Source organism: Akebia trifoliata, chromosome 1 (assembly GCF_017979445.1).
Source record: "Akebia trifoliata isolate Shusen 1 chromosome 1, ASM1797944v1, whole genome shotgun sequence".
In the NCBI taxonomy this organism is placed as follows: Eukaryota; Viridiplantae; Streptophyta; class Magnoliopsida; order Ranunculales; family Lardizabalaceae; genus Akebia; species Akebia trifoliata.
In genome coordinates, this window is record NC_141375.1 from 5380659 (window position 1) to 5452747 (window position 72089).

The 72089-nt window shown below is 34.6% G+C and overlaps 3 protein-coding genes and 1 long non-coding RNA gene across 7 annotated transcripts; 2 read left to right on the forward strand and 2 right to left on the reverse strand.

The window, feature by feature from the left end:
- Window positions 1-20718: 20718 nt before the first annotated feature.
- On the forward strand, window positions 20719-25483 carry LOC147410521 (uncharacterized). 3 transcript variants are annotated; one of them, XM_086436400.1, is made up of 2 exons: window positions 20719-20876; window positions 24987-25483. In XM_086436400.1, exons 1-2 carry the CDS (start codon window positions 20732-20734, stop codon window positions 25205-25207), a joined length of 366 nt encoding a protein of 121 aa, XP_086292526.1. In that variant the 5' UTR covers window positions 20719-20731; the 3' UTR covers window positions 25208-25483. The 3 variants fall into 3 exon arrangements, with proteins under 3 accessions (XP_086292526.1, XP_086292535.1, XP_086292519.1); XM_086436409.1 differs by having other exon boundaries at window positions 20722-20876; window positions 24996-25483; XM_086436393.1 differs by having other exon boundaries at window positions 20758-20876; window positions 24984-25483.
- Window positions 25484-29921: 4438 nt separating this feature from the next.
- Window positions 29922-53648, reverse strand: LOC147410522 (putative uncharacterized protein YDL057W). 2 transcript variants are annotated; one of them, XM_086436419.1, is made up of 7 exons: window positions 53447-53648; window positions 48479-48597; window positions 47447-47529; window positions 39874-40007; window positions 38801-38965; window positions 34063-34156; window positions 29922-30295 (listed from the first exon to the last, which is right to left on the reverse strand). In XM_086436419.1, exons 1-7 carry the CDS (start codon window positions 53631-53633, stop codon window positions 30094-30096), a joined length of 984 nt encoding a protein of 327 aa, XP_086292545.1. In that variant the 5' UTR covers window positions 53634-53648; the 3' UTR covers window positions 29922-30093. The 2 variants fall into 2 exon arrangements, with proteins under 2 accessions (XP_086292545.1, XP_086292554.1); XM_086436428.1 differs by having other exon boundaries at window positions 39874-39995; window positions 53447-53624.
- A 5474-nt stretch (window positions 53649-59122) lies between these two features.
- LOC147410523 (uncharacterized) lies at window positions 59123-63045 on the forward strand. Its single transcript, XR_015176868.1, has 3 exons — window positions 59123-60410; window positions 61165-61253; window positions 62593-63045. It is a non-coding gene; the product is annotated as an uncharacterized LOC147410523 (long non-coding RNA).
- LOC147410524 (uncharacterized) lies at window positions 62365-65970 on the reverse strand. Its single transcript, XM_086436439.1, is given in 3 exon segments — window positions 62365-62983; window positions 63233-63701; window positions 63703-65970. Coding segments are annotated over 3 exon segments (3096 nt in total). The 5' UTR covers window positions 65869-65970; the 3' UTR covers window positions 62365-62522.
- Window positions 65971-72089: the final 6119 nt, after the last annotated feature.

Here is a 72089-nt window from a genome sequence, read left to right on the forward strand (position 1 = left end):
AATAATGAAAGCACTATAGAATATCATTTTGGGGAATAGAGATAAGCATTATACAATTGTGCCTTGAAGGCACTAACTTTATGCTGCGTGACATTGAGTTAGAGCCTTCTTAAGGGACAGTAATTCACAAGTACCTCCCCAAGAACAAAAGGTTATACCGCAAAAAACCCTAAGTAATTTCTTACTATGTGGCCATTTTTGAAAATGTTCTACCTAAGAAAAAGTTACGTAAGGTAGAACCTAGGGGGAAAAGATAGTAAGACATAAAATATAAGCAGTAAAAAAGAATAGATTTGTTAAAGTGTTTAAGTAGAGCATAATGTTAAAATCTATGCTAAATTAGAAAATAGTTCAGCAGTTGAATGTGCAGCGCAAACATGCAAGTAAAACATAATGTTAAAGTTTATGCTAAATTGAAGAACAAATTAACAATTGAGTGTGCAGTGCAAACAGTGCGAAAAAGTAAAGTTTATACTAAAGGCAGATTGACAGTTGGCCTAAGTTAGCTTAAACATAAAATTTTCATTAATACCAAGAGGAGTACAAGAAAAATCTCAATAGTGGGAGAGTATAGAAAATTATAGTAAAAACAAAGCAGCAATAGGGCACAGCAAAAAACCAAGAAGTACGTCTTCACTCCATAGTAGATGACTGGTTGACAATAGAGGAAACCTCAGTAGGATTGGGAGGATCGACTGTTTTGTCCAAGTCGACGTTGATAATAGGGACATGAAGCAGGTCACTAGTAGGGGCAGGAAAACTAGTCGTTCTAGCTTGATCCAAATCTACGGTTCACCCAGCCTCCATAAGTTCACCTGAGACTCGATTTAGGACAACAACGAGGTTTTCCTCTTCATCTAGTTGGAAGGGATGAACTCGTCCATAGTCACTAGACCAGTTGAAAATTTCTTTGATAGGAGGACCAGTAAAACCTTCATCCTCCTTGTCTTATTCGTCCTCCTCCTCCTCATACTGAACCTGAGCAGCCTTAAAGCCTTCATAATAGGCCTTTGTAGAAGTCTCTTCTACCAACTGAAAGTATTGGACTTGTAGTTGCCCCAGCAACCTCTTGCTCTTAGTCTTATCCTCTTTGGCATATGTTGTCCTAGTTATCTCAAGACCAGTCCTAAGGGAGCTTAGCTCAAGTTCTTGTTGTCGTACCCTCTCTTGGGGATCCGCCAGTTCTACGTCTCTCCTTTATACTCTCTCTTTGTAACTGGTCAGTTCTAGTTGAAGAACACCTTGGAGATATACCAACTTTTTTATTTTTGGCCTCCAAGTCTAAGTTTGCCTTAGAAAACTTGGCCAAGTTAGCCTCCATCTCCTCTTTAGCCTCTTGTGAAAATTGGCTAGAGGAGGCCAACTCAACGTGGAGCAAAGTAACGTTTTCCTCATGCTCTCTAATCAAAGTAGCTGCCTGGCTCTCAGCCTCGTGCCATTTTAAGAAGACCAAGGTTCCATAGGCATTGACTTGCAAGAAAAACAAAGCAGTTGAGTGAATAAAACACAAAAAATAAAGAGTAGAGTGGGAAAGTAGAGCATTACCAGATAAAGGCCATGGACAAATTGACCGAAGCCTAGGTCAGTGTTGGCCCAATCCACAACATCCCAATCCTTGGAAAAAATGGAGTGGGAGAGCAGAGTGGCAGCAATGACAGGGTTCTTCACCCGACAGTTCCTGTTGTAGATATTGTTGAAACATGTTGAAAGTCATTATTCTCATTTCCATCTTGGAAGAAGGCCATGCGACTACTCCAAGATAATGCAGCTTCCTCCAGGGTAGTCGTAAGGTGGCTGGGACCCTCTTGCTCAGACTCCCCTTAAGGGGAAAGACTCCTCAAACTTTTCCTAATCAGCCTGCGCTTCTTGTGCGGCTGAAGTTCAGAGACAGGGTTGTGCTCCTTGATGGTGTATGAGCTCTACACTACCTGAGTGTGAATCTCCTCAAGAAGCATAGTCGATGCAACAGTTGCAACAGCAAAATCAACCGCAGAAGTAGAAATAAAAACAAAGGTAGAAGCTTGGTCGTCTCCCTTCCCACGCACCAGTATTAGCTGACCTACTTTTCCAGTGAGGGTGGAGGCACGAGGAGTCAGATTATTCTTCTTTTTCTTTCTACCTTCGTTAGAAGGAGAAGTAACCCTAACGACAGGAGAGAGGGAGAAAGAAAACTTTGAGAAATCAATGTCCATGGCGTCGGAGGACCCTAAGGGGGTTGAATGAGAAGAAAGAGCAAAAACAAAGGCAAAGGGAAAATGAAGATCTACCAAGATCAACTCGACCTGATCAAAAGAAGCCTATAGTGTAGGTGGCTGAGGTAAAATAGAAGGGAAAGGATAGATCTGATCTCCTTCTACTACCCCCTCAACAACTTTGGTTTGGAAGCCCACTGCCATTTGCCTCCTATCTTTGGATGATCTGCGCTGCTCTTTCCTAGCCTCAACAGCGGAAAGGGAAAAAGAATCTGTGAAGAGAAAAGAAAGCAAAGATAAATAGAATTCAACTACAGACAAAGTTGAAGAATGAGACACATCTAGGTACCTAAAAACTAGTCTTACCCTGAAAGGTTTAAGGGACTCTAAATCCCTCAAGAGTAGTGTCATGGCCAAATTCTCAATTCCTAGAGACAATTAGGGGATCCTTGTACCATTATCTCCACTAGACGGTAGAAGTTGTTAAATACTTGGCTTGGGGCCTGATTAATCTTACTCAACACCTTCCTAAGGAAGTAAAAGAGGGGGAAACTAAGGCCAACCTTAATTTGGTCCGCATAGACCATAATTTCCCCTTGACGACACTCATCATGGTCCTGGGGGTCCTTGCAGAACTAAATAGATACAGAGATAGAAATATAAAGTCCCCTCCGAAATTGGGTCATGTTAGCAGTCATTGAGAAATCAAGATTGCAAAAAAAAAAGGCAAAAGAAAAAGATTACCTTAGCCCGAAAGAGGTAAAAATTATAGTGAAATAGAAAGAAAAAAAGAAAAAGAATTTTTCACAAAATGCAGAGAGACGAAATCACAAAGATCAATAGCACAATAGAGGGAAAATTAGCACAAAGTTTTCTATTTATAAAAGAACATAAAGGAGTACGTACGTCTAGGAAGACAGCCTAATCCAACTTAATCATCATAACTTGGGGCAAATAGTTGATGCTAGTGAGGCACGTGGACAGACACAAATGAAAAAAGATTTGTCTTTACCGTTAGAAATGATTTGAAATAACATTGCATTAAATGCGTCGATTCATTAAGAGAAAAAGTAATTATAGATAATCAAGATAGCTAGTAAGAAAGAGGTTATGTGTCTCGAGAAGACGACGAGACTTCACGTCTCCTCGAGAGGGGGTAATTGTAGAGAGAAATAATCGTGCAGTTATCTAGACCGTACACGTGTCCATACCAGTTGAGTGGTAGCAAGCACAGATCAGCATATAGGCGTTATCCAGCAAAAGGGCAGGTTAAGGTAGATAGCACTTGTTCTGGTTAGAAGGGTAGCACAACACTAATAGAGACCTGGTCTGCCAAGCAGGGCAGACCTGGTCGAAAAACACCCATAATTCTAATACATGCATGTCAAGCCTAGAGATCTTGGAGGAAATCTCCCTAGTATAGCCTATCCAATCTAGAAGATTCCTATTCCGTTTAGAATCCAAGGAATCAGGGGATTCTCTGGGATCACCTCCCGTGAGAAAAGGAAACCTTGATTTGAAAGAAGAATTTATAAATAGCACGATTTGTACTGAGAAAATGATCTTTTGGGCAGATTGGAGGTCTAACCGGTTTATTAGATTATTCCTCTACTTCTCTAGCTTGAACGTCAGAAAGTTTTTGTCAGGTACCATGCTAACACTAGTGAGAAAATAGAATGAGTGATTTCAGATCTATGAGGCAGAGTCCATCAACACCGTTCACCAGAATCTGACCACAAACTTGTCATATCCTCCAAGTAATGATTTTCTTGTCAAGAAAAACATTATTTTTAAATCATCAAATGTACGAACTTGAAATGTGTTAAAAGATTTTGTATCTCCCAACCAACATGGATGTACTACCACAAAGTCCCTAACTCTCCTTGTAGGAAAATTTTATTGACATGCAATTTTCTCTGAGTTAAATGTGTAAAAAAATTATTTTTTTGGCATTTCTTCTCTTCGTCTTATCTAGTGATTCAATAGGCCAGCAACTCCTCATCCTCTTTTCTTTCTGTCTCTATGTTTTTTTTTCTCCTTTTTTGATCTCTCTCTCTATTCTTTTTTCTTTTTTTTTCTTCTTCTCTTCCTCCTCCCCCTCATCCTCTTCCGAACTCTCTCTTCTTCTTTGTTTTGTCTTCTTCTTCCTCTTCTCCTCTTCCGATCTCTCTCTCCCATTTTTTTTCTTTTCTTCTTCTCATTCTCCTTCGATCTGTCTTCTTTTCTCTGGTTTTCTTCTTCTTCTTCTTTTCCTTCTCCTCATCCTTTGATCTCTCTCCTTCTCTATGGTTTTCTTCTTCTTTTCCACCTCCTCGCCTAAGTCATTGGAATCATTGGAAATGAGAGGGGTGCCCTTTGAAATGGAGTGCCCACAACAAATTTTGAATTTTTAAAAGTGACCCTAAAAATTGGAAGGCCCTTAGAGTTCTTTGGTATGTCCATAAAATTTCTTTTCTTTTTATAAATTTTAAGTTACTACAAAATCTGAGTCTAAAGAAACAAAAACATGTGTATATCCTTGAGCCTTTGCTATTTTAAGAGCTTCAATTGAAATTCAATAGAAATAACATCACTTTCTTCTGATGGCCCAAATCTGCCAAACCAAAAATGGTCTTGGGAATTCCTTCCAACAAAACCAAACCCTATTTTTTGGTTAGACAAACAATTACCATTTTTATTTAATTTCACCACTTGGTCGAAAGTTGTCGTCCACACCACAGATATGTATGGTTCTAGTATTGAGTAGTGTTAAAGACACCCCAATTATTACCAAAGGCTCCCCACACCATAATCAAACTTTTTTTAGAGATTATTCTCACAAAAAATTAGCCTACTCCTAAATTTCTAACTCCATCAAAACAAGTTGAAGAACCCTAAATTGTCCATATTTTTTGTAAACCACATTTCATGGGATTAGAAATTTTGGAACGGGCTAATATATGACGACGATGATCTCCTAAAAAAAATCAGTCCATTCCAAAACTTTTAACGCATATAGGACAAAAAAATTGGCCATGTTGTGGGGGTGCCTCTAACACTACCCTTTATAACCAACTGACTTACCTCTGCAATTCCAACGTTTTAAAGTTGTTACAACAGCTCCAAACCTTGAAAGATCAATCTAAACTTCATCGATTTATTTATATAGTCCCTAATTCAGAGAAATTTACAAAATTTTAGAAAAATTCAATGTGTGCTTGGTAACACTTCTGAAGTCTGAATGGAAGTGGTTCACTTTTAAAATTCAAACTTCAGAAGCTCTATTGCCGTTTGTTTCAATTCAAATTTCAAAATTAACAACAAACATTCAAAAGTTTTGGTTAAACGATGTGGGGGTATTGGATGAAACTTTTGAATTCTGAATTTGTTTTTCATTCCTAAAATACTCTCCTCAAAATACTGATTTCTATCATTTATCCCCTATTTGTACAAACCCTAAAACCCTTATTTTTAACTTTTCTACATCTCCTTTCTCTTTTACATCTCCATCTCCTACAACAATGTTGTCAAGGTCTTTCCCCTCTCTCTCGTTGTGTTTTCGAAAATCCTATATTTTTCACTCCAAAATTAACACAATAAGATCTCTCTCTATTTTTTATCTACGACTTTCATCCATTAATGTACATCTCTTTTTCTTCTAACATCATATGTTTCATATATATAATTTGGATCATATGCTTGTAATTTAAAAATCTCTAGAGTTTTTTGAGTGTATGGGGTTTAGATTTTGCAGATTTGGGAGTTTTAAGAAAAAACGATTGAGATTATTAGGGTAGTCATCTTAGTCTTGGATGATTTTTAAAATCATAGGATACTATTGTCTATTCTAGGAATAGCTCAAAATTATCTATTCCATAAATGATAATGAGGTGATTAGGTAGTTTACATCTCAATCCAATTGGATAATGTTTGCACATCAAAAATTATTTTTGAATGTCGATTATATTTTTTATCATAGGCAAGCTATTGTGAAACTCCAACATACCTCACTCACTCATATGGCCCAATCGCAGGTGCCATAATTTGGTTTCATCTTTTTCATTGTTTTTTAATGAATCAATAGCAACTCCACATGTAACTGTATTCCCTATTAGCTTGTATAAATTTCCTATCTTCTGACCTTTTAGAACAACCATGACATCTTTCACAACCTTCAATACTCCACCTACGACAGGGTATATACCCAGTAGAATCCAATATACCAATAAAAATCAAATTCTTTTTCAGATCGGGCACGTACCTCACATCAATAAAGGTACGAACCATTCCATCATACATATTGATTTTAATGGTCCCTATTCCAACTATTTTGCAAATTGCGTTGTTACCCATCAACACAATGCCACCATTATATAGTTTGTGTGTGTCAAATCAATTCCTATTCAAACACATATAGTACGAATATCTTGAATCCAATATCTAAGAATTTCTTAGGGTGTCAATACCTAAAGAAATGGAAATTGAGAATGCATCCCCAATGCTAGTGTCTAAAGTTTCTCGTGTTACACTTGCCGAGTTAAAAGATTTTTTTTTTATTGTTTTCAATATCTTTTTGATGTTTTCAACAATCTCTTTTGAAATACCCTTTATGATGGCAATAGTATCACTTTACTACTTTTACCTTTTATTTCAATCTAGATTTTTTCCTATTTGATCGAGATTTGTTCTTCGACCTCTCTTGTCCTTGAATCTCCTTTGCCACGAGCCCTTCTACTTGAGATTCCTCACTATTCGATTTTCTCCTCATCTAATTTTATAAAAGTGCTGCAATCACTTCCTCTATATTTAGAGTCTCACTTCCTTAAAGTAGGTTTGTGACAACATGTCATACAAAGGGAGAAGAATTGCCAATAACAATAGCGCCTTGTCTTCTTCCTCGATTTTAACCTCGAGTCTCAATAGTTCACTCATAATTTTGTTGAACTTATTCAGATGCTCAAGCATATATGAACTTTCTACCGTCTCTAACCCGTACAATTGTTTCTTAATAAACAGATTGTTTGTTAAAGACTTTGCCATGTATAAACTCTCCAGTTTCTTCCATAGATCTGGAGTTGATTCTTCATCCATCACGTTATAAATTCTTCATTTGCAAGACACAGACGAATAGTAGTCATGACTTTCTAATCGGTCTCTTCCAAATCATCACTGTCCATCATCGTAGGTTTTTTACCAGATAGCGTCTCTTATACAATCCATGTTGCACCAACAGATTTTTCACTCGCTTATGCCATAAGCTGAAGTTGTTCCTCCCATCAACAAATTTTCAACTTCAAACTTTGAACCAGTCATCTTCGCCAAAAAACCTCAATAACCTGAAGCTCTGATACGAATTTATGAAAAATCAAAATAACAAAGACAATGCAATCGTACAAAACATAAGGATTTACGTCGTTTGGCAATATGCCTACAACCACGAAATAAAACAAGAACAATCACTATTTCCTCATAAGTATTACAGCCTTAGACATCTCTATTTATTTAATCGAGAATTGCCAAAACATGTAAAACTCCTCAAAACATAAACCCCCAAAAATAGAAAATTCCTTAAGAAAATATTACATGCGGCTCTGCGTAGTGCAACAAAATACAAGACATTTACACAACAAATTCATCAAATTGAAACTTTTAATGACAGCATTGCATTCTGGCATGTTATTAAAACATATGCAAAGGACCAAGAACACTACGTGAAAAAAGGGTAAATTTGACATCAAGGTTTATTGATTGGGTTAAATCCAAGCAAATTCGACGGACCGTAGCATCAAATTTACCTTTTTTCACATAGTAAAAGTTGCTAATAGAAACCCATTACAATCTATTAAGTTACATCCTCCCCCAGTACTTCCTGGATTTTTTTCTACTTGCTCTATCCACATTCAACTTAAACCAAACATTATTAGGTTTTTCCCAAGCAATCCTAACCAACCTTTTTTTAGAGTATGAGACAAGTTAATTTGACAACTCACCAAAACTTTTGTATTTGACCATAGTTTTAAAACTAAAATTTGAAGTTGGAACAAATTTGGAGGCCGTTGAGTGAGTTTTGATTTTGAATAGGGTACTTCATTAGCTCCTTTGATAATTGAGTTGTCTCTTTTGATTGTTGAAAAACTTGACTGAGTAGCAATTTGAATCGGCTTTGGTACGTTTTGTATGTGTAAACTATGGGAGCGGGAAAGATTCATATCGGATTTGAGGCTTGAGGTGGTCAACAACCCCCCAATCAAACTAATTCATTAATTAATTCATAGAGTCTTGGACCTAGTCCTAGAACCATCAAATTGGGACCACGAGTGCTAGCGGAACCTCGAGTGAAAAACTTACATGAGTGCATTCCCCCGAATAGACAAAACATCACACTCAAAATGAGTACGTGCATTGCCAAAGAATGACAAGAAATGGCAATCTCACAGTGCCAAATAAAATCGAGAACACACACATAGAAATTGACAAGGTTTAGCCTTTTATGGACTAGTCCTCAAAGGCGATTGATCTTCTTTATTATCACAAACAAAGGCTTACAAAGGGATCCTCCCTTCTCAGTCTCTCTTTCTACTAAAATTTATTTCCACTAATCACCAAAAATCCTTGGTAAAAGTTATGATTACATTATACTTCAACTTGATTTCATGAATACCCTTCAATACACAAATAACTCTCATTGAATCCCCAAAAAGTTGATTACGATAAGAAATTGAGTATTGGGAACTTAGTCACAGGTCGAATACAAGACACCTTTTCCCAATAATGGGTAAGTACACTAAATGTGCATATGACCTGACACTAAGAAAATTGATTTGACTCACAAATCAACCATATATTACACCAAACCGACATGTGACTTTCATGTAAAATGGATGGCACACAAAACTTGAATGCTAACACATGTCAACCTTCCCAAGAGTGCCTTAACCATAATGCCATCTAATAAAATTTGGGATTTTTAAATAAATAAATAAGTTAACCAATGAAGGGAAAGGAGCACAATCCCAACAAAAAATACCCCTAAACTTACTAGAGTATGATCGTAGGTGCAACCATGCTAACCAGGAATCAAATAGTCATAAAAGAGGTGGAGGATTAACGACGCACAGTATCTTGAACTCACATAAACAATTTTTAATGTTTATGATTAATGTAAATTGAGACAGGGGCTAATATAGCATCAATTAATTCAGATTATAACCAAAACAAAAACAAACAAAAAAAAATCATTTTCTATTGATTTCCAAATCAGTTGAACCTGTTTGAATGGGTTTGACTCGTCTAAGTCGCATCGAATTGACCAAGTGAGACCACACTCAATAGGTACCAATATCGACCCCAGAAACAGAATCTTCAAAAGTTATAACAATGCTATGGTCTACTAAGCATGTAAGCTGGACCGAAGTTAACAATGTCCCATTTTATATTCGCGTAGTTGTGATCATGTACTCTAAATGGTAACAAATTAAGGAACCACTAGTTGCACACCACTCACTTCCCATTGCACCCCATCTCTTAAAAGTTTCACTTTGCATTCCATTTTGGATGATTGCACTCCAAAAACAATAAAGAAAAAATGTTGCATTCCTTTGTTTTTTGTTTCTTTTCATTCAATCATGCCCATATAAATTAATGCTAGTTCAATTATTCTTCTGAGACAAACATGTTTACAATTTGCATGCACGAGCGAAGAAAGTGAAGCTATATGGGAAGATGAATAAGTCATAAACCCTAAGTTAATTATAATTAAGCACAATTATTAACTTAAAATAGAGGTTATTTAAAAGTTTAAAATTAAAAAATAAAAATAAAAAAAGCTATTCTTAGAGGTTGGTGTGCAACTAGCAACTAATCGATCCCTAAATTAAATTGACTACCTAGTATTTTTTTTTTTTTTTACATCATTACATGTAAGAATACAAATCAAATCTAAGATTCTTAAAAGTTTAGATATCGAAGATTGCAAAAATAAATCCTAAAGAATCCATTGATATCAACTTTTGATCCCCTAGTCTTACTTAAAATGGTAATACGGAACTTTTGCTTCACCAGCACCCATTTCCATAAAAAGAGGGTTTCCCACAAGTGGGTTAGAACTAACCATTCATCCTCTAAATGGATGGTTAAGATTCAATTTTGTAGGGTCCTTGCATAGGGCACCCTCAAGAGATATAGAGGGGACAATACAAAATCTGTACGTTCTTTGGAATCCCTGTCATGTTGCACATGTAGATACGTCTGAGATCGAGGACTAATTTCCAATGTACAATAACAACGTTATAGAATTCTAAGTCTCATCCTTCCAAATCTTTGAGAAAGTAATGTTAGAAAATGAGACATGAGATGTACCCTACACTGCCAGTGTATGTCATAAAAATGGAAGGTAGCTATGGCGATTGATATATTCAAAATATAATAATTAGTATTTTTTACATATTAGGAATGGTTTGTAATTAACATATTAAATATAATAGTCATGATTGTAGACACCCCAATTTAAACGGGCCCTCACTCGAAAGGGCCCAAAAATAGTGTTTTTCCAATAATTTAGGCAACAGGCCTCAATGGCCCGAATCATCGAAATATGGCATTTTCGCCAAAATCAAAGCCTCTGACACCTCTCAATGGATTAGTAGGTCCACCAAAAAGATTTGGCATGTTCCCATCTACCTCGCTCCATTCAAAATACCGACTTTCCAATAAGATAGGCCGACGGGTCTCTAAAGCCCAAAACATTAAAAAAAATGGCATGTTGACTGAATCGAGGCCCCTAAGACCTCCCAATGGTCTAGGGGACCTACAAAAAGGGTTATGACCCATTCGACACCTGTTCAACCTCACCGCACCTCCTTTATATCCAAGAAAAATGGAACGTTCGATGAAATTATCCAACGGGCCTAAAAGGCCCGATTCGCCAACATGTGACATTTTAATCGATCTAATAATTTCTAAAAATCATAAAAAGATAAAAAATGAAAAATGTGAGACTTGGAACGCCTATCCTTCATCTACTTTCCACCACTCCACCTCCAAATCCGCAAACACCTTAAAAACTCCAAAGCCCACAAACACTCAACCCTTTTCTAAATTTATTCCTCACATTAACCCTAACCTAAAAACCAATCCCACATCATCTAAAATCTAAAACCAACCTACCTTCTCAAAACCATTCCTAAAAATAATCCCAATCAATTCTTAAAACCCAAAACCACTTCCGAAACCCAAGCCCAACACTTAAAAGTCCATAAACCACTACCCATATCCAATTCATTATCCAACCCATTACCTTAACCCATTATCCACTACCCACATCAACCAATCACCCTCCCAATATCAAAATATGACACATGTCATTACCGCCATTCACCTACCCCCATCACCATTCTTTAAACAACCCATCTAACTCACATCATTTCCCTCCAAAATCACATCAACCCATACCCTACCCTAACCTAACCTAGCCCCATTCGGAACCAACCACATCAAACACCCAGATCCCAAACACACCCTAACCGATCATCAGTCTCAACATCAATAACCACCCACATCACAACCCCACATCACACCCATCATTTTTCTAAAAACACTCACGAAAAATCACCTCAACCCATACTCCCCTCATCATCCAAACTAACCAACCCCATACCTCTCTCTCTAAGCAAACAATCACCATCAAACCAATTAACCATATCTCATCACCTCACCTCTCGCAGCACATATGCCATATGGCATCACCCCGTCCTCCTCCCAAAAACCAATTTACCAACCTTTTACACAACCCATTCGCCTAAATCGAAAACACCTCACCTCTTCAACTAACCTAACACTCCTTCTCCAAACAACCTTCTTACACCCCCATTCCCCCATCAACCATCACTCATCTCATCCTACCAAACACTCTATCCCAAATGGATTTGGGTAGGATCCAAACCACTTGGGTCGGATCCAAACCATTTGGGTCAAAACTCACCCATTTTCATTCGGACAAAACTACCCACAATCTCACTTCAAATTTCATACCTACCCCTATCTAAAAACTCATGCAATCAACCCATTCTCCCAATCTTAACCCTATTATTACCCCCAAACATCCTCCCAACACCTAAAAATACCCCTCCCCTCCTTTCACTCTCACTATAATCTTAAAAAAAAAATACTCACTCTTTTATAAGTCTACTAAGGACTCAAGAAGAAGAAGAAAAGAAGATCGAAGATACAAGGTAAGTTCGAAGTACACCCCCGCCCCCTCACTCTCTCTATCATCTCCTTCTCCCTCTTCTAACATCCCCTTCTTCTTTTTTATTTTTATTTTAAATGAGTAGTCCCTAAGGCAAATGATTCATTAGGATCATCTCCTTTAATGAGATGATCTTATGATCGAGCCAAAAAGTGAATCCCTATCTAGGGTACAAATACACACACGTGACACTTTCTTTTTCACTTTTTGAAAAATTTAAAATGATCGAACTACGTAGAGGTTACCGCCACTTGACGAGGAGAGAAGGGTGCCTAACACCTTCTCTTTTCTCCAATCGAACTGTTTACCCGAATCTCAAGGTTGATTACCCCTTTATCCATCGTGAGTCACTAAAATTCCAAAAAATGTCATTTTTTGAAAAATGTACATTGGGTGACCATTCACACCCACTTACAACATGAATGGTGGAGACTCCAATTCATCGTAAATGTGGCCGTCGTAATGACGAAAATCACGTATCTACAACTGGCGACTCCACTGGGGACGTATGGTTCATCCCTCACGAGTAACTCGATCATTTGAAAAAAAAATAGATTTTTGTTTTACTAATGTTGTGTGTTGCTTGTCGTTTGTGTGTTTTTCCATTTAAGTCTTCATTTCTATGTTCACATTGTAATATTTACTTACATTTTTGTTTTACTTCATTATGATATTTGTAAGGGGGTCGATGAAAAATAATGAATGAAAATGCACACGTGCACTTGCGAGCATAGCCTCACTTCCAAGCCACCCCACCCTCAATATACTTAGCCCCGATGCTTAGTAGTTCCACGGCTTGAGATCGTTATTTCAAGTGTTGAGAATGAACACATCAAACCCGATCACCAACCAACGACATGTGTACTTCAGTATGCATCGAGGTTTGAAGATCGGATAGCCGTGAAGCCACCTATTAAACTCATGCATGTGCCCGGCTAGATGAGCTAGGACACAAATTTTTAATATTGCATAGACCCCCAAGGCAAAGTTGTACGTGTTTAATGTATTCGAGCCTCGAAGCCCAAGTTGTAAGCCCAAAGAGGCACACATAGATCATAGGATTTATCTTTGTTTTCTTCTCATCTCCCCTTAGGTAAAGGGGGGGAATGCATCACATTCATGTTCAAAAATAAAAACAAAAAAAAAAAAACAGTGAAGAAAGGAAGCAAAACAGTGGGCCAAAGGACCATTTCTATGAAAATCTAGAAGCTGGAATTCTTTCTAGTCCGTGTCCATGGCACGGACAGGCGAAAATGTATCCCATCCGTTTTGGAAGCACGGTTGAAGCAATATGTACCTCAACCGTGTTCTAAACACGGTTGAAGTGACAAATTACCTTATCCATGTCTTGAGCACGGTTGAAACAGTAAATGTCTCATCCGTGCCCAAAACACGGATGATAGAATAAAAATCATATCCGTGCCACTAACACAGACCAAAACGAACTTGACCCTACACAATGAACTCGACAGTCCATTTTTTGAAGGGGCCCACTTACAATTGATCAAACACTGACAGCACCCTTAGAAAAAAATCCCAAGTTTTATACGAGTTAAGTAAAATGGATTTTGTTGATCAATGTTTTCGAAAACTAAATAACACAAAACAAAAAAAAAACAAAAAAAAAAAAAGGGGAAGAATTTGTGAATTTTCCCAAACCAAAAACAATTTCGTGAACCGGGTCCCTACTCGCATTCATTTAAACCGGGTCCACGACCCATACCTATCCAAATTGGGCCGATGACCTGTACCATTTCAACTGGGTCCACGTCCCAGATCCATCTTCAACTTGGTCCATGACCCAAATCTAATCCAACTGGGTCCACGACCCAGATCCACTTCCAATTGGGTCCACGACCCAGATTTATTTCCAACTGCGTCCATGACCCAGATCCATTTTCGACTGGGTTTACGACCCAGATCCATTTTCAACTAGGTCCACGACCCAAATCCGTTTCCACCTGGTCCACAACCCAGATCCATTTCCAACTGGGTCCACGATTCAGATCCATTTCCGACTAGGTCTACGACCCAAATCCATTTTCAACTGGGTCTGCTCCATTACAAACTAGATCCATATCCAATTTTGAACCAAATTCATGATCTAACAAAGATAACAACCGATTAATTAACTCGAATGCATTCAACTTTCTCAAAAAAAAAAAAACAAAAACAAAGATTTCCAAAAGCACCAATTGCAGTCCTTGATCAAAGTCGGTGCCTAGAAAGATCTTACCCTATTGATACGAGGGAGATAGACTACGTCTATTTAGGTAATAAGGTGATTTAAAAGTGTCATTGTGTGTCGCCTCTTCCTTGGAGATTTGCCTGGCCGGCGGTGATTTCATAGAATTGAATGGGAGGCTACCAAAAACATGGGTTGTTCCAGCTCGATTTATCTCAGAAATTACTTTTTAAAATATTTTTCCAACTCCATGTCAATGCCAGCTCCGTGCTGATGAAATTACTTTTTCAAAATGTTTTTCCGACTCCGTGTCGATGCCAGCTCTGTGCTGATGAAATTACTTTTTCAAAATATTTTCCCAACTCCGTATCTATGCCAGCTGCGTGCTGATGAAATTACCTTCTCAAAATATTTTCCCGACTTCGTGTCGATGCCAGCTCCGTGCTGATGAAATTACTTTTCAAAATACTTTTTTGACTCCGTATCGATGCCAGCTCCGTGCTGATGCCAACTCCGCGTTGATGCCGACTCCGTGTCTATGCCAGCTCCGTGCTGAGATAATTTCGCTTTCAAAATATTTTTCCGAATCCGTGTCGATACCAGCTCCGTGCTAATGAAATTATATTTTTTCTTTTAAAAATGATTCACCGACTCCATGTCGATGTCAGCTCCATGCTGATGCCAACTCCGTGTTGATGCTGACTCTATGTCAATGCCAGCTCTGTGCTGATGTAATTCTTTTGTAAAACATTTTACCAACTCTGTGTTGATGCCGGCTCCGCACCGAGAAATTAATTTTTCGTTAAAACTCATAATAAATAACTTTACCTAATCTAATAAAGCATCATGCATCTTCATTTTTTGTAAACAAGATAGTAATGCTTGGTCTTCTGTACCCACAGGTGGTCAAGCGAAAGAAATACAAGCAGTCAGAATGCTAACATAAATAGAGGAGACCATGCTGAAATTTCGAGGCACCACCTTGTGTCTCAAGATCTGACATGGGGCTTTGTGTTAGCGTTTAGCGGGACACCACATCCACATTATATAGACATTATGCTTTCTAATTTCATCCATCACAGAATCTTTTAGGTTGTGTTTGGATTGAGAGAAGTGAAGAGAAGAAAAACTCATTAAGAGAAAAGAAACTCAAGTTATCTCCACCATGTTTTGATTAATGAGAGAGAATTTGTTGTAACTTTGGAATTATATAATATCTTAAAAGAGATCTAGGGGCAGAGTTGAAATTATAAAATATTTTAAAAAGGTTTCTCTCATCTTCTCTCTACTTTTGGAGAGAAACAAAACTCATCTATTTTTTTCTCTCCATTCTTTTATCTTCTCTCCCTACTTAACAATCCAAATAAGATAAATGGAAAGAAACTCATTTATTTTCTCTTTTCTTCTCTCAATTTCTCTGAATCCAAACACATAGGAAGCTTGAAAGATATCTTCTCCGATCAATATAGAAACCCACTAAATCATCGAACTTGGAAACTTAATTAATTGGATTGCAAATCAAAATTTCCAATTTGAGCCTTTTTTCCTTTTGAGCAACTTCTTTAATCCTTCAAAAAATGTTTTATTTATTTTTACCATCAAAACAAATTGTAATTACAAAATCACCTTCATTTTAAAATTTGTTTTATAGAAATAAAATTTCCAACAATTAAAACATGCCGGTCTCCAAATTGTTTCTATTTATGCTTGCTTAAAAGTAGGGGCATTTTTGGCCATTTAAATTTTGGTGTCAAACTACTCCTACTCTGCCTTATTTCATTATAGTAGTAAAGATATCTCCTATCTTTTTTAAAGTATCACAAAACATAATACTCATAAAATGTTATGATAACAATATTCTACATGTCATTCATACATCATTACGCATAATTATTTTTTATTTTTTTGCTAAACATCCAGCAAAATTATGATTAATCAATAAATTAGAAAAACAAAAGATAGGTTTTATTGGCACCCCAAATTTTATTTACTACACCTCAATTAGAATAAAAAGAAATAATTCATGCAACCCAAAATTAATAATATAATTCAATCAAAATCTAACATTTAGTCCAGTAATTAGTTTTTTTTTTTTTTTTTGATAACGAGGGTGTCTGGACTTACGTCCAACTAGGGGGACTAGATGTGTAATATCCTAAAAAATTATTAATTGTATAAAGTTATGTTTGATAAAATATTTTTTATAATATAAAGATATAAACTTTATTTCTATCATTTTCTACACTTATAATATTCTTTTCTCTTTAAAGATAAAGAGGTAATTTCATTCAAAGATAGTTTAGTTACTTTAAAAATATCATTAAAAAAATTATCGTTTTATATGAGTTTAATGAACTCTTGAATTCATAAAATCAGAACTTAATCGAAAAAGTAAAAAAAAAAAATTATGTTAGGACGTAATCGTCATTTTCATTTTAGTATTTTGTATTTTTGAGCACCTAAATGTTACAATTTCACTTCGGCCAAAATATAAAAGTTGCTTAAAATATAATTTTATAAAACATATCAAATTTCCTAAATTTTAGGAGATAGAATATTTTTGGACTATTTTGCCCTTCATGTATTTTTATGACTCCTTTGTTTTCTATATAATTTATTTTGTTATAATATTATATAATAAAATTTTAAAAATAATATAATGATATTGATGGTTTTATTGGTTAAAAATTGTAATTTTTTTTAAAAAAATGATATTTTGGTTTTTTTTACACGAAGTCCAACAGGGAGGGATTTTTCTAAAAAATTTAAAATTCAAAGGGTGCATCCACATATTATTTTTAAATTTTAAGCTATTTTTAATTGTAAGAGAGAAAATGGGGTGATTAATTAATGTTTATCCTATAAATTTAAGAATTTTGAATTTGTACAACTCTCTCATACCACGTGGCGCTTCCTTAGTACACAGAACCCTATTTCTTTTTATTCAAAATGTGACATGTATTTTAATCTTATTGGTTGTTTACATTTAATTTTAAGATGTTTCCATACGGTTCAAAAATTAATAATTAATGGTCATGATGAGGTAGGGAGTATTTTATCATAAATAGGTGCAAACTGTAGGATTAATGCCACATGTTGAGAATTTAAGATACTATTGAAGGGTGAGAAAAATAAAATTTTGAACTTTTAAAAATAATAGAAGTCTTCCCAAATTCGTTTTGACCTCACCCCACTCTAAGATACTTAGATAAACATCATTATATTACTAGAAAAAAACCACTAGAGAAGTTCCTAAAACTTCTATCTACTAAAGTCTTTTATTCTCGGATAAAATACCAAAGTTCTTCATCTAATCAAGTTTAAAACATACTTCATTATCAAATCATAGTATAAAGTAGGTACACACCTATACTTTTTCTTGGTCTTTTTATTATAATAGTGTTATTTTGTTTTACTAAATTTTCTTGTGTATTTTTTTTTATGTAAGAAAAAAATTGTGGATTTCTTTTTATATTTCATTTATGAAAGAAGAATTCATTAATGATGAATAGATCATGATAGTGAGGTTTGAAAAATGATATTTTTACATTGGTGTAACGGATTGGTAAAATTTCTAATTGAGTAAAAAGGAATCAGAATACCCTAAGATGAAAGGTTCCAAACATCGCACGGAAGGCCTCGTGTTATGTGGGTGTATGACCTAGTATATGCATGTCCCATGTTATGTAGATGAGACATTTGCATGAATTATTATTGCATGGCATATTTTATTTATTTAATTTTTATATCAATACATGATAGAAGATCTCTTCATTTACTTGATATAATTATTATCTCGATTAAATCATGGGTGGGTATAGTAGTACCTATAGAAATTTTTCTCACCTTATTTATTCAAATTTTTCGGATGATCATCCTGAGGATGTGCCTTAGTTGGATCTAGAAAAATGCATTTTTATATTTTTCTTATTTCAATCTTGATTTATCTTGAAATAAATTATGCGAGACAATAAACTATATGATAATTTATATTTATTTTTATTTTATTTTATGTATGAATCTTATATGATAGACTATCCTAGAGGAATATTTGGTTATTTTATTAAATTATTTGAATAATGAATTAATGTGATGATTGCTTATTTCTTTGTTCCAAACATTGAGTAGATTAGATCTTATTTATATTTTATCCAATAAATTATTATTTTTAAAGATTATTCTATCTTAATGATTAGATAGGGAAGAAAACATCTTTCTAAAATGGGAAACATCATCGAAATCGGATAGACATTAAATTATATATATATATATATATATATTATATATATATATCTATATATATTATAATCATTGAAATCTGGATTTTTGCAATCTTTGTAAATAGGTTCTATTTTGGTCAATTTTTTTCTAAAAAATATTCTTTTTCTGAAAATGGTCAAAAAACGAAATTTTTAGATTTATGTGTTAATTTTTCAACCCCATTAATCGTTCGCTAAAATAATGAGCGTGTAATCCGTAGTGATAATTTCTTTAAAATGGATTTGTTTTGTTCACAATAGGACATCACACATTTGCTAACTTTTTTTGAAATTTTCTCACATATTTTCTTCTATAACTTGGATTGTATTTTTTTAAGAAAAATAGATTGAGTTGAGAATCTAATAGTTTAAAGAACGCACCATATCGAGGTGTCTCAATAATTGAATAAAATCATACATTTTAGATTGTCGATGCTTATTACTAGAATGAAATATTATATAGGGTTTTTTTAAATGTTAATAGTGAAATCCCTTTTACTAAAATCAAACTTAATTTTTTTATATCTTAAATAATTTATAATTTTTTGACCTTCAATATTCGGATCGACATCCTGATTCACCAGTTATGGGTCGGGTCATGAACCCAAATTTTGGGAAGTCACAAGATGAGCCAGACCCAAAACAAAGGTATATGGGACCCTTCCCCACATGGGCAGATTTACAAGTGGGGGTTGTGAGGACACTTGCCCCTACAAGAATTTTCAAAGTCTATGGATTAATGAGTTATTGCTATAGATTTTAGCGGCGGATAAAAAATATGCCACTATTGCCCCAAACAAAAATTCCACTCTTAGTTGCCCCCCCCCCCCCCCCCAAACTTCTTTTTTTTTTTTTTTTTTTCACTCTTAGTTGTCTCACAAAAACATTTCTACTCTTGGTTGCCCCCACATAGGCAAAATCCTAGTTCCGCCGCTGTTTTCCCAAGCACGTGTAATGCCCACACATCACACGCACCAAGTAAGTGAGGGAACGCTCTCACGGGTGGCCCCAAGGAAATATTGCATAGTGGGTATTGAACACAACCTACAGACTCTCTCCGCTTATTGGATTTAAAATTGCCATTGAGCCAGCCCCTTAGGGTTTTCCAGCCATTCATTCTTGGATGGCTAAATTACACACTACCCATGCCATTCTTCTTCATGGACTTTTGGATTTGAAACGAAATTAAAGGACTTGTTCACCTTAAGGGTTCACTCTGAAGACACTGACCCTTCATTATTTGTAGGCATATATAGTTCACCCTATTAATACTACCAAATATTTGGCAAAGCATCATAAAATATTATACTTATAAAATTAATAATTATGAAATTTTGCATTTTATCCATTCGGCATCCCAGCATAACTATTAAAATAAAAATAAATTTAAAAAAACAAAAAACAAAAAAAAAAAAGCACTTTTATTGGTACCACAATTTTTACTTATTACACTCCAACTAAATTTAAAAAGTCAAAAATTAACAAGGTCATGAGATTATCATTATCGCACTTTAGGTAAGAACATTATATCTTGATATTTTCTTCTCTTTGATGGAGATATAACAAAGAGCGAGAAGTACGAGATCAACATCAAGATGTCGTAGTAGATTATTACCATTGATGTCATCTTGTTCTTTTTTATGGGTTGTCAATAGTGAAAATTCATGTCTTTTTTATCTTGTGCAAGTATTATTAAAAAAATAAAAGTTGATGTGGAAATGTAAAATCCTATTTTAAATGGAATGGGTTAATTTTTAGTTGGGAGGTGATAAATAATTTCAATATTTTGGGTGTAATAAGTAAAAGTCGGGGTGTCAATAGAATTTCTAAAAAATACATGGACTAGGCTGTCCTATAGTGAGCAGGATGCATGCATCTCCTGTCTGACTCATCTCGGTCTCGGACGAGTTTTAAAACCATTGTTCTTTTATTTCTCTCTCAGAAGGTCAGTGTTCTGATCCATTCGTCTGACCGACCGACCGATCGATCGATCGATCTCCCGTTTTCAACAACAGGTTTCTCTCCAACTTGATTAATCATCCTCTGTTGATGTTTCTGCATTTTAATTTTTTTTCTTTTTTGAATTTTAATGTATTAAATGATCGTTCCCATTTGATCTTAATCTACAATTGGCAAACAAACCCTAAAATTTAGCTTACCCAGAATTCAAATTTCACATTTTTATGACATTTAGGTCTCAAAAGAATTTGCTATTTATGGGCTGTAATTGTTAACGCCAAATGTATTACAAATGATTGGGGCGCTAAGTTGATGATGCAGAGGCCATCATTACATATAGCATCTCTTTGTTTCTATCTAATAATGTATCCAAAAATATTTATTTTTTAAGAAAGGAGAACTATGTTTTGGATTCATTTTGTTGGGAAATTAAAAGATCTGGAAGCACTGTGATATGCTATATATGGTTGTGCAAACTGCTTGATATTTGATTCCTGTAAAAAAAAAAATTGAATCCTTAATTCATTTCGGAATTCGTAGCTTTGAAATTTGACTGATATGAATTTTGTTGTTGTTGTGGTTGATGATGATGATGACGTTGTATGGGTTAGCTGGAATTGAACCCACAACCTCAAAGTTGCATTGCAACATGTCAACTAATTTAGCTATGGATCTAAGCCTGGGATTCTAGATGTTACTTTAATGTTTGGAGGGGATATAATTGTTTTCCAAAATGTAGTGAGAAAAGGGTTACTTACACTACATGATTTATTATTTGTTTCTCAAAATGTAGTGAGAAAAAGGGTTATTTACACTTCATGATTTGTTATGTTGATTATGATTATGTAACAAGTGTATAGACACTTATGTAGATGTCAGACTAGTTAAGAGGTGTTTGACATGGGGTCTTCGAGAAATCTGAAACATCAACATTCCCATAGATATATATATATGGTAATACAATATTCAGCTACATTTAACTAATATGGAATTTTTAAATTAAAAAATATAGAAAAATTAGATTTGTAAAATCAACTCATGTCTGTATTTAGCAATTGAATAAATATGAGTATGGAGCATGGGATGTGGATTACACTTATCTTCTTTCAAAAGGCATTTTTATAGAAAATCATGAAAACTAAGGGTGACATTACTTAACATGTTGGGATGTGTGTTAGTGTATGTTAGGATGTGTACGTGTGTCGATACATTTGGCACAAGAAGAATTCTAACAGTGTCCTAATCCTATTATAGTTCCAGAGATTTTTATTCTTTTGTTCCTCTATGATGAAGTAAAATGGGGCTAAATGACAATTTCTCTAGAAGAGGTGAAAATATCTCTAGAGAAATCAATTTCCATCACAAAATTCATTCATAACTTTAAGGAGTGCAAGTCTTGCATACTAACTAAATCACTGAACCGGTTATAGCGACATGAAAGATTAGGCATGCTGGTTGGATTTGTGAACATACAAACTAGTCTCCCATGCAAGCTAGGAGCATTGTTTAGAAGCTTTCTGAACTAAAAAAAGGTTATGTCTTATACCTAATAATATTGGTCTATTTTGCTTCAAAGTACCCAGTTTCATTTCAACGATTTGGGACATACTTCTTGTTAGCAAGCATTCTTTATTGAATCTTAAATCTATTATCAGTGATACAAAAACAAGAAGCTTATATGAATTACTCTATATTTTGTACAAATTTTCTGGTTATCTCATGAATATGTCCAGAAGTTATAATAAAACAGGTCTGTGGTCCTTAGACTGGTAACTTTTCCTTCCTAAAGTTCTCCCTTTGCTTCCACTTTTTGTTTTTATTTTTAATTTTGATATCAAGCAGGTTCACGGCCTTTACCAACTTAGCAACCTGGGACCTTCCTCTCTTCTCTCGTCAAGGATTAAAACTCTGCCACCTGAACATCTTAACTGAGTTGACATGGTTTCATTTATTAAAAATTCCTGTGTATGTCTTACCCATATCAAACTCTTCTAGTCCATAGGTTTTGTTGGGAAAGCTCATATAGACTTGGCCTATTAGCCGAGTTGCATTGGACTCTATTGAGTCATGTCTATGTTAACTAGGTTATTTTGTTGCATTCCGAAACTGAACTTTTGGGCTTGCATCTCCTAGTGCTCCTACTTATATAAATGGAGATCCATAAAGCTCCAAAGACATTTGGAACAGAGATGTATGTGCTAATGAGCAACTTAGTTGTCTTATTTTCAGCGTTGTTTAGGATGTTAATGTGACTATTTTGTTTGCATTTGTAGCTAAAAAAATGATTTGGAAAATGAGTTTGCCTTCTATTGCATTGTGAACAAAGGAATGGTCTGATTTTCTAGTTAAAACTATCAGATTATTCAGTAGGTATCCATCCTTAAAAAGGCATGTGGATTATTGTGTATTTAAATACCTTAGTGAAGCTCTCTTGGTAATTTGATCAAACACCTCTTAGGTATTTCATCAAACACTTATTTCCATTAGCAAACTAGATCTGTGATTTCTTGACTGAATTTTGATGACAGCTTGTCGATTCTTGGTATGTTCTTTAGATAGCCAAAAGAAAAAAAGAGAGAAAGTAAAGAAATTGTGATATGTTCTGCACATTATTCAAAAGTCTATCTGTCAATAGTTCATCATGTATCTTTGTGAAGGCTTGATCATCTCTTCATGGCATCTCCTAATACTTCACAGCCATGTATGGGCTTATCCATTTTTTATATTCCGTAGTAGTTTGAAGTAGATGAAGAACAATTTTGGGAAAATGTGCTCAGATTCTCTTGAGTTTCTATGAACGGTACTTATCAAAAATAAGTTTCAATCAAGGTTCAAAATGCTGAACATAATTTACCATCTCATATGTGTGTGTGTGTGTGTATGTTAAAAAATAGAGACAAACAAATCGACAATGAAAGAAGGAAAAATAAGAACACTCCGATTTACTTGGAAAACCTTTCGGAAAAACCACGGGCAGAGAGAAGAAAATCCACTATGTCAAAACTGAATAATTCACATACAGAGTTCGGCCTGATCCCTTCGCTACCACCACAAAGCCCCGAAAATTTTCCATTATTTTATTTCACCACAAAATGTCGCACCGCGAGCCTTTCGAATCGAGTCAATTAGAATTCAAGTCACACACTCAACAATATATATATATATAGATATAGAGAGAGAGAGAGAGAGTGTGTGTGTGTGATAATCTGACGCCCCCCTCTGACAGATGCCCCTTTGGGACCCCATCACTGAACCGTAGATCATTTGCCTCGGGATACACAAGAAAAAGAGTTATGGTTCTATGTATCCCGAGGCAAATGATCTACGGTTCTGTGATGGGGGCGTAGGGAGGCACCATAAAATCATTGTTCATATATGTATTTGATAGGTAATTTTACTACACAAACTTATAGCAATCTATGGTTTTCAGATTTATTTGGAATTTTTTGAATCTCTGAAGTACATAGTGCTCTGCTCATGATTCATGAATCTATGCCTCAAGAGCTAGAGATTGGCCACTCCATTCTTTGAAGACTCATAGTCCCTAAGTGCTAATTGCTTTCTTGTCTAATCAAGTACAAGCTCCTAACATCTTCATATTTTCACCTAGGTTGATGTATTTGTGACATGCTTTTGACTTTTGAGGTTGAAGTACTTGCAATTGTATTTTTTTTTGCCTGGTGGGGTTAGTGGTTAGAGTAAGAAGGGGTTAAGATGTTTGAACCTAAACCCTTGGGAACAACCTCCACAAGGTCTTACCAATAAGCTAAGTGGACTTCTTTCTTGCAATTGTATTTTATGAAGTCATGAAATAGAATACCTATTGCCACTTAAAAATCAAGAAATTTTATTTGATAGTTTCAGTGACATTCTCATACATTTGAAAAGCTAGTCATGGATATCCTTATATGACAGCTTGCTATGTTGTTAAAGTTTGTGAGTGTTGATACTGAGACTCGAATTTATAACCTTCATGACATGCTTTTATCAAGCCCTATGCACCCAACATGAATACTTTCCACTTTCAGATAGTATAGGGCCAAAAAAAAAAAAGATTTTTTTGGAATGTATTTTACTAAAACTACCATTTCTTCATGATTTATTTGATCAAATTCCCAGTAAATTGCTTCCAAATCGTACGCTTTCTAATCTTTCCATAAAAGTAGTGATTACAGGTACCAAAGAAATGGAGATAAAGCCAACAGTGGCCTTGAGGGCTATCCTTGTTGGTGGTATAGCTGCATTTGCAAAAGTGGCTGGTGCAATGAAGGCTGCAGGCAGCGTGAAGTTGGGGGCAGCAGCGGCAGCCATGACTGCAGCAGCAACGGCAGCAATGTCGGGATCAAAACAGGAACAAACTGATGCTCTCAAGAAGTCTTCACCGTGACCTCTGGCAATAGCAGTGCTTTTTTTTTTCTTAATGGGTAAGATGAGAATTTAGCATAAGAGTGGTCTCTCGCCAACTTTACTGGAAACAGTTTTGTTATTTTCCAATTGTAATATAATTGGAAGTAGTATATATCCATATGGGAACAAATGGAAATAAAACCCCAAGCATTAATTTTCTCGGAAAGTTGATGGAAAGAATAGTTTGGATTTGAAATTCTGGTTTAGAGGATTGTTTGATCCTGATTGAAGACGGTTAAAAGATGTTGGAAACAGCGTCTCCTATGGGGTCTCTTTTGCTTAACTAGATACATAGTGCAACGCTTCTACTCTGGACATCATGTTCTTTGTGCAGATTAAAGAAGAGGAGTGATAAATGGTTTTCCTTCTCGTTTTTATTTTTTATTTTTTTATTTTTTTCAATCTCAAGGTGGTACTGAAGTGGACAAGTACTATTAAATGGTCAGTGATTCTGTATTCTTCCCCTTTATCCATCTCTTTTATCAAATGGTATTGAAGTCTGGCCTTGCGAAAGCGTGTGAATCAATAGATTTGAAAGGAATTAAGTTATTATGTTCAATTCAATATAAAAAATCAATTTGAATCAATAAATTCAATTGTTAAATAAGCAATAGGTTAAAAGAAAATAAAACATAAAATTAAAAAGTAATTAAGATAAAAAAAAATAATAATTGAATTGATATGTTTGGAATTTATTATATTTCATTTTTAGAGCTCTTTATATAAATAATTTCAGTATAACAACTTAAAAATCTTTTAAAATACTAAAAATTAACTTTTCTAACTTATTTATAATGTAATAACAATTTTGTAATCTTATTGTTATTCAATTTGGATTCTTTTAAGTATTTTTAATTATGGTATAAGGAATAAAAATGAATTTTAAAATAAACTAAAAATTAACAAGGAATTATATTCCTAACAGAAATATAAAATATAAATCCTACTAAAATTAGAAAGATAAATCCTATTATAATTAAGAAATTATTAAAACTCTAACCAGGAGGAGTGTAGCTGTTCTAAGCCTTAGTGGTTTTTTTTTTTCGGAATTTTTTTTTGTTATTGAGTTCTTTTTGGGTTAGTAAGTGAAACGGATCATTGATCCCAAATATGTGGTATTACCACTCACTGACTTCACCACCTAACAGAGGTGTCACCTTCAATTTTACTGAGTTGATATTTTACCAGATAAATGGCAATGGTTTTCTTCAAGGTGGTTGACCTCAGTACCAATAGTGCCTTAGCAGGCTAACTATTGTGAATGAGGTGATTTCGACTTCTAAAGAAACCTAACCATAATGGGATTGAACCCATGACCTCCTATTTTAGCACAAGACTTGGGTCAGCTAAACAACCATTTTACAGTATTCTACTCTGTAAGTGATTTATAGTTTATTCCACTCTTATTTATTTGAAATTGTGATCATGGATCCTTTAACTATCTCTCAAACTACAATCTTTCAAGATTTTCATTCAGTCATTTAGAATCTTAAATATTTCTTTTAATTGGGATTGTAATTTGTATTTGTTATACGTGTTCAAACCAGTGTAAGTAGTCATTTTTCACTTGAGATGATCCAAATTTAGGAAAAAGGAAGAAAAAAAAAAAAAAAAAAGATAGAAAACCAACAATCATTCCTCTAAGACAAGAATATGTGACTAATAGTTTCAATTAAGTTTTTAACAAGACCTTTCTCAACATATTTGAACGACAAATGATGCCCTAAATAACAAGTTACTATACTAAAACTTGGCCACAAAAATTGGGTCCCATGACCTCTAAAAGCAAATGAGGATGACGATTTGAGCACCACAAATAGAGCTGTGTCATCACCTTATGTGCACAAAATCATAGATCTTTTCCTTAAGATACACAAGGAAAAATTTATAGTTCTGTGCACATTCCACGTTAGTTGAGTATATTTGATTTTTTTTTTTTTTTATTGAGTCAATTTATTATTATTCGTAAACTAAAGGTTGACACTGCAGTATGCAGTACGCAATCAAAAATACGGTGATACTTGTCAGCTCTGAAAGAAACACTACGAGAGATATGTCATTGTAAAATATGCTCTTGATCACGATTGTACCTACGAGTAGCATATCTTCGTCCTGCTGAAGGGACTCCTTTATAAAGTCCAACACAACCTCAGCCAATTCAGCATGATGATTAGTGTATCCGTGATCGGCTCCAGGGGCGGAGCAAGGATTTTGTCCTTGTGGGGGTAACCAAAGACTAGAAAAAAAATTGTGGGGTCAATTAAGGTTGAAAAAACATAGTTGTAAGGGCAACTAAAAGTGGAAAACAAGAAAAAATGTGCTAAAATCTGTCTCAATAGCTCACTAACCCATGGACTTTGAAAATTCTTGTGGGGGTAAATGGCCCCAATGTAAATCCGCCCCTAATCAGCTCCTTCTATAATTTGTAGTTTGTGGTTGGTTATGATGTTGGCGAAATCCAAGGCATTTCCATTGTTAGGATTAGTGAGCTTTAGTAATAAATTGGTGGAAAATTAAATAGATAATAATGTGAAGTACTACTCCCACTCAAATATGAGAGGATACTAATTCAAAGTCCTGGGAGGCATTGATGTTATAGTTTAAAATATCGAAGTATCTGTCAATCATAGCTTAAAATATTGGAATGTATCCGTCAATACGTATCAGTATTGGCTGAGATCAACACGAAACATTGACCATGGAAACGTTGACTATTTCAGGAATGTATTATTAACAGCCATTTACCTCAAAAGCCTGATCTGATGGGGAAGGTGCAACTATGTATATAAAAAGGGATATAGGTCGAATTGAGGCACGATACGTGAGCACATGACACCTGAAAGTGGAGGCGGATAGCACAACACCCAACACTCCCTCTCATCCATAAAAGTAGAAAATTTCTTCAAGGGGACTCGAACCCATGACCTATACAAACCTACCACTCTGATACCATTAGAAGCTCATTTTTCTGTTAAAACCCCTAGAATCAAACTTTAAACAATAGCAATCGCACCTCTATCCAACCACCATTAACGATGTCCTCTCAATAGGTCTCTCACTTTCTAGCACCAAACCAGTTGGGGACACGGTTTTAAAATGCCATTTTCCCATCTCGTCTCGTCCATGCCAATTATTGAGTCTTCTTGGACGAGTTTTCTGATACATTTGAAAAGTCTGGTTTAAAAATGAAAAATGAATGTGGGGTTTTAAATCTCGCCCGAAAAAGTGACTTGTCCATCCTTCTCGTCCATGCTTAATACCGAGATGACTCGGGCAATACGTCTTAGTCGCAGACGAGTTTTGCAACCATGGTTGGGGCAAAGTAGGGCTCTCAACCCTTGCTTTTGGCACTCCATCGTCTACTTATTTACACCCCAATTAAAAATAAAGAAAATTAGTGAATGGTTAAGATCAGTAACAGTTGGGGAGCAACATAAATTTATTTGGTTTTCATTTGAGAACTAATTTGGAATTCATTTGAAAAATAATTTGGATTAAATTATTTATGGATAACCAATTTGGGTAGCACGGTTTGGAGTGCATATCAAATGGATATTCATTATCACTTGATGACCCATAAAAGGGTATGGGTATCAATAGTTGCATCGGAGTTGCCCTTAGTAAGGATTGTTTTGCTCAAATGGATTATCACAATAGCAATCCAACACCACAGCCCTCTAAATTTAATCGAAAAACTCAAATATAAAAAATAAAAATAAAAACAGTTATTTGTTTAGGTCTGATCCAAGGTTTCGAAAATGGACGGGTACCAACCTTCCACCTAATTCAAAATTTTAAAATTAAAATTCAACGGTAAAAATTAACTTTTTTATCCGAAGTTCATTGAATTCTGTCCTCTACAACCCTGAAGCATGGGATCATGGTTTTTTTTATGTCATAAGGTAAGCCCAAGGGACCTTAGTAAGGGTAAATTCCTTACTTAGTAAGGCTAGTCGAACTATCTTGTTATATAGATTTTATTTTATTTTTGGATTTTTCACTGAGTTCTTTTTTGTCAAGTGGGGTGGAGTTTTGATCCCAGATATGTGGCATTACCACTCACAGACTTCATCACCTAACAGAGGTGGTAGCTTCAGTTTTATTGGAGTCAACATTTTATAAGATAAATGACAATGGGTATCTATGGTGACCTGGCAAACTAGACATTTGGAATTAAGTGATTTCAACTCATCTGAATAAACCTTACCATAATGGAATTGAACCCAGTCCGGCCAACAATTAGAAGAAATATTTTCCTCTATTCAACTCTATAACTGATTTTTCTTTATTCCACTTTTTTTTTTTTTTTTTTTATAAATTTATTCCACTCTTATTTATTCAGAAAATGTGTTCGTGGTGGCTTTCACTATCTCAATCTACATTCTTTCAGGATTTTCAATCGCTCGTCTAGAATCTTCTATCCGATGGTGCAAATTGTCTTTGTTGAACATGCTCAGACCGTAATACATTGTCTATAGGAGTTATTCCTACATTTTCTTGAATACGATCATTTCTGTTCTCTCTTTGGCCTTTCCACTCATCCATCAAATTCTCATCTCTGCCACGCTCAATATCAATTCATCAACTTGATGACTCCTAATCACCTGACATGCAGAACTATAAAGTATAGCTGGTTTTAAAGTCAGAAAACATGTATTCTTTTAGGAAAAAAAATAAGGAAAATGGAATATATATATATATATAAGAAACATGCATTCTTTTAGAATTTTTTTTTTATAAATAATCAGTAACATTAAGGTCGACACTGCAACAACTAATCAGAAATACATTGATACTTGTAAGCATGGAAAGAAACACTACAAGTGATATGTCATTTTTAAAATACACTCGTGATCACGATTGTACCTAGGATAACATACCCTTGTCCTGCTGAAGGGACGCCTTTATGAAGTCGACCACAACCTCAGCCAATTCAGCTTGATGATTAGTATATCCGTGATCAGCTCCTTCTATAATTTGTAGTTTGTGGTTGGATATGATCTTGGCGAATTCCAAGGCATCTTCCATTGGTACGACTTCATCCATAGAACCATGAACGGTCAAGACCCTGTATATAGTTTTAGTGAGCTTTAGTAATAAAATGCGGGAAAATTAAATCGAGAATAATGTGATATACTACAATTATTTGCAATAATCAAAGTAGCACTGTTTTTTCATGGTTAATTATCAACAGGAATTAAGGTTGTGCATTCATAAATATTATTAACCCATTCTGAGTTCCTAAAATAGTAATCTGTGGACAGACAATAATATAAAATTCTCATGGATACAAAAAGAAGAATGTTATAGGCCTAGTATACCACTTCCACCCAAACATGAGAGGATAATTCAAAATCCTCGTGAGCAGACATGATGTTTTAGTAAATTCAATTGTTTATACACCAAGGTCACTTAAATGTTATGGGGAAGTCCCAAGCATGGTTCAAAGTTTCGTGACGTTTCCTAATGTTTTGGCAGAACATTCTGATTTCAACCGACTGAAATGAAACACTGAATGTTTTGGATTGTCTAGGAATATTACAGAATGCCTCAGAATGTTTCAGTTCCGACTGTTTTACTTTTCCTCCTGACCAAGACATTCCATCGTAATGGGATTTTAGACCTTAGATAGCCAAGCAAAACTCTGAAGTCTATTCATGTACTCTGGACCCTCTTTCTCTATTTGCTATGCATAGTGTACAGTGCAAGTGTGTAACCAAAATCTGTCTGTATTTGAGAGAAAAATCAAATCTAAGGATTCCAACACTATTTCACCACTTTCAAAATTTGCAATTATGAGCTCTACGATTCTTTCCCTTCCTATGGATTTCTTCCAACACAACTCATCAAATACAAACAACTAATCGAAGTCTTGGGGTATTTTCAGGAAACCACTTGTAGAATTGAGGTCCTGAAAAACACAAGAAATAGGGGAAAAGGTTACATAACAATTTAGTGATTTTATTAGCTGGCAGATAGAAAATTAAAAAGAAAGTCAGGAACAAAAAGCCAGAAGTAAATGTTATAGAATTGGTAGGATGAAGATCACCATTACCAAGGACAGGATGAGAAGGACCATTAGCTAAAACAATATGAGATCTAGATGAATGAAAATTAGAAAAGATGGAGGTACCAGACATGTGAGCACCAGAGTTAATAACCCAAGAAGATGATGGGGATCGAGCAACTACATAAACAGAATTATCTGTATTGACCATAGTTGTTGTGGAAGCAGATGAAGAAGGTAGACCTAACAACTTCTGAAGGATCTAACTAAGTTAGGAAGTAAGATTTTCCTGAGACTCAAAATCAATAACCGGTGGTCTAGAAGCAAATTATTGAGTAACAGATGTCGAAGACGTATTAGTAGATGCATTATGGGCATAGTCAAGACATCCCCATTTGTCCCAATAATAATCCTCAATATGTCCTATCTTACCACAATAGTTGCATTTCCAATTGGACCCTATCAGTACTACGACCAGAGCCAATACCACCACCACGAACCCCATGAGTGCCATCACGATTACCACTACAACCACCAGTACTGTCGCGTCTATTACGAGGAATTCCACAAGTACCATCACTAGTGACTAAAGCAGATGACTCCTTAAGAGAAAAACGAGCTGAGTGCGTAAGTGAAGCCCTTTGAAGTAGAGAATATGCATTCGTTGCAGTAGGAAGTTATTCACCAGCCAAAATCTAATCCTTGAAGATATTGTACTCTAAGCTAAGACTGGACGACAGCAATGCAACTTGAAACTCTTCCCATTGACATTATTGAACTTCCAAATCAATGCTATAAAGCTACAATTCTTCCTACATACCTTTCATATTACTGTCATTCAGGGGTTTATCACCCTGTTTGGTAGTGAACATGCGTTCAAACAACTCAAACACCCTAATCACATTACTTTCTTAAGAGTACATCTCTGCAAGAGAGCTCCAAATCTTCTTTGTAGTATCAAGGAGTTAGACATTGGAAGTCACAGATAGTTCCATGCTTAACCAAAGCGAGATCATAACCAATGAATTTTCACTCCACGAATTTTCATAGTTCTTTGAATCCTCAGAAAGAGGATCTTCAATAAGGTATTTCTCTTTCTTCTTGGCTCACAAAAACACATTTATAGCATGGGAAAAAGAATGATAATTATTTCTGTTCAATCGTACCAAACTAATCTGCTTAGTCGAATCATCACTTGGAGGGCTATGTCCATCCATTAGAATAACCACGAAGATGAGCAAAGACACAACGAGGGAGGCAACAGCCGGTGTAAAAGACACCTAAAAAGGAGGCAGCAAGGGTAGGAGGTGTAAAAAAAAGGCTCCACCAATTTTGGGTAAAACAAAAAAACCAATTTCAGCCAAAAGGAACTGACTTAGACACCACCTACTGTGATTAAACCTTCTAAAAGGTTTGAAAAACAGTACCACGGAGCCCCAAAACGCATTCACAACCAACCACAAGCACACAATCACGCCCTAAATACACATCTAGGGTTTATCTTGCACCACCACAATGAACCGAAGTTCGTTTCATTACAAAACTGCAGAAATAAGGGTTTAAAAATCCAAAAAAATTTGGAGAGAAGGAAACAACTTCGCTCTAATACCAAGTAGAAAATCAAAACAAGCTAGAGCAAGAAGAAGAAGAAGAGAAGAAAGGGAAGATTGGGGAGAGAGAGAGAGCCAAACACTTACTTGAAGGTTAGGTTCGGCCTCTCCTCAAATATGCTAAACACCTAATCAGCAAATAAGTATGTGGGGCCCACCCCATTACATTAAAAGCCCGTAGGGGCTGTCGCAAATAGTAAAGGGCCAATAGGGCTGTCGCACACATAGAAACCCAGAAAACAGAAAACCTAACTATGACATTTTGAAGTTGCATGATCAACAGTGAGGATTCAGGAATCTAGTTTCACTCACCAAAGTAAAAAGAACAGTACCTTACATTTGCAAACTCAGAACCATGCAAGGTTTATCAGAATTGAATGAAGTTCTGGTTGATTTCTCCACTTTGATAGATAAGATAGCTAGTGTAATCTTGGACCAAATGTTAATTTGTAACGTAATTAAAGGAGACCATCTTTTATTTTCCTTTTGGATTAATATATAAATTTTCCCTCAATACCTTATTTATAAATGTCCATACCTTCTCAAAAGAAAAATGTTATTGTGGATCATTGTCATAAAAACTGAAGACTTCGTTTTTTTTTTTCTTTTTTGGCAAATTCTAGGCAATATCGTAATGTAGGCCCAATCGATTTATTGAAATCCACTTCCGTAGATAGAATTGAATGGGTAACACGCTTGTATGAGAATGAGGGTTACAATCTTCTATAAATCCCTATGAAGGGAACTAGAATATCATTGACTACTGCAAGGAAAAATCAGTTGCAGCTTTTCATAGAAAGGTCGACTTGATTCCCCAAACTGAGCAAACTTCTCATAATTATACCGAAGACTTATGCTTTTGCTATTATAACAAGAAAAAGAAATAGAATGGAAACTCTTCAAGAATTCCCCAGCCAATACAAACAAGAGCTTTTGCACTTAAAAATTCAGCTTGTTTATCACTACTTCACAAAAGACCTTGTCTATCTCCTTTAAATACAAATTAGAAAGTGGGGGACAGTAGGGCATGGACAAAAAACAAGATCACTATGGAATCCATAGAAAGAAAAGTATAACCACTGAAAGTCCGTCAAAGATCAATTGATAGAAATTAGTTCCTTCAAAAGAAAATATTGGTCGAAAGTTCAAACATAGTGTAAACATAACAACATAATCAGGCTTGCAGAACAGATGCAAAGCAGATCAAATGTTTCTAACCTGCAGTCTTTTTCAATTGAAAGGCATGATGCATGCATATCAGTACTTAGGCGCTCCAATAAACTCTCTTCAGTGACACGATACTGGACTTCCCCTACAATCAATGGAGAGCCAATTAAGTATAAAATTCAGTTGTAAACGAAAAAATAATTTCTAGATAAGCTGAATATTAGACTCAAGAGTAACAAGATTTATTTATTATTATTATTATTTTGTTTCGATAGGTAAAGTACACTTGTATCACAAAAATGGAAGAATCCAAGAAGAAAGACAACCAAAGAGACAAGACAAAAACTCTTTTAAGTATTAATTTTCATAAAGAAAAACATTCTAACATAAGCTCATCCCCCCCACCCCCAACCCCAATCCAAAAAAACAAAAAACAGTAGTAAAAACAAATCTCCTTTTTCCAATTTCAAATCGAATACCTCTTCTGAGCTCAACGCTATTGTTGGTTATTTCCCACCAAACACTAGGAGGCTAAGACCATAAGAGACCAATACTACCTCAATCACGAAATCAAGAACTAAAAAAAAACTCTACACATAGCTACTTCCAATGGAGAGTTACCAAATCATACGTCCACCCCACCCCCCAATACGGAAAAAAAAAAAAAAAAACACAGTAGTAAAAACAAATCTCCTTTACTAATTTCGAATCTAGTACCTCTTCTGAGGTCAACACTATTATTGGTTATTCCTCACCAAACACTAGGAGGCTAAGACCATAAGAGACCGAACTTCATTCTATCTCAATCACTGAATCAAGAAAGATAAAAAGATTCTTCACATTTCTATAAGCTATAGTAAAGTTGAAACTATCACGACTAGGGAAAATACAAGATATTCCATATAGCAACCAAAATTTCCTTAAAATTTTCATGAAGGGAAAAATGCTTAAATCCAACCATTTCTAAAATTCAACCCAAAGAGGTAAACTATAATTATAATTTCATATCAATCAGAAAAAAGCATGGTTATCTTAGCAACACAAATGGAGAATAGGTTTCTGTCATGCCCCATAAATTCAACCAGAATCCCCATGACTCGCAAGTTGAATCTAGAAGTGTGATATCTACACCATGAAATGATAATAATATATAAGAGAAAATTTTGACAATAATCATTAAATAACACAGTTAAAGCAAACATAATCAGATGCCATACATGATCATTGCCCAAAAAGAACTGAAAACAAACATGTGTTCTCAAACATTATTACACACCTGACATTATTACATAAAAAGAGTAGTGACACATACCATGTCCATGTATACAACTCCAAAAGACTCTTAACCTAACTCTAGTATTAGGACTCTCAATAAGAACACTCAAACTCCTCTCCTGGAAGCTTGGACTCATCATCTATCTGGCCCTAGAACTGAGCCTCCTCAGATAAGTCATCTAAAACAGGTACGCCTAAAATTGGTGTTCCGTAGGGTGAGTAATAAGGAAATTACTCAGTAAGAAAATCTTACAATTCTAAATAATAGTCTACAACATACAGGTTAAACATTTTAGGCATTGTTAAATTATGCATTTTTTGATAATCAAAATATAATTAGAAACACTTAAACATGTAAATCATAAAGAAGGGTAAATCATTGAAACAGTTTTAAATTATCGGAAAACATTAATAGCTCATAATATAACTGCTGATGAGGGTCACAACTGATGTGAACATCTCAAACAAGATACAATTGATTCAATACTTCACCATTGTCGAACTCCACCGTTAGTTACTAATTCTATGGCCAGCCTTTGCATATTTGGGTAATTGATTTCTCGGTTCAAGTAGTCGTTGACTAATGCCTTAAGAAATGGGCCAATTAAGTAGGTTATTCTTTCCTGACTACTCTAAACTATTAATGTAGCCATCTTCATCTATGTCAATCTGGTGTGCATGCGGTCCTCAGTAAAAACTCTATCATTTATACAACTATTTATACATCTTATTCTCTATTAAAAATAGAAAAGAAAGTTCCGAATTCCTGTTGTGATGTTGCGTTCTTATGCATCCCATACTACATAAGAACTCAAACATCACAACTTTTATCCTAGAATAATGTGTTGCTCTCGAAACTGACACATGTTATTCTTTGTAGGCTTTCACAATCTTTTTAATAGATCACTAAAATAATACATATATCGAAAAATAAAGCATGTAAGTATCATGAACACCAAATCTACTCTCAAGACAAATAAATTCACTTTCATCTCTCTTTCTTGTTTTTTTTTTTTCATTCCTCCATTTTTTTTCCTCATGTCTTACACAGCAAATAGCCGAAGCATTTCTACTTTTTTCCCTCTTTCGTGTCTTACACGATCCTCGAATCAAAGCATATCTCACATCTCTCATTCGTGATTTACACGGCGTACGCTAAAACATTCTCACCGTAACTAGGTACTCATTGACACACATACAATTGAGAACACGTTCTCAGTATTTATTATTCAAAAACTAGGTTGCATACCAGATTTATCATTCGATTAAAACTCAAATTTCTCTTATGTTTTTTTAATTTTCATTCGAAATACTTTATTTTGAAAAACTCTATATCATAAGAATCAATAATTCTAAATTTACTAATTTAAACATAAATTAACTAATCGGAAACTAATCCTTCTAACAAGCATGTTATAAAGTATAATGAAATAATAATTGAACATTTCAAATATATTTATTTTGTAAGGTTCTAACACAACTTTTCTTTAAAACTTTTCAAATCCTTATGTACATGTATACCAATATGCCTTAAAATTCATTTATTTGAAAATGATCCATAACTTCATTTTTTCTCTTATATTATTAACACTACATATGTAAAAATAGATTAAAGGCAAATTTACTAAAAGACATCGAAAATCGAATAATTCCCAAAACAAAACACTTTTGAACTTAATTCCAAAAACAGTAAGTTACCATTTTCGAAAATATTTTATTTTACCAAAATGGTACAAACATTAATTTCCATAATTAGAGTACCTAAAATTAAAAAAATTTAAAACAATTCCATGTCAATGGGATCCTTTTGACACTGTACAAAAATAAATTCTAATATCATGTCAAAGGGATCCTATTGACATTGAATATTTTAAAAAAAAAAGTTCAGTGTCAATGGAATCCTTTTGACACTATACAAAAATATATTATAATCTCATGTCAAAAGAATTATGTTGACATTTGAGAATTTTTTTTTTTCAGTTCTTTTCACTGGGATCCTTTTGACACTGTACAAAAATAAATTTTGAACTCATGTAAAAGGTAATTTTTTATTATCAAAAAAAAAAAAAAAACAGGTAATACCAACAGGATCATTTTGAAATGAGATCAGAATTTATTTTTGTACAGTGTCAAAAGGATCCCTTTGACACAAAAAAAAAGTATTTTCAGTACTGAAATTCTGGAAATTATTGTTTGTACCATTTTGGTAAAATAAAATATTTTTGAAAACTGTAACTTACCGTTTTTTAAAATAAGATGTATAATGCTCCATTTTGGTAAATAATTCTGAAAAGTGCTCCGCTTTGGTAAATTTCTCTATAGATTAAAACCCCCTTTTGGAAAAATTATATAAAATTCAAATGTAAAGAAACATTTTATTTTTCCACACATGTCTAAACTCTTTGAAAATTTATTCTATAACTTAACATGAGTATATATTTAATTATTACTTACCAACTATAAAATTTTAATTTACCAATTATTATCTTTATAAGCCAATGGTGAGTGAAAATAAAAGAATAAGTTGCAATTCAACTAACTCATATGCTTTTGAACAATCCAATAAATAAACTACAACTACCTTGGATTTTTAAACAAAACAACAATATTCTTAAAAACATTTTACCCTAAGACTATTACAAGAGGTGCAAGATTTCCTACCTTTCTTTCTTTCTCTCCTTCCTTTCTTTCTTTCTCTCCTTTCTTTTCTTTCTTCTTCCTTGCTTCCTTTCTTCCTTTCCCTCTTTCTTCCTTCCTTTCTCTTCTTTCTTTCTCCCTTTTCTCTTTCTTTCTCTTTGTTCTGTTTTAGAGCAAGAGACAAATGGGCTCAGCCCTCTTTTTCTCTTAACAAACATATGGTGGGTGGTTAGATACGTGGCCCCACCAGCTCCACACTTAAATTTTTTTTTTTTTACAGCAGCCCCCCTCCCCAAATCTAATCCTAATTAACCTACAACCCCTCCTTTAACATTACTATACGATTTTTAAAAAACTTGACATATCTTAATACTATAATTAAATATTTATTTAATTAATAAATTAATTTTTTTTTTTTAAAAATTAATTCAAAGTCATTACAATATCAAACACATAAATCCTGAGATAGTATATGTACAAAAAAGGGAGCCTATTATCAGTTAATTAGGAAAATGTTGCATATCAGTTTGTGTAGATATGGCATGGCTACACAAAACAATTTTTCGTCTCTCTACAGTATCAGGTCAAAACGGTATCCACCAATATGGTTGCCAGACTAGTGCATTGACTCTTAACTACGTATGTGATTCATATTGTATTGACTATTGACCATGATGTTTTGCATATTACACACTAGGTTGCCAATACATTGTAGAATGTCCAATATGAAAGCCCAATATAAAAGCTTAGTTAACAATTATCATATTGAGAGCTGCCGATATACATCCAGACAAAGATACTTCCAATTATGCTCTAAATGCATGGGGGTTACATAAAGTATATACATGTAAATATTATCAATGACCAGATTGATTACCATTTTTACCCTCGACATCAACAAATCCATCTTTCTTAATTCTTTGCATAAAATCTTCTCTTAAACGCTCTTTAATTCCTCTCTTCAAATCATGACGGCCAGAAACATTGACAATTGTAGGTACGTCATGATAAATCGAAGCATATAGGAGCACCACATTTCCCCCTGAAAGACAGGTTTTCAGTACCATAGCACTTCAAAAAATTCATAATTATATGATGATTATTTAGCAATTTGAAAAAAAAAATTCCTGCAATCATTAAACAACCATCAGATAAGCAAACAGTAAGAAAATGAAAAATGTTGAGTAAGTCATCATCTACGGGTCTCCTTTTGAAGGTTCAATTGGGGTTTTCTTCTAATTAACATTTTCCATTTGCATACATCATCACTTTACTTAGGAAGGTTAATTTTTGTTTGGTTCATTATGCTTGATTACCGAAACCTTAATTATACAGAAATGATCTGGTTCTCAAACTCTCGAGTTCCAATATTGTATAAATTCATCCAAAATCGAGGCTTTGCCTGCAAGTTTTCCTCCAACTCAGAAGGTGAAGTGACCAATGGACATCCAAAGCACAACAAACCTATAATAACAGCGATGCATAAATGTCTGCTGGTGTCTGACACTAATAACAGGGGAGTAATTTGTCAATTGACATATAACATTTCATCATAAAATTGAAGGTAAGACAAGCTTGGTGATTGAATTCCATTACCCATAAACAAATGTAGTAATTTCACCATTAACCATTAGTTGTTACTTATTATTAATGACATCAAATTCCACTAAATAATATAAACAGTTCAAATGATGGAAAATCAAAGCTACATAATACTTATCTTTAATAACTTTCTTCCTGATCTGCAATGGCTATAACTTAGTTGGAACTTTAACATGCCAAAATTTATGAAGTCATTTACAAAAATTTCAGGGGGGAAAAAACAGCGATAATGCCTTGTTGACCCAAATTTTAGCTCATTAGCCTATCGAATGATATGAAACAAAGTAGCCCATGAGGTTGGGCTATAATGTCTATAAATTCCACATAGGAAATATAAACTTAGCTCACCTTTACTATGCCCAAGAATTGCACTTATCACACGTTTCAGCCCAGAAAAATATAGGACTACGGCATGTAAATCATCTACCTCTCTACGATAATTGCCATACTGGAATGAACCTTCACTTTCCCTACAAGTCAGACTGTTATCAGCTACAATATTTTAGCAAAGCAAATATAAATGAAAGTTTTATCAATAAATCTCTTATACTCATCAAAAGAAAAATATAATAAAAGCCCATAGTTTGAGTGCTCATTCCTATGCAGTGCAAGGTAACATCACAAGTAATTTTAATAAGACAAGGAACCACCCTGCATTATAACCAACTACTAAAAATTATACATGCATTATTTCTCATGACACACATAGATTCATAGCTGCAAATCCATTGGACAAATTGTAAGTCATGAAAATCAAATTCCATGGAACCACCAAAAAAACAAAAATACAAACAAATATATATATATGGGGGGAAGAGAGAGAGAGAGACTATCTCCTCAAATTTCCGATTGATATGGTCTCATTTTTTGTCCCTATTTAAAATCTCTTTTTTTTTCCAAAGTCCATCTCTTTGTTTGAGGAATGTTTGCACTTAAGCTTTTCATTTGGGGCATCAGAAAGGATTCTTGGTCCAATATTCCCTTTACCATGTATTGGGGCAGTTGGAAGGAGAGAGATGGTAGGGTTTGTAGAAATAAATGTGGTATTTTATTCTATTATCCTTGTCATGCCAAAAGAAATCTCTACAAATCTTGTCCATCTTTAACTCCACGCTCCTCGGCAAAGAGAATAGCTAAAGTAGATAAAATATCTACTTCCATTTTTATGATTGTGCACACTGATGTATGGGGACCAGCTCCTGTTATAGCTGATGGGGGATACGGATTCTTTCTTTTGTGGAAGACTACAGTAGATACACTTGGAGCTACTTGATCCACACTAGATATGAAGTTCTAAAGCAGATAAAATTATGTCATAAAATGATTCAAACTTATTTCAACAAGTCCATGAAGGCTAAATTAAAGCAATACCTGATAGAGCAAGGGATTGTTCACCAAAGTTCTTGTGTTTAGACATCACAACAAAATAGAGTAGCTGAGAGAAAAAATTGTCACCTTCTAGAAGTTGTTCAAGGGATGTGGTTGTTCATGTTTGTTCCCAAGAAGTTTTGGGGTGATGCTCTGCTTACAGCTATGTACCTTATCAATTATATACCATCTAAGGTCCTTAGTTTTCAATCCCCTCTTCAATTGTTAGTTCCAGATCATTTTCCATTTCATTTACCTCTTCGTGTTTTTGGTTATCTTTGTTTCATCCATATTCTGGGTCCAAATCGTACCAAGTTACACACTAATGCTATTCGAGGTGTCTTCTTAGGATACTCATTGACTCATAAAGGATACCAGTGTTTGGATCCATCCACTGGTAAACGATATGTCATCAGGGATGTCACGTTCTTTGAGTTAACTCTCTTTTTTCGTTCGACTGCCTCTCTTCAGTGGGGGATGATGAATATGGAAGAGTGGCAAAATTCCTTATTTTCTTTACCAATTGTAGCCCCTTTATCGACTGACACGTGTAATCCTTCATCGTTTGTGTCTTTGTCGAAGGAGTCAATAAACAAAGGAAAAGAGTTACAAGTTTATTCTCGTCGTCAAAAGACAATCCAACAAGAGACTTTCGTTGATCACAGTATCTAGTCGGACTCCCCAATGCCAAATAATAGTTCTTTTGTTTCACATGTTAATTCTTCTAATCTTTATATTTTATTACCATGCGTAAAAGAACTCATTCTTGCACTATGCATCCTATTTCTAACCACATCTCTTCTTCTCTGTTATCTCCAACATATCGTGCCTTTGTGTCTTCTGTTTCTTATGTTCCTATACCTCACAATGTTATAGAAACTTTGAAAACTCCTGAATGGAAGAAAACAATACAAGAAGAAATTGATGCTCTATTAAATAATAGTACGTGGGAGATGGTAGTTTTGGTAGAAAGAAAAGAATCAATGGGCTACAAGTGAGTGTTTACTGTAAAGCATAGAGTAGATTGCACAGTAGAATAGTACAAGACAAGACTCGTAGCAAAAGGAAATATTCAAACCTCGCGGATCTACTATAAAGAAACGTTTGCACCTATAGCCAAGATGAACACTATTAAGGTATTAGTATCCCTTGCTGCAAACTTATCTTGACCTTTACATCAATTAGATGTGAAGAACACCTTCCTAAATGGAGAACTAGAAGAAGAAGTGTACATCAATCCTCCTCCAGGTTTTCAAAATCCAGAAAACGAAGGAAGGGTATACAAATTGAAACAATCGATTTATGGGTTGAAACAATCTCCCCAAGCCTAACACGATAGATTTAGCAAAGTGAAGCAAGTTGGATACACTCAGAGTCATGCAAATCATACTTTTTTTGTGAAAAGGTAGAAAGACTTCATGACAATCCTCATTGAATATATTGATGACATTGTGGTTACAGGAAACTACCTGCATGAACTACAAAGATTGAAGAAATTCTTAGCTTCTAAATTTGAAATGAAGAACTTTGGAGATTTGAGATACTTTATTAGCATTGAGGTAGCTCAATCCAAGAAAGGTATATATATTACCCAATGTAAGTATGTATTGGAATTACTTCGTTATTTTGGGAAACTTGGTGCTAAACTTGTTGATACTCCAATGGATCCTAATTAAAAGCTTAATGGAATAAATGGAGAACTATTAACAGATGTTGGGCAATTTCAGAGATTGGTGGGTCGCCTCCTATACTTGCAATTGACTAGACCAGACATAGCTTATGTGGTTAATGCTATCAGTCAATACATGCATGCCCCAAGGATTCCTCACCTAGAAGCAACAGAAATATCTCTCAGGTAGCTGAAGGCTGCTCCTAGAAAAGAAATTCTATATGTTAATCATGGCCATCTCAGAATAGAAACATTCATAAATGCAAATTGGGTTGGAACTAAAGATCGTTGATTTACTTCTAAATATTGCACCTTTGTTGGGGGCAATCTAGTCACTTGGAGAAGTAAGAAACCACCTGTGATTGTTTTATCCAGTGCTGAAGTAGAATATTGAACTATAGCTCAGGGTACCACAAAGACAATTTGTCTTCAAATTCTATTAGGTGAACTTGGTGTTATTATGGCAGAACCTACTAGACTCTACTATGATTATAAAACAGCTATTAATAAAACTCTCAATCCTATCCAACACGACCGTATGAAACACATTTGAGATTGATAGACATTTTATTAGAGAGAAAGTGAAATATCAAGCTATGTGTCTTCCATATACATAAAGTCGGAAGATCAACTGGTAGAAGTATACTAAAGGGGTTTAAAAGAAGAAATTGGACGAAGTTCTTAGCAAGTTGGACATGATTGATAACTATGCCCCACTTGAAGGGGAGTGTAGAAATAAATAAGTATTAAAATATGAGTTCTAACTAAATATCTAGTTGTATGGGGAACTTTTAATAATTTTAAGAAGTTAATATATAAATAGTGCGAGAAGGGCTGATTAACACTAATCTCTTATTGATTATTCTCCCTAATCTCCTCTTATTCTCTTTTTCTTCTCATTCCTTTTAGATCTCAACTTCAACTGGGTCTTTTAGCCTCCAAAAGACAATCATATATTTTATTTTTGAAGCAAAAAATATACAAAGAGACCTAGCAAAAGAAAAATAATTGGCCGCACATGTTTTAAGTTGATCCCCAAAAGTTTCTAAAGTTGATCATAACAAGGTGCACATGTGCAGTATGATTTACTAGGAAACTGGAATTCAAATATTTTTTATGTCACAATAGGTCTACATTGATGAGATAGTGACGTAACGGAAGCGTGTCAATCAATAGATTCAATAAGAATTAAGATGTGTTCAATGGAACACATAAAATCAATTTGAATTTATAGATTCACTTGATAAAAAAACAATAGCTTGAAAAAAAATAAAATATAAAGCTAAAAAGTAATTAAAAGAGAAAAGATAATCGAATTGATTGATTATTTGCTTTTATATATTCAATTGAACACGAAATCTTAATTCCTATCGAATCTATTGATTCACATGCTTTCACTATGTCAAGTGGTATCAGAGCTCTTACTACAATCCACAAAAGATGGTTGGTAAAGGTGATTTTGTTATAAAATCTTATCTAGAAACTCAATTTGAGAGGCTTGAGGCAAGAATTATGGCTAAATGGAGTCTAAGTTGGAATCTCTTGTTCAAGGCATGGTTCTCAACACCCTTGAGAAGGAGAAAGGTAAGAAGAGCCTTGGAGATGAAGACCCCAAGATTCCCACCATCCCTCTGTTGATTTCCCTCAAAATTCAGCCCCTTGGGTAACAATTAGTGAAATCGAGTTGATTAATTTTCAAATTCTGCACAAAAGTTTAATCGTACCCAAAATCTATCCCAAATTGCATCTCATGTCCCCCTAGACCTTAATACCTATCCTCCACTACCATCCCATCAAAAAATTTCCAATAATTCTCTTCGCCAATCTCTCCCCACACCTCATACCGCATTCTGTCAACTTTCTAGCCACACCGCACCACTCCTAGACCTTTAAAATAAAAAACCCTCACTCTTCAACTCAAAATCCTCTCAAACTCAACCAGCCCCTTATACCGATTCTCTTGATTCATACACTACATCAAGTGGTATCAATTCAATTAAAAAAAGGTAATTTTAAAAGAGAAAAGATAATTGAATTGATTGATTATTTATTGTTAATTTTCGGATTTAGAGCTCCTTATATAAATCATGTTTTAAAATCTCATTTCGACTCGATGTTTCAATTTTTAGGAAAATCAAAACAATACCGAAACATTTCTAAAACATTACGAAACATTCGATACATTTGAAACAAACAAAGTCTTTTAGAAAAGACTGTGGTTAAGGGGCATATAATAAGTTTGAAAACATAGGGTTTCTTAAACATTTAAGAAAATACGAGATTTTTATCTAAAAGAACCTAAATCTTCAAGAGAAGACTAAAGTCTAGGGCTTTCATAGTGAAAAAGCCCTCGCTTTTATTCAAAGCAGAGGGGAAAAAATTTGAAGAAAAAGAAGAAGAGGAGGAAGTTTTACTTACTTGATCCAACAATGCAACTCGAACGACCTCACCCAAGTTTTTCTCTTCTCTCCCCCTTCCCTTCTCTGATTTTCCCAAAAAAAGAATTGAACTTTGAATATCCTTGTTCTTTGATTTTCTCAGAAAAACATGTGAAACTCTGAATATTTCAGTTTCAAGCATGTTTCGTCTCGGGATATGGAAAAACCGAAATATTTTGTACAAAACATTACGGTACAAACCAAGATTTTGAACCATGATATAGATAACTCCATCATAACAACTTAAAATCCTACTAAAATACTAAAAATTAACATTCCTAACTTATATATAACATAATACTAACTTTCTAATCCTATTACTACTCAAATTGGATACTTCCAAGTACTTCTAATTATAGTCTAAACATTAAAAACGAATTTAAAATAAATTAGAAACTAACAAGGAATTGTACTCCTAACATACGATGAAATAGAAATCCTACTAGAACTAGAAATAGAAATCCTACTAAAACTCTAACTAGAATTGTAGATGTCCTACATCAGATAGTGAGCCCCTATGGTCTCTAGCGCTTCAGAATCTACTCAATCTACAATAGATTGTTTGGTGGGTGCGTAATGTTTCTTTCAAGAAATATTGACAGCCATATAGACGTATTGTGGTACTTGAAAGTTTTAGATAGCTGTTAATCATGCATATGAAAAGGAAAATGTAAGAGTTTGCCTAGGGGGAACATCCTCCCTAGGGTCCAAGCCTTTGAATGGACCATGAAATTTGTGTGGTTGTCAATCCCTAGGACCATCCAACTACTTGGATTTTAGGTGGGCATCCTCCTGATATGGACAACAATATAATTTGTATATTAGGATTAGTTATAATAGAGATGTAATATAGTTACATTTCTAGAGTATCTAGTATAAAGGGATGTTTTGGAAATTGATACAAGATTTTATTCGTAAAAGGCAATGAAGCCTAAGATTTCTGATGCAAGTAGTCTCCAAGACTCATTTTTGGGGTTTATTTTTAATTTCCATATTGTGAGTTGATTTCTAAGGGTGATTTAGCAATTTAGTTACTTCAGTTGGGTCTTTACAAATGGATGGGCTGTAGAAGTAAAGGGACATTTTGTTATTTTGTTAGTGTAAGGAAACTACTAGCCAGAGAGAGTTTGGGTGTGTACCACTATCTACCTCTAAATCCTTCTCTACTTTATTTCATTTTGTTTGTGTTTTTACTCCAATCTTTCCATTTACTTCAATTTCTCTTCAAAAGTAGTTTGCTAATGAGAACATCCTACCATTTTCTTTCTTTCAAACTCTTGTTAAGCTATTCAATAAAGATCCATGAGACTAGGACATCAGATTCTTAAGCCATGCGACAAATCCAGACTTGATTTGAAACCTTTGATTAGCCTGGAACATCCTAAAATTTTTCTCTAAATTTCAAAAGTTTAGACTACGAAAGCAAAGGTCAATAATTTTTTAAAATTATAGTAACGCTAGAAATGGTTGTGGGAGCCCTTAAAATTAGTTCTTAGCTTCATTCAAATTTCCACAAAAGAAATGACAGCAGCCTAGGACCAGTCACATGCAAAAACTGACAATAAATTTTTGTTAATTAAGTGTAGTGGGCAATCAAGAGTCTTTCTTAAAACAACCAAGTCACACCTTTAACTTGACTGAGGGCCGAATGACCCAAAAAAATGGTAATGATAAAAGCACCCCACGAATTAATACAGGCAACCCACACCATAACAGAATTGTTTTGTCTTATATGGGTTAAAAGTTTCGGAATGAGCTGATTTTGGGTGAGGATGATCTCTATTATGAGGAGATCATCCTCACCAAAAATCAGCCCATTCCGAAACTTCTAACCTAATCAAAACTGGTTTACAAAAAAAAGACGATTTATGGTTCTTGAACTTGTTTTGATGGGGTTAGAAGTTCCGGAATGGACTGATTTTGTGTGAGGATGATCTCCTCATCATAGAGATCATCCTCACCAAAAATCAGCTCATTCCGAAATCTTTAACCCATATAAGACAAAACAATTCGGCTATGGTGTGGGTTGCCCTTATTAATTTGTGGGGTGCTTTTATAATTACCCCCAAAAAAAATGTAACCTAACGTGAAAATAAATAAAATGACTTATAGATCTTTATTTCAAGATAAAATCTGTACAATAAGGAATTCATACATTTGCAGTGGCTTTAAGGTACAAAGAATATCAAGTTCAGGACTTTCATCCATTATTACCATTACCATAAGAAAAATGCAAATGAATAGTTTGCTATGTCATATATGCCAACGTTGACTAGTGAGGCACATCTCTGTGACCAAGCTATTTATAATAACACTATAAGCTTTGTAATGAGAGTAAGGGTCATATAAAACAACTGAATGGATTTGTAAGGTCTACCTTCAAAAGGCCACAAGACCAAAGCACAAGCCATAGAGAAGGTACTTTAAATAACTGCCAACAACTTACCCATTTCCAGCGAAGTCAAAGCGGAAGGAACTGATTCCTTCTTTCACTAAAGCAGACGCAAGGTTTGCAAAAGTATTAGTCTCCTGGAGATAGAAATAATCATAATCAATCCCAATCATCTAGTAATTGAAATTACACGGATATTATAAATTGAGACCACCACCATCAAATCATCATCAAATATCGGGGTCAGTGAATGAATCATGTTCCTCCAACTTGATGGGCTGTAAGAATGTAGTAAATATGATTTAAAAATGAAATTGTCACTTTGGGTTGAAGTACAACCATGGACTAGACCACCATTTTTAAATAAAAATCAAGTTCTTCAGCTACAGAACAAGAAAAAAACCAAAAATTTCTCACTGAAACACTAAAAAAATCAGCCTGACCAATTTATAGAGGCCAATAAAGAAAAATACGGTAAAGGGAATTTATTAAAATCAATTTCCTAGGGTAAGTGCATCTAAAACACCCAATGTTGTTACACCCAATGTTGTTAGATAGCATATGCAACCGTGTGCGACCAGCACATGTTGTTCACATACCATTTCGCACATCGCATAAGCGTTGGCATTTGCTGCAAAAAAGAGGAAAAATGCAGAATATTTTTAAATATCGTTTCTTGAGTAACTTTATTTTTTTCTTTTAAGTCTTGAGAGTTGAGAGTAACTTGAGTTGAGACATGAACTTTGAGAATAATAGTGTAGACTAGAGATTAGAGAATATTTATAATTATGTGAGAATGTGGTAGAAAATGTAATGAGATTTAAGAGTTGGAGGCTTTGTGAGAGTAAGAAAGAGATTAGAAGGTAGAAGAAATGTAATAAAAGGAGTATGGGGTGTAGAAGTGAGGCATTTATAAGAGAAGTGAGGTCATATTTTGGGTGTATGCGATGACAGCATATGCGATTTTCATTTTGAAAATAGCATATGCATTCGCATATGCGAATATGCGACCACATTAGACAACATTGAAAACACCAAATTAAGACATATAATGGAAAAAATACCTAAAATATAGTTATTTCCAACCTTTGAGGATCGAAATCCATGGCATAAGATTACAAGCTCCGTTGAACCCGTTTCATGTAATACGCCAACAAGCTTTTCTCCATGGTTGTTTTGTATTGTAATTTTCTCCAATTGAATCACTGAAAACAAATGAATCCAAGATTGTAACAAACACAACAATGTTAAAGTGCTTCAAAGATGACCAGAAATAAGAGAATTGAGAGAAAAATATGAGTTATAATTAATATTATTTCAAAAGACTAAATCAGCGAAGCATTCAAACTCCTTTTGTTCATTAACCATAAATTTCAATGGCATTCATCATGATGAAAAATTAAAAGCAGGCAATCAAAAAGTAAAATCTTTTATTCCTGTTACTAGGGAATAAGCATCGAAAAAATCAATACCCTCTTTTTGCCTATAGCCTTTTGCTATCAACCTAGTTTTAAATTTATTGATTGACCATCAACTTCTTTTTAAATATTCATTCACATTAAATAGGATTATACTTGGCCCCTATGAGGTAAGCTTCAAGTTTTTTTATACTCATTATGGAATCAATTTCAATTTTTATTGCTTCTCTCCAAAATTAAGCATCTGAAGAAGTCTTTGCCTCACTAAAAGATTGGGATTCAACTCTGACCAAGAAAGTTTGAAAGTTTGGTCCAAAGCTAAACAATGCTCTATCTCTTTTACATATTCTAAGTACATATTTATTTTCATTTGAAGATTTTTCTTTCCTTCTAGGTAAAATTCTAATTTGATTTTCTTTCATTATTAACTTTTCCTTAAGAGGAAATATATCCTAAAAACTTATGCATCCCTAAATTCATTTTATCATTTTTCTCAATTAATTTTTTTTTTAATCTTAATAACTAAAAATATGAACGCACTACTATTTTGAGCATAGCCTATAAAGGCAAAGTCTACAGTTTTAGGACCAAATATGGTCCTTCTAGACGTAGGGATTGACTATGTATGGTCCTTTTATCAATTCATCAACAAATTAGCCAAGCAACCCAACAGTTTCAGGTATTTATAAGATGGTTTTCTCCTTTTCCATAACTCAAATGGAATTTTATCCGAGTCTTTAAATGAAATTTTATTTAAGATGAGGCATGTTGATAGCAATGCCTCCACCCACATGTTCATGGGTAGCCTAGAACTTATTAACATCAAATTAATCGTATATTTTAATGTTCTATTCTTCCTCTTGGCTTTGACCTTAGATTAAGGCAAATAGAGAGTTGTTCTGTAAATTATTTCATTTTCTTGGCAGAATTTTATAAAAGACCCAGAGTAACATTCTACACCTTTATCTGATCTCAAAACTTTAATTTTCTTAACTGATTTTCTTATTCAATCTTAAAATTTAGGAATTTTTTTAAGGCTCCATCTTTGCTTTTTAATAAATAGACTAAACAATACCTAAAAAAATCATCAAATATTATAAAATATCTATTAATCTAGTTTCATAGAATTTGAAAATATATGATCCGTATATTAATGAAGAAAAGCATTTGTGGTTTTGTGTACACCACCACGTCAGCGCAGTGTTGAAGCAATGTTGTAGGAAGTCAATTTAGCTTTTTTCTAGATTAAGCCTAGAATTTCAAGCATTGATCTACACTTTTGAAGGGTTTCTTAGAATATTTAGTTTCTACACATACGTCACATTTAAGTTTGACAATTTTAATGACTTAAAAATTAATCCTAAATCCATTAATTATTTATTGAAATCATGCAAACATGATAGAATCTAAAATGCCATACATTACATGAATCAACAAAATAAGTATAAGAAGATGATGCTTCTTACATTTAGTTGGAAGAGCCCATCATTCAAATACTCTTTCCAAAAGACTTATCCTTGGACAGAACAAACTTATTTGCCTCAAATACTAGTTTAAAATCCTTCTTTTGCTAAAGCGAGATCTTGAGACAGAATTCTTTGACGTCTGGAACATATAGAACGTCCTTAAGCATGAGGCTATTCTTAAAAGAGAACTTCAATGCATCAATCCCATTTTCAACCACTTTTAAAACTAGCGAGATGTCCATGAATGACTGTTCACTTTCCCTTACAAACTCGTAAGAGGAAAATGCATTTTGTTTAGCATAGATATACTTTACAGCCCCAGTGCCTACCCACCAAACCCTCATCATGACACTGAAAAATTCAACCTTAGACACAAGCAAAAAAGTTACCATCCTCAACCACATGATCCTGAGCTTGGGGTTGTTTGCCTTTTAACTTATCCTATCATCTTTTGTAATTTTCGATCATGAATCACTACAAAATTGAGCCAAACGGTCAAGCTTCTCACAAAAGAAAAAAAAAAATAGTTTGCCTTAGCCATCTTGAAGATTGCTTTGGATTTCTTGTTCTTGTCAGATGGTTTCTTCTTGAAGTTAGGTTTGGGTTTCCAATATTTGTTGGGTTTTCCTTCCATAAGATTGGTCTTGGAGTTCAATTTTGAGGTCTTTTCTTTCATCTCATTAACCTCATTGTATTCTTTTACACAAAGTTCGACAATTAAATCTTCTGGGGTCATCACCATTTTTTATGTTTCAAACTAGTCTTAAAGTTCTTCCACGCAGGAGATAGTTTCTCATTAATCGAGGCAACTTGAAATCCTTCACAGGTCTTATACTCCTCGACTAAGATTTCATGGACTATCAGTTACCTTCTCAAGTTGGACCACAATTGATTTTCCATCCTCCGTTTTGAAATTCAGAAATCATCCCACAACAAATTTCTAAGCCCAGCATCTTTAATGATATATTTGCATTTTCCATAGTATTTTAGCTATTTTGCAATGAACATAAATATCATAGAAAGAGGGAACCAATCCATTCAAGATATAATCTCTGCATAAGTAGTTGTTAAGATTCCATTTATTAGTAATTTCAGATCTAGCAGGTTCATGCTCGTTTTCAATTATAAGAATAGATTCAAACAGGATATCAAACAAGTTGCAAGGTAATTAGATAAAATAGCATTTTTTGTCATCTTTAGAAATTCGATCAACCAAAAGGTTCGGGTTTCTCAGAGTGGTTAACATATATCATTTTTGGTTAAATCAAATTTGCAAATAACAAAATATCTTTTCTTTACATTTTTATAAAAATTAATTAACTAGGCAATGATTAATTCAGCTTAATCAATATTAGGCATGCAAGCAATAAATCGACATAAAAGAAATTATCCTACAGATCGGGTGAACAAAAATAGAATTCTTCAAAATCCAAAAGTAGTGATGACAATGTATGTATTGAAGAAAAGATAAGAGTTCATAATTAATACTCCTCTTATTGATGATCAATATCATAATTATTTACTATTATTTTTGAAGCTTTATTTGATGTTAGACATTTGTCCTTAATTCTTTTCGCCCCTAAATCAATTCTTTTCACCCCTAAATCAAGATCTTGAATTAGGGCCATGGGTCAGATCAAGGTTCAAACTTTGAGGTGTGACAACTATCCATGCAGGAGGAACCAAGTTGTAACGAGACTTACAACATCAATTCTGGTGGAAATGAATGAAGAAGGATATAGCAAAATTTGTTTCTAAATTTTTAACTTGTCAACAAGTTCAAACCGAACATCAAAGGCCCGCAAGATTACTTCAACATTATTGACTTCAGAGTGGAAGTGGGAACATATCATAATGGACTTCATCACGGACTTACTGAAGACACACGGACATGACAAGATGCAGTTTGGGTGATCGTTGATAGATTAACCAAGTCAACTCACTTTCTGACTGACTATGAGAGTTTCAGACTCATTGAATGAATTAAATAGCCTCTGTGAAATTGCATAGGATACCGATATCGATCGTATTTGATAGAGATTCACGCTTCACGTCGCAGTTTTGGAAAGGCTTGCAAAGTGCATTAGACTTCAAGGGAAGGTGGAGTGAACATCTAACTTTAGCTGGATTATCTTATAATAACAGTTTTAAATCAAGTATTGGAATGGCACCTTATAAAGCATAATATGGGAGACCTTGCAGATCACTTATATGTTGGGCAAAAATCGGAGAACACGCAATCCTTAGATCGAAATTGATTCAGAAAACTACAGAGAACCTTATTCAAGACCATTATCGGATCAAGGTTCGAATTTTGGAGTGTGACAACTTGCGCAGTCAACTCATGATCACTCAAAACTTAAAAACCCTTTTTTTTTAAAGCAAAGAGTATTTGTCTTCGAAAAAATAGAAAGGCGGTCAAGATGACCAACAATACAAGCACACTACCCAGATGCACTTTATTACTTGCCAAGCTACACACCCAACCCCATTGATGTTTATATGTTCCTAGTTTCATTTTCTTAGAAATTTGAGCTATGTAACTTGGCTAGCAATGATTACATTTTAGGTTTGTTTGGTATCATTTTTAATAAATAACCAGTTCTTGATCACCCCAAGACTTCAAAACATGCAATTCATTGATCACCCACCTCAACAACAATAATATTTCGAGTCATGCTACACTGACTACGCTCGACACTGTGTTCATCACTGTACTAACATGGCAGTGCCAAGAGAACCATAGATTTCTTTCCTCAAGATACTAGGAAAGAAATCTATGGTTGTCTGCACGCTGCCACATCAGCGCAGTGTTGAACGCAATGTCCAAAAGCGTTTTCGTAATAATTTTAGGTGTCTTTAGAATCCCTTCTAAGTTCTAACCAAGTGACCAGTTCTCTGAAACTTGAACTTGGGTGTGTCGTGAACGTGGCCAATCAAGATGGTTTTAATCATTAAATGGCGGTCTTGATTATCCACGTCAGCTAAAGATCCAAGAAATTGAATCTGCAACATTTCTCCCTAAAAATTACTATTAATAACATCAAAAAATCGGATTTTTTTGTAATGTTTGATAATTTGATCTGAGATTGAGTTTCTGTGGTACAGAGACAGTGATTGGTCATGATGAAAGAACGAATAATTAAATCTGAATCGTTGATTTTGCTTACCTGGGTGTTGGCTTTCATTGGACGAACGAGATTGAGCCATCCTCGCGAGCCTTGTTCGGCGTTGCGGAAGTGTAGAAAGAAAGAGAGGAAGAGAAGAACTCGAACTTGAGGTTGAAGTTGAAGGGGACTGTTTGTTTACTGGGTTTAGAAATCCAGAGTAGGACGCACCACACAAAAGACTCCCCATCTCTCACACTTGTGGAGCAAATCCGTCCTCGTTGGAATAACTATTTGGGAGATGCTGAAGTAACATTAACATTGACAATTGACAGTCACATTGCTGACGTGGATGTATGTACTGAACCATAGATGCTTTTCATTTAAATACAAGTGAAAAGTATCTATGATTATGTGTGCATACGGGCGGAGTTAGTAAGGAGCTGGTAGGGGCAATTGCCCCCTCAGAGCTTTGAGACAGCCCTATATTTTCAACTAATTACATGCCCCATTTGTCCCCAGTCATTCACCTCTCTCCCTATTTGCCCCTACATCCTCACAAGATCTTTGAGAAATTTAGCATAGTAGGGAATTTGACAGATTACATTCAAGAAAAGGATATTGATTTGTACATTTTTAAATACATCAAGAATTCTTTGTAATTGTTTCCCTTTCCTATTGTCTATAAGTTAGGAATGGGGCCTTGGAAATAATTAGTTGTATTTCACTCGGTGGAGGTGTTTCATTTTTTTTATCCTCTTCCTTTATCATCAATGCAAATGGGTTCTTAACTTTTGTCGGGGGCTCATGATTCTCTTTAGGGCTATGAACATGATTGTCTACTAGTTTTCCAGAACATAAAGTGTGGACTGTTTGAATTTAAGACTATTTGACTAGGGAATTGCCTTTTATTCCTCTCCCCAATAGATAGAGCTAACTAACCTAACTGAATCTTAAATTTTTTTATTGCTTGCGCATTCACTTGATTGATTTGAGTTTGGTTCTGGTTGATCTATATTTTTTGTTGCATGATTTGTTGTTATTGCTTTAACAACTTAGTCATCATTATTTCTAATGATGAACTTATTTGTGCAACTTGAGGAGAGTAGTTAGTTATAGAGTCAATAACAATTGCCCTGTGATCAAAAATTTGAGAAGGTGAAGAGTATTATTGTTGCAGAATCAAGGCAAAGTTTGTAGTGGGTTGAGATTGTCTATTACAGTCTTTTTGGAAATCTTAAGCACCACCCTATTGGATAGGTTCATTTTGAAAATAGGAAAAATTCAGGTGAAACCTATTGTCGAGATGGTAAGTCTGACTGTAAGAATTGGAAATAGGTTTCCTAAAAGTGCTATAAGAGCCAATAACATTGGGTTGCTCGGCCTTTACTATAGGTAAACTTGGACATCTTAATGGAGTAGTTGAAACTTTCGCATATGAGGCATACTAATTGTGGATCAGTTGCAACACGTATTACTGGGATAGCCTCTTGGGTATTAGTTTTGATACTAAAAGCATCAAGTTTCTTATGACCAGGCTTGTCATGAAATTTTTGATATCTGGATCAATCTTGATCTCATACATGTCTGGTTTCTTGACTCCAATACCCTCTCTATCGAAATCTCCTAAGTTGGTACTCCAATTTTAAGCACTTTCAGCTAGTTCAACTAAGAACTCGTAAGCTTGAGTTGGAATTTGATTAATAAATTTTCCTTTATGCATTGACTCCAATAGAATACATTGGACTGTTGGAAAGCCTCAATAGAAGAAGTTTACCAATTAAGCTTTTATCTATCCCATGATGAAGGTATTTGATTAGTAAGTCATTGAATATCTCCCATGTTTGGGAGAATTCTTCATCAAGTCATTCCTTCAAATTATGAATGGCATTATTAAATTATTCAATTTTTGCCATTAGAAAGAATTTGACTATGAATTTATTTGATAACTCATCCCCCATTTGGTAATAGAGTTAGAAGCCAATGAGTTCAACCCTACTGCTACATGATCCTTCAAGGAGAGAATGAATAACCTTAACTTGACACTTTCTTTGTTTAAGTTACAATTTCTAAAGGTTTGACACAAGATCAAGAATTTGTTGAGATGGTTGTCGAGTTGTTCACTCTGAAACCCATGAAATTTAGGAAGCCTATTGATTGCGACTGTCTTAATTTCAAATTGTGTGGCATTGGTTGCTGGCAAGGCAATCTAACAAGGTGAGGTGGTTGTGATAAATGTAAACAACTCATTAAGAGTTTTTTGTTCTTCTATGACAACTTGACGTGGGATAGGTGACTGAATAGGTTGTTAATCCATGTCAAGAATAGGTATTGGATCAAAATCCCTCTTAACCCTAGGAAGTGGATGGGATCTTGTGATCTCTAGATCAAATGTTCAAGAGATTCTTGTTGAGATCTCCTACCTATCTTATACTATGAACTCGCACAGGAAGGAATTCACACAGTGTTGTATGGGTTCTTATAGACTAGGCAACTCTTAACTATTTTAAATGAATAATCTAAGCCTCCAACCCAGTTATCTGAAATCAAAGTTAGCCAGTTCGATCAACAAATGAAAGGTAACGTATAATACTGAGCAATGGCATTCTTAAATCACATTTTCATCTCTAATAGGCGTAGTCTATCCCCCTCGTGGGATAGGATTTTGCTGAGACACTGACCTTAATCAAGAAGTACAATTGGTGCAACTTAAACTAGTTTTGCCTATTGAGCTCGATGGGACCTAAGGTCAAATTTATTCAGATTTTAATTAATTATTGACTAATTGTGAATTTAATTTCCTAGTATAACAAGAAATCGATGATGAAATCCGATTCTTATCTTATCATGCCATCCTCGTAAGGGTGCCCTTTTTACAAAGTTTAATTTGAAATGTGCAATTAATTCACCTAAAAGTAGTACAGAAACCCACTGGGGGGAATGAGTTTTACCTCCCATTCTAGACTGGAGATGAACTAGCTGAGTTGACTCATGCCATTAACATAAATTTCAGTGTAAACCCAAGGGATCAAGACAGTTGTGTCCCACTGTTGTCTTTCTGTAAAACTATTACATTTCGAGCCTTCTCAGAATAAAAATTGTTTATAAATAAATTAAACTCATTCTATAAGTCTGATTTTGAAAAGAAAAGAAGAGAAAAGAAAAAAAAATGATGTTGTTTTTTGGTTGAAGAATTTGATTTAGGTGATTAAATAAAGCTTCAATCAACGTTCCATGTTAACTGCTCGTCCTAAAAATAATAGACAAATCCAAAATTCAAATATTGCAAATTAATTATTTCATTCGATTCAGAATCAGTGAATAAATTTTCTACAAAGAAGAATATTCACGTATCTCGAGGTTTTACTACATCGGTATTATAGGCGGCATGGTGAATTAATTATTTTTTTTCTTCTGTGTTCTTCTAGTAGACTGAGAATCAAAATGAAAATATTTGAGATATTAAAAAGAAAAGAGTAAAATTCTAATTCGACAGAAAACCTAGTAGAATTTGTCAAAAAGAAATTAGATCAAATCGTTGTCCCTAGTAGTGGCACCAATTTGTTCGGTGCAAATTATCAATGAAAATAAGATAATAAAAATATGTAAAAACCTTGGCAAACAAGGATCGATTCACAGAGACAACATTGATCCAGTAATTTTTCTTTTGACTTCAAACAATCAATCACGATTTTCAAAATATTAAATAAAACTGATTTAAATTATTATAAAAGAAATAGGAAATGGAATCACAATGTAAAGAATTAGATCAGTCAAATCTATCAAAACAAGTCACCTTATCAATATATTTGTTTATTTTTTATCTCGATCTAATTAACAAAGCTAATGTTATTGGATCAGAAGATGAAATATATTAATCCAATTAGTAATCTCAAATTCTATAATAATATTTAATAAAATGAAATCAAAGGTAAAACATTAAATCTCTAACCAAGTATAGTTTTTCTTGAACTTATCTAAAGATTAAACTATCAAAATTATGAGACTAATCATTCTATTCAATAATCAATACTTAAGAAATTAGTATCATAATAAAGCATTCAAGCATAATTGAAATAAATAATTATTTAAAATGATCTTGTTTGGATTTCATTAACCTTTTTAACGGAGGTTTAGCCACAGATCATAGTAAGACTAATAAAAACAAAATAAAAATAAAGGGAGAGAATGATGATCCTTTATTTATAAAGGTCAGATTAGGGATCCTTTTGAATTCGGAATACTTATGTATTTTACAAGTACTCAAAAACCTAATTTATTACGATATAAATCACTCTGCCTTACTGCCTTACTAGTGCACAAATCTCAAGGAATATCTTGTTATCTTCACCAAGCCACCCAAGGGGTTCATCGTGTCGCAGTGCTTGTGGGCCCAATGGATCTGGATTTTGGTCTATAATCTTGTCTTGGTTCTTGAATTACAATGTACTTCTTCATTCGTCCTGGTTTATCTTTTTGGATGTCGCGATTTTAACTTATTACATATAAATAACCATAATTAGTCTGAAAATTCACAATTTATTAAAAAATAATAATAATTATGGACTATCAACTTATTATGTTTATTTAGGAGATTTTATGTATTATTCACCCTTAAAGTCTTTGCAAATAAGATCCTAGAAACAAATTCTAGGTCTTAATCAGCAATCAAACATACCCAAAGAGAATTTGTCACTTCGAAAATATAGCAAGAATTCTTTATTATAAAACAAATAAACTAGAGAATTCACCTCTTTGAAACAATTGATTTAGAATGATGCTTGCTAAGTATCCCAAAATTGGCTCCAAGGTGCCTTTGGAGGACGAGGAGCTTTGATGAGGAACAATAGTGAGGGGGTTATTGGTGCATATGGTAGTGGCAAAAGAAGTAAGTTTGTGATTTCCCACGAGTTGGAGGCTATTGGTGTAAGGTCGTCATCAAATTTAGATGATAAAATTTAAGGGTGTCCTTTGACTTGCTACTTTGTCATCAATTGCTTGATAGGGGAAGTCCAAGTCCTTGGTGTAGAGAAAATAGATCCAAGAACAATGAAGAAAAGAAACAAAATAAAGCTAAATGCGAACACATGCAAAATAAATATTTTTATGTGGTTTCGTCAAAATTGAGGTACCTCTACGGATCACACTGATTCCACTATGAAGAAAAATTCATAGTTACAAATTACACTCTTTCACCGAAAATAGAAATACATGCCCTTACAAAAATCTAACTAGGGTTTTACCTAATACCAATAAAATTACAAACCATAACACTTTTTATTGCATCATTCCATCAAGGGGACAAGAGATAGTGAATATCAAGTTTAAGAAATCTCTTGTGTTTTTTGAATTTGGAGAAACTAATAGGGGGACTGATTTTCTCATGATTGTGCTTAATGGTGTTGACTAGATTGAGCTAAATTCAAATTCCTTTCCAAGAACTTATTAGGGAGGATGCAGGCGATCTTGCCCATGGTGTGACGTGATAAGATGCTGGAATCAGGGGATATATCTAGTCATAGGTAGCGTATTAAAAGGCTTAAGCCTCGAGGTGTGAAGCTTAGCCACCATGCCTCAAGGCCTAAGCCATTTCAAAATTATAAGGCTCAACCAAAAAGGCTCAAGTCTTGAGGATTGTCCAGGTTAGATCTTGGATAAACAAATAAATAAGTAAATCTAATCTCCATTTTTTAGTTCCTTATTTTATTTATTTATCCTTCTTAATGTTATTTATTTAGAAAAACTTCATAAGTGTTGGGGTGTTTTAAGGTCAAGAAACAAATAGTTTAGAGAGAAATCTCGAAATCTTTTCTTAAATCCTATTCTCTCATTACACTAAGAATTTTTCTTTGTGTTTTCAATATTCATTAGAGTTCAATTCCCACATTTCTTATGAGTTTCTTACAAAGATTTGCATCAAATAAAATCATCAAACCAAAACTTTACCCAAATCTGATTATCGAGGTGGCCAGAATGTGAGTCATTCTTGACTGTTAAAATTTGGTGCCAACAATAACACAATAATTATGAAAACACCGGAAAATAATAGCAAATCATGACGTAAGCAAATAGAGAACAAAAAATTTCCTTACTTCACATTGATTGACTTGGGCATTGGGGTGTTTTTGTAGGTACATCACTTGGCACTCGAAGAACCCTGATTGAGGTCTTGATAAAATCTATGGGTGATGATACCATAGACCTGGATTCGGTTCCCACCATCATCGAGTTACTGATCTCATTAAAAATAGCCTTACAAATAAAAAAAAGAAGTCAATTTTAATTACAAATCCCAATAAAATTTGTAGATTTTTGGCTCTACAATTTGGTGTCGGCCATGTGATATTAACCAGAAAGCTTTGCCCAAAGAAAGTGAAAATGAGACAAGAAGATTGTTTCCCCATTAGGACCAAGTATTCAATGTTGTAGAAGAAATAAACGTTGAAGGAGATGAACAGACTCAAGCCATTCACTAGGAAAATGCCAACCAAGACAGAAATTGGTGGAGGGATCTTAATTAAGGGGTACCTTGAGTAGAGAACTAATTGAAATCCGGAATGAAGAACAAGGACAGAATGAATGGCATGAGCACACAAAGAACTCTAACATCAAACTCAGGAGAATGATGAGAAAGTGGCTTGAGAAATCAGCTCTGGACCCGGGGTGGTCAGGTTGAAAACTACTATACATTAGGGAAGAAGAAGCTACTGTGCCTAGCGATAGAATGACTTGCCAAGTCAGTCATCAAGGAGCTTAAGGGCTCATCTTTTTCAAATGAAATGTTGCATGCAAAACCTCTAAGGAAATTTCTTCCTTCAGCTTTGATTCTTTCGATGGTATGAAAGATTCAACCAAGGCATATCCTTCCCTATTGCTACCACCCGATCCTCTGGTAGCATGCCAATGCATTGGTGTGCAAGTTTTTTAAATCAAAGGAAAAGAATGGGTGAATTATGGGCATTACCCAATCCTGTTTTGGATGTGTCGTGGCTGACACTTTTTTATCTGCTCATTGAGATTTCTTATTGTATGCTTACTTCTTCTTCTTCTTCTTTTTTTTTTTTTTTTTCAAAATATTGGGGCCTTTGAAAGTTTATAAAAAATATATATATAGTTCTTTGAAAGAGAAGGAAGAGGATTTCCATAGTATTGTCCTTAATATAAAACCCCCGTTGTTCCATTTTTATTCCACTCTCAAGATTGTTACAGTTTCAAATGTTGCAAAATCACATATCGTTTAAAGGTGCCAGCTTGCTTGGGTTCAAAACCACTTGGAGAACTTGTTTGCTAATGTATGAGAGAGAATCCTGCATTGGGCTGCACTTTCCTTTTGATCACTTTCTTAAGTATAAAGATTTCATGGAGACTCAAAGAGAGGAATCCTCACTTTCTTTTGTTAAGAGAACATTAATGGGATGGAATGTCTCGAGAAACGGCAATTATTCCCTGGCTATTCAATTCAGTTCCCTAGAATATAGAAATGATTTTTGGGTTTCTGATCAACTCCCATCATCTTCATACTCCTTAAAAATCTTATCTTGTTCTTGACAATTAAATGTATGTAAAAAATAAATTTTGAGGGTGACAGGTCAAAATGTTACCATATACGAAGATTAATTGACAAATCACCAATTAATTTGTTGATTCACCAATTTAATTAGCTTGGAGTATTTCACAAATTTTTGGAAAAATTCAGAGAATTATGTGATTGTAAGGAAGATTTGCATTTATCATTCATCTATTTTGTTTTTGGATTGATTGAAGTTCAATTTATCGTGTAGACAAAACAGGCTGCCAGATGACCACCAAACAGAAAACAGAACAAGATAGTCTCCTCCCAGGAAACGATCAACTGAATGGCTCAAGACAGGTAGAAAAAGCTTAGAACATCTGTATCTTTCATTTATCTGCTTTGGGAAAGAGTTGTGATGAATGCACGTGGTTGTGGTATGCTGCTAGGTACGCGGCTGACATGGCAAGGTCACAGAACCATAGATCTTTTTCATCGGGATACACAGAAAAAAGATGTGGGGTTCTGTGCCCTTGCCACATCAGCCGCGTACCCAACCACGTGCATTCATCATTATTCATTGGGAAATGGTATCCCTTGTGATTTATTTCATTCCAAGACTAACTATAGTTTACATAAGTGTGTGGAGTCTACATGGCTAACCAAGTCGACCTCAAGCTCGTAGACATATCGAACTCGATCTTACACCTCTACCCATAGTTTGAGATGTTCAAAAATAGTAATCTTGATTTGAGAATAGAATCAAACTGTTGAGTTTCTGCAAATCCCAGTGAGATATGTAATTGTGGTAATGTTTTTTGTTGATTGAACAAGTAGTCTCAGGATATCAGCTCAAAAGTTCATATCAGCTCAAACCATTCAGAATGAACTGTTAAGTGTAACAGTTTCAGCTTTCAAATGCCTTTCTTTAATGAGATGAACCAAAAAAGGTTAGAAATCAAATAATTTTGATCTTGAGGACTCTATATGTTGAAGAAACCTGCAATAAAATTAGTAGACTAAACCATTATTATAGAATTTGATCTTGAGTATGCTATTTCTTGCTCTGGTTTAGAAACACTTATAGTGTTTTATACACCCACGTCACTTGGTTCCATGTCAATATGCTCCATAGTTGGATTTCCTCCATATCATCTTCTTCTAAAACAAAAAAAATGCCCTCTCACCACCTATCAACTCTCGTGAAGCAACATCATCACCTTCATTAACTAGATTCCTCGTTGTTCTCCAATTATCAGAGATGGCAATCTTTCGTGTCAATAATGGATCAATGTATGATTGGATCGTCAAAAATGTTATCCATGACCCCATAATACGACAAACGATCCTCGATTTGGTTATTGCATTAGTGTGTTTTTCAAAAACTAGCATGAATATGAAGCAAAAAACATTGACAATCAATTAGGCACTTCATCCAAGGTTTCCAATATAAATCAGAACCTGCCGAATCTGACTGCAAACTAGCGCATCAAACCTTTTATTGCAATTTAGATATCAGAAGGATTGACTTACAACATTCTAATATACATAGAAATCACTTTCTGATCTATTAGTTTACATTATTATCTCCTATATATATGCTAAAGTTTGATTTGCAACTCCGCAATGTCACACATTGCATGCAAAGCTCTCATCATCATCACTCTCTGCTACTCTTTTACGCCGACTATTTTTGCAGCTAGAAATGTAAGTACCAGCAGTACCGAGAAGGGGATTAACATCAAACTCGCTGTCAGGCTTCTTCTCTTTGTAGGCGCTCGAGGGACCACATCGGAGTAGGATTTGCAACACTTCCTTCATTTGAGGGCGAGTAGAAGGTAATGTGCCAGTACAAATGAGTCCTAATTTGAAGACCACACTCATTTCATCCAAGTAACAAGGTTCCTTGACTTCCTCGTCGAGGGCATCCACAACAGAGTTTTTGTCTTGGAAATGTCGCCACGCCCATTCAGCTAGGCATGTATGTTCATCTCCATCGTTGGCTTCTCTTCCTGTTGTTAATTCTAGGAGTACAACCCCAAAGCTATAGACATCGATCTTCTCGTTCACCTTGGTTGTGTAAGCATACTCTGAAAACCAAATTAACCAACTTGAGTACTTAAAAAACAAATTGAAATTATTTAATTTAAAACCATGTTTTAAAGTTGCATGCATATTGTCTCATAATGTTTCGATCAAGACATTCTCATTTCAACTGAGATTGATATGAAACATTGACCTCAAAACATTTAATGTTTAGGAAATATCTTGGTTGAGATTTAAACCGATCAAACATTGCTTAAGCGATGAGATTTTTAAACCTTGATTAGGACCCTCACCTGGAGCAATGTAGCCAAAGGAGCCCGCGACTGCAGACATCGTATGAGGCTCACCGGGCTTGACCAACATTTTGGCTAATCCAAAATCTGCTATCTTTGCCTTGAACTCAGAATCCAACAAGATATTGCTCGACTTCACGTCACGATGAATGATTGATGGAGAGCAGTCATGGTGCATATAGCAAAGCCCCCGTGCAGCTCCAACTGCAATCTGCAATCTCCTGGGCCAATCTAGCACAACATGAAGGACTGAACCATCGATCAATGATCCTCTCTTCTTCCGATGAAGCCATCGATCTAAACTATGATTCACCATATATTCGTAAACTAGAACCTTCGAATTCTCGCAAGAAATACAGCAAAGCAATTTTACTATGTTAGAGTGCAGAATTGTCCCCAAGATCCGAACCTCTGCTTCGAATTCTTTCTCAAGCAATTGATCTACCTTTCTTTTGCTCCAAATCTTTTTTAACCGCAACAGTTTCACCTCGATTAATGGCAACACGATAAACCTTTCCTGATCCACCACTCCCAATCAAATTATTTTCCGTCAAATTAGACAGAATGTTCGACTCGGTGAAGTGCAACCTCTGGAAAGAGGTCAACTTCCAATTATCGAGATCACTTATTTGCTTGTTTTTCCAGAAATCTCTAATAAAGAACAATGCGAATACCACGGCAACTAGAAAAACAACTCCAGCAAGGATTACAGTCATGGTAAATACTGGAGGTGATAATTTGTTCGAATCTCGAGGTGTAGAGATGCAGGCACCGAGTTTAAGGAGGGGATTCCCAGCACAAAGGCCAGAATTGTTCAAGAAACTCCTATCATAAACAGAGTTTTCAAACTCAGGTGGGATTTTTCCTGTTAGTTTGTTTGAAGAGAGATCGAGGACGGTGAGCCTCAGTTGACCAAAGTCAGATGGAATTTGACCAGAGAGATCATTCTTCGAAAGATCGAGCACTTGAAGGTGAGGGAGTTGGCCTAAGAGCGGTGGAATTTCGCCTGATATCTGATTCATACTGAGATTTAGAATATTAAGAGACTCCCATGAGATTATCTTTGATGGAATTTGGCCTGAAATCTGATTCCTATCAAGGGATAAAGTCTGAAGTTCTGAAAGATTTGTTAAATCTAAAGGAATCTCACCAGAAAAGAGATTGTTACTCCCTTCGAAGACTGCCAATTGTGGTGACGACGAAGAGATATGGGAAGGAATTTTCCCCGAAAACCTGTTATTACTGATCTCCAGCCGAGTTAAATTCCAAGCAAATTTATCAGGAAGTTCTCCAGAAAACAAATTGTTAGTGATCATTATCGATGAAAGATTCGTTAAAGTCCAGATTCCAGTAGGAATCTCACCCGAAAATCTGTTATCGTAAAGCTGAATTGTCGTAAGACTATTGCAATTCCCAAGTGACGTCGGCAATTCTCCGCTGAGATTATTCGAGTAAACTACCAAACCAAACAAGACTCCACTTGCACAAAGATTTGCAGGCAAATTTCCGCTTAATTGATTTTCCGAAAATTCGATAGCTTCGAGCTTGGAATGAAGGCCTAACTCTGGAGGTAAAACACCACTCAAGTTATTTCGAAAAAGCCGCATTTCCGTTAGAGATGGAATTCGACCGATACCTTCAGGAATTGCTCCAGTTAATCCATTCGTATGCATATCAAAGCTCAACAAATTCTTCAACTTTCCGAAATCATCTGGTATAGTTCCATTAAGATAATTCTTGGACAAATCGATTCGGATCAAATTCAAAGTTTGAATCGATTTAGGAATCTCTCCAGACAATCCATTGGCGTAAAGATACAAATAGGATAAATTCTTCAACAGAAACAAATCATTAGGAATTTTCCCACTCAAATTATTAATGCTAAGATCCAAATTTTCCAGATTCGCCAAATTAGCGATTTCATTCGGAATTTCTCCAATCAAATTTGCTCCACGCATCCACAAAAACCTCAATTTCTTCAACCGACCGAAATCCGAAGGGATCGAGGATGGTACAAAGTCATTATCAGCCAGTTCAAGATATTCGAGATTCGAAAGATTACCGATTTCTGGCGGGAAAGTTCCTTTAAACTCATTTTGAATTAGAGAGAGAGTTTGCAGTTCGGGAAAACGGCCTATCTCGGGCGGAATACTAGAGAAGTTGTTGGCACCGAGATTGAGGAACCGAAGATTAGAAATTCGATAGATGTCGGACGGAATTGGTCCGACAAAGTAATTCTGAGAGAGATCCAAGTGTTGAAGTTTGGAGCAGTTGTAGAGAGAGATTGGGAATTCACCTGGGATGAAATTGTAGGAAAGATCAATCTCGAAGAGGTTTTCGAGATCGCAAATGGACGGTGAGATTTTCTCGCTGATATTCTTTTCTGAAAGTGAGATGCTGGTGACAGAACCGTTGATGCAGGTGATTCCCGGCCAGTTGGTGCAGTGGGACCCATTAATTGATGGGTCCCAGGATTTGAGAGCCGTTGGATTGTTCCATTGTTGTTTTAGCTTTAGAAGGATCTGCTGTTCTTCGTTTTGGGTTTGGGAGGTAGTTTTGATGGGCAGAGAGAGTAGAAGGATTAAAAGAAGGATAGAAAGGAGAATTTGTGTGGAGAGTGAGGGTATTTTCGACATTAAAAAGAGAAGAAGAAGAATAATAAGAGGAGGAAGAGGAGATAAGGTCGTGGAAAATGACACAGAAAGAATGGCGCTCGCCTTGGGTTTTTATACCCTTTTGGGCAATTCTAAAAGCATCCTCACAAATTAATAAAAAAGCAACCACCCACCATAGCAAATTTATTTGTCTTATAAATATCATCCTCTTCAAAAATCAAATCATTTCGAAATTTTTAATTCATTTAAGACAAAAACAAATTGACTATGGTGTGGGTTGCCTTTATTAATTCATGGGGTACTTTTGCAATTACCCTATCCAAATTGATGTGGAAAATGATATGGGGAGTGCTATGTTCTAAAATTCTAAATTCAATCAAATCAACATGATTAATTTTGAAAAAAGTTTGAGGTGCCTCGATACTCAATTCGTCACACTCAAGTCTCACATATGTTTGATTCAATAGAAAAATTTATGTGTCCATTTAGAAATTCTATCATTTTATGCAGGTATAATTTTAGGAAAATAAAATATGTATCTTTACTATTATGATGAGCAACACAAAAATTTGATTGTTGATAAATACCCCCATTTTATATTTAAATTTACGGTGTTGATAATATGACTAAGTTTTTTGGCGCATACCCCTAACGTCCCCTAATGTGTTTGCTTACAGCCCAACAAACATTTGACATATAGCATGAATGACATCAGTGATAGAGATAACTTCTTTCTCTTGCCTGATGCCCATATGTTCTTTTATAATTTAATATACAAAATTCTTTAATATATATTTTAAATTAAAAAATACAAATAAATACTTTTGATACATCTACGTTTGCACATGCCACCTTATAATGTTTCTTAATGAGAAGTTTACCAACTAATACATATAAGGTCTTGAAATCAAGGTGGCAGTACACATTGCAAAATATTTACCAAATCATATTTTATATTAGTATGATAATAATGATTTATTCACCATTTTATATACATCAAAGGCATTTATGATCTTGTGGGTTCATAAAATCTGACCATATTCATCAAAAGGTAGGACACAATAATCAAACACCAATAAAATAAATGCAAGAAGTAGGCAAAAGAGGTAGGTGGAATAGTTTGTAAACAAAAATAACTTCTAGGGGAACAATTTGTAGACGATTAAGCCATAATGACTATATCACAAGTTGTATTGGATAAAGCAGCCCAAAATAAATGGCAATACACACATTTGTGAGAATAATAGCACTTGATCATAAGAGTTGTGGGAACAAAATAATTTGTAGATACGTGAGGTTCAAAATTGGATTTGACACTCATCTACATGTGTTTAAGAATTGTCATCATTTAATGTTTAAAGTGTGAATGGGCACCATAAAAATAATTTTAAGAAATCTATATTTTGGCTTGTAGTGACTTACAATTAATAGATAAGGGGTTAAATCTACCTAAGAAGTAGGTAGGGAGGTTCAGTTAAGGGACAAGGAAGGTGTTAGGTACCTTATCCCACCTATCAAGTAGTGGTTATTAAAATGTGGTCACAAGCAAAGTAGAAAATTATTTTTTTGTTTTTGCATTTTTTGAGGTTAGAAGAGATATGATAAGTTAAATGTCCAATGGATTATAATTCGATTTGTAAAATAGCAAAGTGGAGTCAATGATCAAACTAAAAATGAAAAGTCATACTTGTTGGATTTTTATGTTGGCTTGGGGCTTGGGTGCAAATCAATTTGGATTTCACTCTTTTTAGTCATTAAGTACTATCTTATGCTTTTGTATTCACTTGAGAGTAATTTTTTGTTGATTTAGTCCTTAAACCATATCTACAAGTTGAATACAACCTTAGTGGAGCAATAAGTTTTATGCATGAAATTTTGTCCACTTTGAGATTATATCATTGGCTTAGAGAGCTAGGTATAGATTTGTGAAGACCTCCACCTTTCATTTGTAGTTTTAACCCTTTGAAAATAAAGAAAGGTATTATGTGTTCAAAATATATACATGGGAGGTTCCCAAATGAACTTATTAAGATGGAGTTAAAAAGAAGAAGATAATTTCACAAAAAAGATTACTCTCTTACTCTTAAGTCATGAAAATAAAATAAAGTATTTGAATCTAAATCACTTTTGATTGGGATGACTTTTGGTAAGGATGATCTCTTCACCATGGAGATAATACTTACTAAAAATCAGCCCATTCTAAAACATTTAGCTCATATAAGACAACATTTTGGCTGTAACTCTCGCTCTTATATAAGGTGACTTCATTGCACTGTTCTTAATATTAAAAGCTTATGAACACGTTTTAATTTTTAATGTTTTTTTTTTTTTTGCTTAATTATTTCAATTATGTGAAAGCAATGGAGCACATTTTTGAAAGCCTATCCATATTAGAGAGAGAGAGAGTTTGAAAGAGTAGTGCTGTCACGATTGCCCACATAATCATAGATGCTTTTTACTTGTATCTCGAAGAAATAATTTACGGTCATCACACAGTTTTGGTACATGATTGACATGGCAAGGGCACATAATCATAGATCTTTTTCATTAGGATACACAAGAAAAAGATGTGCAGTTATGTGCCCTTGCCACGTTAGCCGCGTACCAATCGGATATTAAAAGTGCGTGTGTTCGTCATTATTATGTGAGCATTTTGTGGATTTAATGGTAGAGTAATGATATTCTAGAAAGTCTTCACTAGGTCAATACTTGGCTGATGTGGCATGGACATGTAACCATAGATTTGTTTCCTCACGATGCACATATGTATATTTTGTATGAAGATTTGCAATTGTGTATCTCGAGGAAATAGATTTATAATTCATATATATGCCACGTCATTCGAGTGTTTGACCGAGTGAAGACTTCCTTAATTGTAACTGCCAGCGATTTTTATTTTTACAAGTACATGAAAGCAATAAATTAAAGTGTCTCTTCTCTCATTACTGGCGGCTTTTGTTGACTAAGGAAGGAGGGAGAGACCATCTAGAAGATTAGGAGAGAGAATTAGAAAAGAGACGTGTTGCACGGCCTGAGTTGGACACTAGATCCAACAATGAGTTGATCTGACAGTAAACTGATAACCAAATGTTTATTTCGTCGAGATACAAATTAGAAAATCAACGGTTTTCTATGAATTTTCAAGTCAACTTTGTGTTGACTCAGTGTCCAATGTTGGCAGTAAAGCATTTCCCTAAAACAAAATAAAAAAATAAAAATTCTTCTAGCTTTATTAACTTTAGAAAAAGCGTCACTAACAAGAAGTTAGGTCCTATCACACGACATCTTGCATTCATTAGATACAGAAAAAAAGAAAAATAACTCCAAAGAAAGCTTCATTGAATGTTCAACATTTGAAAAAGTATCTTTAGAAGGAACTTGATTATGGTCAACAACTTTAGTTTCATTTCATACTATGAACCTAAGTTTGGAGAGGGGAACACAAGCTTGGGGATCAGTCCCATCCACTCTTATCCCAACTAATCTGATTGGGGGTCTCAATTGTGCCCACTGATCCACCAACCCAGCCCACCAGATTTTGAGACAGTAAAGCCACAGAGACTCAAAATTTTATCGATTGGGAGGTCAAATAATATATCACGAATCTATGGAAAGTGTTTTTTTTTCCCTCTCTAATCCCAACAAATCTGATTAGAATTGAAGGGTATGAACAGACTCAAGCCGTTCACTAGGAAAATGACCAACTAAGACAGAAATTGGTGGAGGGATCTGAATGAAGGGGTACTTTGAGTAGAGAATTAATTGAAATCCGAACTGAAGAAAAAGGACAGAACTCTAGTATTTGATAAATTTGGGGATGCAACGCAAAATCAATTGGCAATGAGTAGAGAAGCTTAGAGGAGAGAGACAAGACAATGACTGTCTGATGAGGAACTAAACTCAACACGCCGCGACAAGTAAAGGTCGGACTGAGTCAAAGCATGTAGAGATATGAACTTGGTGACGTGAAGGAGAGGAAGGCATGTTCTGATACCATGATAAATTTGGGGGGTCTAATTCAAAATTAATTGGTAATAAGTAGAGAGACTCAAGAGTTTATAAGGAGAGAGACAAGGCAATGACTATTTGATGTGGGACTAAACTCAACAACATCAAACTCAGGAGAATGATGAGAGAGTGACTTGAGAAATCAGCTCTAGAGTCTGGACCCGAGCTGGTCAGATTGAGAAATCAGCTCTTGAATGAAACTAATAATGGAGCCTTTGACAACATTCATATTAAGACCATTTAAGACCCAAAAGAGGCAACAACTATCCAATGATAGAGCCCACGACAGACCCTAAATTGAGCTCATTTAAAAAAAGACAACCCAATTATTTGTGATGCACTATAATAAGGTGCAATGTGATATTATCATTCTAACGAAGATTAGAATTGAATCTAATTAGATTAGATTATTTTTCCTTGGAAAAAGTTTATTTTTATTTAGGATTGCTACTGATTTTCTATATAAAACTATTAGGAGTCATTGAAATGTAATTCAACAATAAAGTGAATAAATAGAATTATATTATTCCTTATCAAATTGCCCTGATCGCCTATCTAGAGTGATTTTGCTCCTTAATATGACGACTAATAGATAATATGTTTTGTAGATTAAGTTACAACTGGTACTTCTAAATTCTATTGACGAATTTTTCTAAGGCAACTGTGTGGTTGGTCTGCTCTCTAGATTTGACAATCATATTGTCCATGTACACTTCAACTTCTTTATGAATTAGATCATGCAGTAAGATTGTAACCGCCTTTTGATTAGTAGCTCCAGTGTTCTTTAGTCTAAAAATGTATCACCTTATAATAGAAAGTCCCCCATTGAGTGGTAAATGAAGTTTTAAGCACATTCTAAGGTGTTGTTTGATTCAGTTTCAAAACGCAAATTTTCTAGCGTTTGCGGTGTGAAGTGGAGTTTTGACGCTGAATCAAACGGGTCCGAAGATTTGCGTTATCGAATTGCGTTTCTAAACGCAGATGTGAAAAGTGTAATTTTACCCTTTTTTAAATCACGTTTGCTGGAGACGCGAATTACCGAAAAACGTCTTATTGCCCCTAGTTTGTTTAACTCATTTCTTTTCTTCTCTCAATCGACAAAACCGCACATAGTCTTCGTTCTCAACAAAATCACACACACAATCTTTGCTCTCCTTTTCTTCTCGTAAAAGTCTCTATCTCTTTCTCTATATTTATTCTCGACAACACGCAGCTGTGCTTGTAGATCAGCAGTCCTCTAGATCGTCGTTTTTGAATCTCGATAGAACCGCACAAAGCTCCATCATTGTTCTCGACAAACCCGCAAGGCTTGAGCCTATCTTGACTTCATCTACAACCTCAAGGCGATTGTGCAGGTATCATCTCTCTCTGCCATAGAAACTCTCGATTTGTAGAAACCCTAGATGTGTAAACCAAACATTCGTTTGATGTAAAAATGTTTTACCTTTTGATTTCTAATCGACGACAAGGCAAACCTGACATTCGTTGATTTCTGATCGACGACAAGGCAAACCAGACCTTCATTGTAGAAACCCTCTATTTGTATATAAAAATGAATGATTGCTCATTTTAAAAATCAAGGGTTTTGGTTGATTGTATATTTATAAATTGATTCGAAAGATAAGGGGAGTTATAGATTATAATTTTTTTTTTAATATTTATAAATCGTATCGAATGCTTTCGGGTATTCAATAATTTATATATATTTTTTATAAATTGAATATAATGTTATTGGGTATTCGATAATCAAAATTATAAATTATAAGGGGAGTTATCAATCTCCAACTCAACTCACCAAGATTTGAAACCTCAAACGAACAATAGATTCATATATTATCAGGTTTTAGTTCAAGAGATAAATAGATTCATATATTTTTTAGGGTTTTATAAAACTAAGTTTTCGATGTCGATTTGTTAATCCAGATCTACAATGAAAAAATACTATATCCATCTGGAGTTATATAAATCTGGATTTTGATGTCCATTTGCTTATCTAGGTCTACAATTAAGAAAACATAGTCTCATACCCCCATCTGGAATTCTATTAACCTGGTTGAATCTCTAAAATAAAATATACCCTAGAATTGGATTTAATAGCTTCGTATTGTGCCCCTTTATACACAAATCATATATTTTAGTAAGGCTTGTGGATCCATTAGAATGTCACTTACTTATTCAAAGTTCGTTTTAATTTTGTTTATGTAGTTTTTTATTTTTTATTTTGAGAGGGGGGG

What these genes read in the sequence shown, in the direction of transcription:
- LOC147410521 (XM_086436400.1), top strand. Translation starts at nt 20,732, where the DNA reads ATGCATCTCCTGTCTGACTCATCTCGGTCTCGGACGAGTTTTAAAACC. An exon ending in TCTCCCGTTTTCAACAACAG is followed by an intron (nt 20,877 to 24,986) that starts GTTTCTCTCCAA and finishes CCATAAAAGTAG; the next exon opens with TGATTACAGGTACCAAAGAA.
- LOC147410522 (XM_086436419.1), bottom strand. Translation starts at nt 53,633, where the DNA reads ATGGGGAGTCTTTTGTGTGGTGCGTCCTACTCTGGATTTCTAAACCCA. An exon ending in CAATGAAAGCCAACACCCAG is followed by an intron (nt 48,598 to 53,446) that starts GTAAGCAAAATC and finishes ATTTGTTTTCAG; the next exon opens with TGATTCAATTGGAGAAAATT. An exon ending in AATTCTTGGGCATAGTAAAG is followed by an intron (nt 38,966 to 39,873) that starts GTGAGCTAAGTT and finishes CCTGTCTTTCAG; the next exon opens with GGGGAAATGTGGTGCTCCTA.